Here is a 72,089-nt window from a genome sequence, read left to right on the forward strand (position 1 = left end):
AGCAAGAGACCGAGCACCGATCCCTACAGAACACCACTGGAGACGGGCTTCCAGTCACAAAAACAATCCTCAACCATCACCCTCTGCCTCCTCTCACTAAACCAATTTTGGACCCAATTTGACAAATTGCCTTCGATCCCATGGGCCCTGACATTCTTGGCCAGTCTCCCATACAGAAACTTGTCAAAGGCCTTACTGAAGTCCATGTGGCCTACATCAACCACACTACCCCCATCTACAGATCTAGTCACCTCTTTGAAAAACTCAATCAAATTTGTAAAACATCATTTCCCCCTGACAAAGCGATGCAGAATATCCTTAATTAATCCTTGCCTCCCCCTGTGAAGATTAATTCTGTCCTTCAGATTTTTTCCAATAATTTCCCTAGGTGTGATTGATTCTGCTAATTGCTCTCTCATCCTGTAGGTGATGCTGTTTGTCGGTGACACTGTTCATGCAGGTTGGCCGCCCCTCTTATCGGTGTCACAGTGTGTACAGATTGACCTCCCCTCCTGTAGGTGTCACTGTGAGTGAAGATTGTCCTCTCCTCCTGTAGGTGTCATTGTGAGTGAAGATTGTCCTCCCCTACTGTAGGTGTCACTGTGTGTGCAGATTGTCCTCTCCTCCTGCCGGTGTCGCTGTGTGTGCAGATTGTCCTCTCCTCCTGCCGGTGTCATTGTGAGTGAAGATTGTCCTCCCCTCCTGTAGGTGTCACTGTGTGTGCAGATTGTCCTCTCCTCCTGCCGGTGTCACTGTGTGTGCAGATTGACCTTCCCTCCTGTAGGTGTCACTGTGTGTACAGACTGATCTCCCCTCCTGTAGGTGTCACTGTGTGTGCAGATTGTCCTCTCCTCCTGTCGGTGTCATTGTGAGTGCAGATTGACCTCCCCTCCTGTAGGTGTCACTCTGTGTACAGATTGTCCTCTCCTCCTGTCAGTGTCATTTTGAGTGCAGATTGACCTCCCCTCCTGTAGGTGTCATTGTGAGTGAAGATTGTCCTCCCCTACTGTAGGTGTTACTCAGTGTGCAGATTGTCCTCCCCTCCAGGGGCTGGGGCTGTTTAGCACAGGGCTAAATCTCTGGCTTTGAAAGCAGACCAAGGCAGGCCAGCAGCACGGTTCAATTCCCATAACAGCCTCCCTGAACAGGTGCCGGAATGTGGTGACTAGGGGCTTTTCACAGTAACTTCATTTGAAGCCTACTTGTGACAATAAACGATTTTCATTTTTTTCCTGTCGGTGTCGCTGTGTGTGCAGATTGACCTCCTCTCCTGTAGGTGTCACTGTGTGTACAGGTTGTCCACTCCTCCTGTAGGTGTCACTGTGTGTGCAGATTGTCCTCCCCTCCTGTAGGTGTTACTCAGTGTGCAGATTGTCCTCCCCTCCTGTAGGTGTTACTGTGTGTACAGGTTGTCCACTCCTCCTGTAGGTGTTACTCAGTGTGCAGATTGTCCTTCCCTCCTGTAGGTGTCACTGTGTGTAGAGATTGTCCTCCCCTCCAGTAGGTGTAACTTTGTGTGCAGATTGTCCTCTCGTCCTGTTGGTGTCATTGTGAGTGCAGATTGTCCTCCCTTCCTGTAGATGTCACTGTGAGTGCAGATTGTCCTCCCCTCCTGTTGATGTCACTGTGAGTGCAGATTGTCCTACCCTACAGTAGGTGTCACTGTGTGTACAGATTGTCCTCCCTTCCTGTACATAGAACAAAGAACATACAGTGCAGAAGGAGGTCATTCAGCCCATTGAGTCTGCACTGACCCACATTAAGCCCTCACTTCCACCCTATCCCCGTAACCCAATAACCCCGCCTAACCTTTTTGGACACTAAGGGCAATTTAGCATGGCCAATCCACCTAACCTGAACGTCTTTGGACCTGCTCTCCCCTGCTGTAGGTGTCACTGTGCGTACAGATTGTCCTGCCCTCCTGTAGGTGTCACTGTGTGCAGACTGTCCTCCCCTACAGTAGGTGTTACTCAGTGTGCAGATTGTCCTCCCCTCATGTAGGTGTCACTGTGTGTGCAGGTTGTCCTCCCCTCCTGTCGGTGTCACTGTGTGTGCAGGTTGTCCTCCCCTCCTGTCGGTGTCACTGTGTGTGCAGGTTGTCCTCCCCTCATGTAGGTGTCACTGTGTGTGCAGATTGTCCTCCCCTCCTGTAGGTGTCACTGTGCTTGCAGGTTGTCCTCCCTTCCTGTCGGCGTCACTGTGTGTACAGATTGTCCTCCCCTCCTATAGGTGTCACTGTGGGTAAACATTGTCCAAACCTCCGATAGGTGTTGTTATGTCTGCAGTTGGTCTCCGCTGCTGTAGGTGGCGCTCCGTTGGGAAGACTCCATTCTCCCAGTGAGTGGTGCTTTGCCTGCGGGCTGTCTTCCCCTCCTGTGTGTGGCGCTGTTTGGGGAGGGCTTGTGCTGTTGTCGATCGCTGCGTCCGGCCTGTGCGAAGCGGAGCCTGTCCGGGAATCTGCGCCTGTAAAGGGTGAGGACAGCGGGGAATCGGGCGTGGGGCCGGTGGTACCCGAGAGTCCGAGCGACCCCGGCTCTGCGGGGCCGGGTCAGGTCCAGACACGGACCAGTCCGGGTCCAGAGTTAAACCGGATCAGACACGGACCAGTCCTGGTTCACTGTTAAACCGGATCAGACACGGACCAGTCCTGGTTCACTGTTAAACCGGATCAGACACGGACCAGTCCTGGTTCACTGTTAAACCGGATAAGACACGGACCAGTCCGGGTCCAGAGTTAAACCAGGTCAGACACGGACCAGTTCGGGTCCAGCGTTAAACCGGGTCAGACACGGACCAGTCCGGGTCCAGCGTTAAACCGGGTCAGACGCAGACCAATCCGGGTCCAGCGTTAAACCGGGTCAGACACGGACCAGTTCGGGTCCAGAGTTAAACCGGGTCAGACATGGACCAGTCCGGGTCCAGCGTTAAACCGGGTCAGACGCAGACCAATCCGGGTCCAGCGTTAAACCGGGTCAGACACGGACCAGTCCGGGTTCACTGTTAAACCGGGTCAGACACGGACCAGTCCGGGTTCACTGTTGAACCGGGTCAGACACGGACAAGTCAGGGTTCACTGTTAAACCGGGTCAGACACGGACAAGTCAGGGTTCACTGTTAAACTGGGTCAGACATGGACCAGTCCGGGTTCACCGTTAAACCGGGTCAGACGCGGACCAGTCCGGGTTCACTGTCAAACCGGGTCAGACACGGACCAGTCCGGGTTCACTGTTGAACCGGGTCAGACACGGACAAGTCAGGGTTCACTGTTAAACTGGGTCAGACACGGACCAGTCCGGGTTCACCATTAAACCGGGTCAGACACGGATTAGTCCGGGTTCACCGTTAAACCGGATCAGACACGGACCAGTCCGGGTTCACTGTTACACCGGGTCAGACGCGGACCAGTCCGGGTTCACTGTCAAACCGGGTCAGACGCGGACCAGTCTGGGTTCACCGTTAAACTGGGTCAGACACGGACCAGTCCGGGTTCACTGTTAAAGCGGGTCAGACACGGACCAGCCCGGTCCCAGTGTTAAGCCCGACTGGACCAGCACCAGCCAAGATTCAGTAATGATCTAAAATAAACATGGACCAATCTAGGTTCAGTAATGAACTGAAATAAACATGGACCAATCTAGGTTCAGTAATAAACTGACCTAAATATGGACCCATTTAGATTAAGTGATAAACTGAGTTAATCATGGACTGGTCTAGATTAAGTGATAGCTGGATTAAATATGGACCTGTCTCGGTTCTTTAATAAACTGGAATAAACATGGACCTGTCTATGTTCTGTCATAAACTGGATTCAACATGGATCAGTCTAGATTCAGTGGTAAACTGGATTAAATGGACCAGTGTCGGTTCAGTAATAAACAAAATTATCCAGTGTGCGGCACTGTGGCTAGCACTGCTGCCTCACAGCTCCAGGGACCTGGATTCAATTCTGGCCTCAAGTGATTGGCTGTGTGGAGTTTGAACTTCCTCCCCATGTCTGTGTGGGTTTCCTCCGGGTGCTCCGGTTTCCTCCCACAGTCCAAAGATGTGCAGGCTAGGTGGATTGGCCATGCTAAATTGTCCCTAAGTGTCCAAAAGGTCAGGTGGGGTTACTGCTTACAGGGATAGGGTGGGGGCGTGGGCCTCACGTACAGTGTGTGGCAAGGTAGCATAGTGGTTAGCACTGTTGCTTCAGAGCGCCAGGGTCCCAGGTTCGATTCCCGCTTGGGTCACTGTCTGTGTGGAGTCTGCAAGTTCTCCCTGTGTCTGCGTGGGTTTCCTCCGGGTGCTCCGGTTTCCTCCCAAAAGTCCCAAAAGACGTGCCTGTTAGGTGAATTGGACATTCTGAATTCTCCCTCAGTGGACCAGAACAGTGTGGAATGAGAGAATTTTCACAGATATTCATTGCAGTGTGAATATAAGCCTACTTGTGACAATAAGAGATTATTATTATAAAGCAGGGTGCTCTTTCCAGGTTCGGTGGGCCGAATGGCCTCCTGCACTATCGAGATTCTGTGATTAAACAGGGACTAGTCTAGATTCAGTGATAAACTGGATTAAACAAGGACCAGTCTAGATTCAGTGAAATACTGGATTAAACATGCTGCCCGTGCTGCATGGACCAGTCTCGGTGCAGTGTTAAACTGGGTCAGGCATTGACCAGTCTGGGTTAAACAGGGTCAGGAATGGACCAGTCTGGGTTCAGTGTTAAACTGGGTCAGGCATGGACCAGTCGGGATTCAGTGTTAAACTGGGTCAGGCATGGACCAGTCTAGGTTCAGTGTTAAACTGGGTCAGACATGGACCAGTCTGGGTTCAGTGTTAAACTGGGTCAGGCATGGACCAGCCTGGGTATTGTAATGAAGTACGTTGAAACAGTTACTGCGAATGTTTCCAGCTTAGCGCTCCAACCATTGCAGATTCCCTCCTTACTGCTTGTCTGTAAACTTTTGTGTATTGCGATGGATGTGGAAGCGATGTTTCCCTTTGATTGAAGCTTTACAAACTTTGAGAATGATATCTTTGAGACTCTCAAAACTATTTTGGTAAACATAATGAACTGGTAAACATAATGATTTCAGAACTTTTAAATTAAATTGAGATAAAATATATACAATTGTAGACAACAATATTGCATTGACCTCTGTGCATTGTGATGCCCAAACAAAGTGTTGAAGATAATATAAACAGAAATGCAGATGCAACAGAAATATGTTCACCTATTATGTGCGGTCCTTGCTTGTGAGTTGTGAAATTAAGTAGATTTGAATACAAGTCCCGTACCAGCCTCCCCGAACAGGTGCCGGAATGTGGCGACTAGGGGCTTTTCACAGTAACTTCATTTGAAAGCTACTTGTGACAATAAGCGATTTTCTTTTCATTTCATTTCATTTCATTTCAAATGGACCCAGCTTGGGTCACTGTCTTCGTGGTGACTGCACGTTCTCCCCGTGACTGTGTGGGCTTTTTCCGAGTGCTCCGGTTTCCTCCCACAAGTCCCGAAAGACATGCTGTTAGGTAATTTGGACATTCTGAATTCTCCCTCAGTGTACCCGAACAGGCGCCGGAATGTGGCGACTAGGGGCTTTTCACAGTAACTTCATTACAGTGTTAATGTAAACCTACTTGTGACAATAAAGATTATTATATACAGTGGTTCGCACTGTTACTTCACAGCGCCAGGGACCTGGGTTCAATTCCCGGCTTGGGTCACTGGCTGTGTGGAGTCTGCACGTTCTCCCCGTGCCTGCGTGGGTTTCCTCCGGGTGCTCCGGTTTCCTCCCACAAGCCCCGAAGTACGTGCTTGTTATAGGTGAATTGGACATTCTGAATTCTCCCTCAGTGTACCCGAACAGGCGCCGGAGTGTGGCGACCAGTGGATTTACACAGTAACATCATTGCAATGTTAATGTAAGCCTATTTGTGAAACTAATAAAGATTATTGCAAAACTCTTTTATAATTGTTGTAAAGCCTTAAACACTTGGTGTTTAATCAAAGGCTTAATTTTCTAAAAACTTGAATGCGTGGATTATAAAATTCAAAATAGCTTGAAAAAGTATTTTATTTTGTGGCTGTGGGTTTTTGCTAGTGGCCTCGCCCAAGTACAACAGTTAACCTAATATTATAAATAGAAAATTCTGCAAGTACCCAGCATGTCAGGCAGCATCTGTGGAGAGAAACAGAGTTGACTGGCGTTTCAGGTCGATGAGCTTTCATCAGAAGTTGACAGCTGGGCACCTGAGACCTGGGTAGGGCTGGGAATGTTTACACAGGCAAACAAGACTTGGGGCGATCTTACAGAACCATTAATACTAACGAGCAAGGAGAAAAGGAATTGCAAATGTGTCTATCATAATTACAGACTCTACACGCAAAATTAAACTTGGAAACAGCGGTTTAGATTTAATGACTTCTACAAGGTGGTAAATTATTGGTACAGGTTCTCAGGCAGGAAGTGAAAGCCAATTGTACCAGCAGGTTGAAGAGGAGATTAGATGTCTGGAAAAGGATTGGAACATTGTAAGAGAGGTACAATATTTTCCAGACATAAGAGGTAGGCCAGATGAAGCACAGTCCTATTCCCTCCCTGTACATTCCCATGGTTTTGTGCAATGTTAGCCTGTTGTAAACCATGTACCTTTTACTCAATTCACATTGTGTTTCCTGTTAATAGATTGCACAAAATGCCTGCCGAAGGAGTTCCTCCAGTTGACATTTCAGATTGCGACAGACTGAATGGGGCAGGTTTAGCCACCTCAATGGTCCCGGACACTCTGCAAGAAAACGGATCCCATGCTGATTGTCGGGATGCCTCAGCCAGCTCTGACACCTCGGACAGCCGACCATCCACGACCGGCGACGTCCACGCTGCCGACGCAAGGGGTTCTCAGAAAGTCCTCCAGATTGATCGGCAGCAGATCCAGGCGGTGGAACAGAGTGCTCAGGCTTTGGAGCTGCGAGGTCTCGGAGTAGATGTCTACGACCAAGATGTGCTGGAGCAAGGAGTGCTCCAGCAAGTGGACAGAGCCATCAATGAAGCCAGCCAGGCAGCCAAAAGAGTTGAGGCAGAGAAAGAGTACCATTCCGTTCTCGATGAACTGAGGTATTGAAGAGTTTCACTGATACTGGAATAAAGAATTTCAAGTTTCTGATCAAGTCATGCAAAATATACTATTGCTTGTATGCAAAGTTTAAATTAAAGTAGTGGATTAATTTATATGAAACACATTGGACACAAGGTTAGACTATAAATCTGTACACATTTTGACATTGCATTGGACATAATGGGCCCCAATATTTCTGTGCCTAGAGGACACTGGCATTGCCCTTTTGTGGGTTGGGCTGAGACCTCTTTTTTGCCCTTGTTTATTGCCGCAAAAAATTGTGCCGCAGTATTGCTGCTGATGCGCCCCGCACCCTCCCCCTCGCCCACCTGAAGTAGCAGAAGTACTGACGGGATTGTCCTGCATCCCTACATACGCCAAGGAATCATATCCTAATGAAGTGAGACCCAAAGCTGCAGGTTAGCTTCCAACTGGGACCAGTGGAAACCTTGCTTTTAAGTTTCAGAACTTCTTTTAGTTAGAGTGGTGCACCCTTCAAGTGGAGAGCCAGGGAATTGCTGGGACATCTTTGCCCCCACAATTGGCGCAAAACCCCAGGTGTGTAAGCATTGGAGAGGGTGTGTGCCTCCTCCAAGTAAATGTCACTGACACCAGGATTCAGGATGGGATCGGAGCAGGTGGGCAAGGATACCAACCCCCTTCCCTCCACACTCCCTGGAGAGTAAACAGGGATCCCCTAGGGCTTTTGGAGTCAATGATTGCTGTCCGATTTATTGCCACTTATAAACAGCCATAGAAGCAGATTCTACCACTTGTACAATTGAAAAATAAAGTTATATGTAACAAAGTGAGGTTTGGTTCAGTGTTTTAGAATTCCATGATCGCATTAAGGGTTGGGTTGCGTAAGCCAATTTTACTGCAGCTATAAATTGCAGTCCATTCACCTCACTTGTTTGAGTCGTCAACTCTTTATTAGCTGTGCATTGATCTCCAAGGATTGCTTTTGCAGTCAATCAAAGTAGATAGATCATGGGCATTCTCTGACGCAAAGCATTTCTGTTCTGTGAGATGAATTATTTGTGTGTTTACCTTTTGCTTTAGATCCGCTACCACATGTCTGAAGCACACAAATAAAATCATTGAGCAGCTGGCCCCTCATGCCGATAGTAATAAAGAAGTGAACAGGAAGCTGGAGTCTGTGAAAAGGCAGAAGGAAAACAAGGTACTGCCCTGCACTTCCTCCCCAAACACGTGACGTCAAGATTCTTTGCGGATTCCAGTATTTCCCTGCGATTGGGAGTGAATATTACTTATTTCAATATTTTTATTCAAAAGTCTTTCCCCACTGCCCCACACACCAACTTCCTTTTTCATTCATGGGCTATCACGGGAAAAACAGCATTCGGTGCCCAGCCTTAATTGCCCTTGAGCGGTGAAGAGCCACGCTCTTGAACGCAGCTACGTGGCTTGCTAGGCCATTTCGGAGGGCATTTGTTGCAAACCTGGAGGCACGTATAGGACCGACACAGTAAGGAGGGCCGATTTCCTCCCCTAAAGGGGAACCAGTTGGGCTTTTACAACCATCTTGATGGCGATCAGGTCACAATCAATTAAGATAACCGTCTAAATAGAGAGAAAACAGCTTAACCCTGCATGCGATCAGAACATCTAAAGCAATATATTGATACAGAGTTTGCCCGATCACAGTATGTTTAGTATGGCGGCGTTAACTGCCCGGGAGAAGCGTTGTTTTGTGGGTGAGGAGTTTGTGAATACTATTCTCCTTGGTGGCTTACTTTAATTTTGTTCCTGTCCATAAGGAGAGGCAGCTGAAAAAGATAAAGGCCAAACAGAAACGGCTCCAGGCCGTACTCAGTGGTGCCGACATTGAGAAGCTTGAAGCTGAATTCGAATCTTGCGATGAAGGTAAAGTGAAGGCTGATTTGGTCTCGTTGTTCAAATTTATTTACCCTGTTAACAAGAGTTTTGCCCCTGTCAATTTTTGATCAGGTCTGGTGGTTTTCTTTTAAAATAGATCAATGAGTTGTGTAGCTGATGTTTAAACCCAATGGTAATATGACATTTAACCCATTACAATTGGCGGGGGGTTGCCCTATAGCTGACAGTATCTCATTGTGATTTTAAATTTATCTTAATGATTGCTTACCACCTTATACTTAATAAGCGTCCTGGTTGGTATTGTCGCAACATCTTGGAATATCTATAATTAAATCGACGTGGAAATCTCATGTTATGTAACATGAGTCCAGGGTCTTTCAGACCCATGCTGAGATGTTTCGAACTTCCGTGTTTGTTTTGGAATTTGGTTTTGTCCTCCTACCGTCAACCATTAATCTCAAAGATACAAAATTGATGAAGCAGATATTGAAACGCTCCAACAATCAGGCTAAAACACTTGCCAGAAACAGCTACACCACACACAGCTGATGTCACGGGAATGGGCTCAGTGCAGTTATACACAGAATTTACAATACAGCAACGGGCCATTTGATCCACCTAGTCTGTGCTTCACTCAAGTCTCCCATTTCATTTGCCCTGCCTCTACCTTTCGGCAAATCTTTTCCTCCCTGTTATTCTCATGTCAGCGAGTAGTTTCCCTTTGACAGCATCTAAGCTAATTGCTTGCACCACTTCCTGCGGTAGCGATTTTCTCACTCGCACCACTTTCTAAGCAAAGACATTTCCCCTTATTTCCCTCTTGGACTTATTCAGCGTTATTTGTATTTATGGTCCCTAGTTCTAGACTGTGCTGCAAGTGTAAACATTTCATGTCTACCCTATCCAAACTGTTCATTATTTTAAAGACCTCTATTAGGTTTCCGCCAAGTCTTCCATTTTCTAAAGAAAAATCACAACCTGTTAAATTAGCTATAATCTCTCAGTTCTGACAGAATCCTTGTAAAATTATTTTGTGCTTTTACCAGTGTTTCAATGTCAGTTTTAACGTATGACGACCAGAACTGTGCATTAAGTGTGAACTGACCAGGAAACTACACACAAGTGTAACATAACTTCACTTCTGTTGAATTTTGAACCTCTGGAAATAAAGCCCAGCGCCTTGTTAATATCATTAAATGCAAATAGTCATTTGGTAGGACAGAACTTGAATATTGCTTGAAAAGGACACATTTTGTCAAAGCTTTTCATCTTGCACTCATCAGGGCAATTCACAAGAGTACCAAATTATAAAGGAAACAACAATTTATGCTGCATGAGAAGAGAGGACCGATTGGTTGGCAAGTGGACACTGATTACGGTGCTGCAATGCTGCTTTTAATAATTAGTTCACCTATAATCTATGTTCCCTTTGCTCCTATATTCCATCCAGACTTCCCATTCTCTGAGGTGCAGGTGATGTTTCTGTTTCCCTACCAATGTGCATCACCTCACTTTGCTAATGTTAAGGTTCATTTGCCAATTGACTGCACAGTCTGCAAGTTTTCAAATATCATCTTGAATTATATTCGAATCTTCCTCCGTGTTAGCGTCAGCAAATTTTGATATTGAGTTATTCGTTTGTCATTGTCATTCATGTAAATTATGCAGAAAAGTGATCCCACCACTGATCTTGTGGGACACCGGTTTCTACCTTCCTCCAGTCTGAATGACTACGCTTTGCCCCTACTCTCTGTTTCTGGTATTTAACCAATTTGTTATCCATGCAGTTATTTGTTCTGTGACTCCACATGCCCTAATCTTTGCCCTGGGCCTACCATGTAATACTTTATTGAAGATCTTTTGAAAATTCAAGAACATGGCATCATCTTCTCTACCCGAACTGCATTAATATTTGTATTAATATTCTTTTTATGCTCATCCTCTGGTGCAGTTCTGTTACCATCTTTAGTCAAATCTTATTTACAAATGGTTAAAAGATCAGATCACTCCAGCATATACCATACGTAATTGTATGTAAAATGACTCAAGCATAAGAGCGATTGTCACCCTGTCTCTCTAGCTAGTGCTAAGCTTTCAGGCTCTTGATCTACAGGTTCCCTTTTTTTACTAATTTTGCAAGCAGCCTGCCTGCTCCCCTTTCTATAACATACCATATATTTAAAATGCTATCTGGATTTGGCTGCTGGTAGGCTGCTTTGCTTGCCAAATATGTTTTGATTTTCATTCTTGATTAACTGAAACAACATAGTTTCCTGGTCTCTAACCCACTTAAGTGCACGGTATGGGCAGGACATGGGAAAGCAAATGTATATTGGGTAAATATCCATATCCCTAGAGCCAAGTGACTTCAGAGAAAGTAAGACAGCCTAATTGTGCTCTCCTGCTTCCTGTATCTATACGGTGTTTAAATAGTTTTAAGATTGCCATTTCTGTAAAAGCAACTGAGACACAAATCGCATTGCGTTTTCAGTAGCAACAGTTTGGCATCAGACCTTTCACTGAACCCAAGAGTTGCATTATAAAGCAAGTAGCCAAAATGTAATTTCTAATTAAATGTCACATTAGAATAAGGCAATTTGATGGCATCTTATTGATCTTCTTGCCAGAACCAGGTCCTTCATCGTTGGGAAGCATGTTGATGCCAGTGCAGGAAACAGAATGGGAGCATTTAATCCGGACTGGACAGATGACACCTTTTGGCACCAAAATACCACCGAAAGAAACAAAGAAGAAACCTCGGAAGATCATGCTGAATGATGCGTCGGACTTTGAGAAGTATCTGGCTGATCAGGCAAAGATGTCTGCAATACGGAGAAAATCCTTTACCAGAGGGATCAAGAAGAGAAAAGGGGCAGGTGCAGTTCAGGGCAAAGCTGGGACTTCAGAGGAGAAAACTCAGCTTCCAAAAGGCGTCCGCAAGGTAAATGGCAGTGCGTCAAGAACGGACCGAAAACTGAAAAAACATTTGCAGAAACTGCAGCGCAAAACTCTTGAGATTAAGTTTAAAGCGAGTGTCCCACCGGGAGAGAAGACCTCCCTGCAAGGATCAGCGAGAGGGCGAGGGGCGAGAGGCTCAGACAGTGAAGAGTCCCTCTTTGTGCCTGATGAGGAGTTGCTTTACCCAGATGAAATCAGTGACAGTGACGATGAACTATTGGATAACAGCAGGTTTAAGAAAGCACGAAAGAAGCAGCGACACCCGAACCACTCAGGTGAAGGTTTCTCACCAAGCTCAGGAGAGGATGAGTCAAGACGCAGGATAAAAGCGCACAAGGATGATGGAAATGAAGATCTGTACAGGAAGAGATTAAGGTAAATGGATTTAATTTTACAATGAAGGGTTAATTCTGCAAATTAATGTCAGAATGATTGTAATTGATAGTTGTGTCAGCCGTGGCTCAGTTGGTCACATTCTGGCCTCTGAGTCACAATGTTCCAAGTCCCACTCCCAAGACTTGAGCACCAAAATCAAAGCTGGCATTCCAGTGCAGCACTGTGGGAATGCTGTACTATCAGAGGTGCCGTATTTCGGAACAGGCATTAAACCATCCGCCTTCCTCCTTGGGTGGATGCAAACGATCCCACGGCACTGTCTCGAAGAAGCGCAGGGGAGCACTCCCTGATGTCTTGGCCAATATTTATCCATAGACTATCTGGTCATTATCACGTTGCTATTTGTGGAGGTTTGTTGTGCCAATATTGATTGCTGCATTTCGTACATTACAACAGTGACCACAGTTCAAAGGAAAGCACTTCATAGGTCTTAAAGCACCATACAGCCAAAGTCCAGTGATCCTGATAAACCCTATATGGATACAAGTCTTTTCTTTAATGGCTGAAGTGATTGAGAACACGAGAAACATGTTAATATATTAAGGAGAAGCAAATCGGGGGAGTGACCTCAACCTGAAGTACTTCTCTCAATGCCAGATACAGTTTATGGATAAAGTCTTAAGGTACCTATTAACTTTTTGTCATTTCCTTGGTAAATGTAAAATGCTAGAGGTCATAGAAGCTCCTACAGTGCAGAAGGAGGCCATTCATTCCTTCGATTCTGCACCGACCGTCCGAAAGAGTACTCTGCCCAGGTCCACTCCCCCGTCCATCCTATCTGATCCCTGTAGCCTGCGCATCCCTGGACACGAAAGAGCAACTTAGCATGGCAATTCCACCTAACCACATCTTTGGACTGTGGGAGGAAACCGGAACATCCGGAGAAAACCCACGCAGACACGGGGAGAACGTGCAAACTCCCGAGGCACCCGAGACCGGATTTGAACCAGGGTCCTTGCCGCTGTGAGGCAGCAGTGCTAACCACTGTGCCGCCGTGCCACCCACCACATTTATCACTTCTGTGTGACTCCCACTGCCAAAATCTCATTCACCGTTGACGTACATTGCAATAAAAATTGAGTTGATCGACTGCGTAGCATCGCCAATTTCCTGGGGCCCAAATAACTTGAACCCATTCAGTTGATGGTATAACTTGACCCAAATGGTGGCCAGTAGGCAGAAACAACACCATTGCAGAAGCAAATGGCTTATTATTTCTCGCAGATTGCATTCCTTTGAGTACTGTGAGGCAGGCAACCTGCCAGCCAGAATGGAATCATTTTGCAAATGTTATGTGATGGTAACCATGATTGAGTTGAACAGGTATCAAAATCCTTCCCGATCCCGAATATTTATGCTGACATTTCCAAAAACACTAAAGATCATTTGCTTGCTGTGATTCTACTCACGGTCTGTGAAATTTCTCCTCAAATGTTTGAGGTTCGTTTATTTTAACCTCATAACCAATATATTTTCTCACCCCCTTTGCCTCTTTTTAAAGCATGGTAGGAATTATTATTAGTCTATTATAAAAATAAATGTTCTCATTTTCGGGTCAGTGCTATTATATTAAATGCATATCTTTTATCACTCAGCACGTATAGCTTCTGTCCCTCTAGTAATCTGAGACACAGGGTGAGATGATGGTGTAGTGGTATTGTCACCAGACGAGGAATCCCGAGATCCTGGGAAATGCTCTGGGGACTAGGGTTCGACTCCCACCATGGCAGATGGCGAAGTTTGAATTCCATAAGTATCTGGAATTAAAAGTCTAATGGTGACCATAAAAAATTGTCATTTGTCGTAAAACCCCATCTGGTTCATTAATTCCTTTTAGGGTAGGGAATCTGATCCACAGATATTTTTATAGATGCACCAAGTTGCTTAAATTGTGAGAATGGATTCTTGACACGGACCTTGACATAGACCCGGTTTTATTAATGGCCACATCTGTACCGACCCTCTGAGAGAGCACCCCATCTCGTCCCACTCCCCACAACCCCACCTAACCGTTGGACACTTAAGAGGCAATTTAGCGTGGCCAATCCGCCTAACCTGCACATCTTTGGACTATGGGAGGAAACAGGAACACCCGGAGAAAACCCACGCAGACACTGGGAGAACGTGCAGACTCCACATGGACAGTCACCCAAGGCCGGAATTGAACCTGGATCCCTGGCACTGTGATGTAGCAGTGCTAACCCCTGTGCCACCATGCGCCTAAAAAAAGTCATGGAATTGGTTGATTGAATGGCACAAACAATTTTGACTTGCAATTAGAAGCCGTTGATCAGCTCTGACTTTCTATTCACCAAGCCGTTCTCTGCAGTGTCCCTTTAAACATTTCGCGTGACAACCTTGTATATGAAATGTGCTGGAAAGTTGCAATGTCTTCCGGTAAGGATTTCGAGCCAGCACAATCAACTTCCAATTTTCAGATCACATAGCCTATCATGTCAAAAAAAAACAGCAGATAGCTCCAAAATGTCCTATCTGGCTTTGTTGGCATCTATAGAAAAGATAGCTGAAGTTCCTTGGCAGGAAGATGTTCGGTTAGAATACTTAGATGGATAGAAAACGTTTCAATATGTATTCTAAACTGACTTATTCCCTTGATTTAATGTATCCCGTTTACATTGAATTAAGGTTATGGCTTTTTCCCTGAAAACCAGCAAGATCCAGTATCCAGCACTGACTCTGTCCCAAGGATGCTGGTTTTGATACATTCTACCTCTGTTTTAGATTTTATATGAATATTTCTAGATAGCATATGGTGATTGGGAAGTAAAATGTAGGAGAATAGCCCTGGAGTACAGACTGAGATGTTGGGAGATGCAACACTGTGGTGCTGCAGCATACCTATTGGTGGGAGGGTGTAATTACAGTGTGACCAGTTTGCAGTGGCAGTTTCCATTATAATTGTAGACACAGGAATTTATAATAAAAGTTAACACAAGTGTGACAGATAAAATGACAACAGGTACTAAGAATTTATGAATATTGGTTAACATATTAGAAATAGAGATTTAGTTGCTGGTAGTACAGAACTAGAATATTGCTGATAAATGAGCCAAAGCGTTTCCTCTTGCATTCATCAGAAAAGGCACAAGAATACCAAATTTCAAAGGGAACAACAATTTTTACTGCATGAGAAAAGGAGGGTTGGCAAGGCAGCTCTGATTGTTGAGGTGTTGCCAGGGAGCTGTCCCCCCCCCACCCATGCTTTTGTTTATTCAAAGAAGATGCAATCTGTGGACATATTGGTTTTGGCTGCAGAGGATAGGGCCATGCATATGAATATATGTAGCTTCTGGCAAGCATAAGTGAGTTACGATGTGAGCCTGACTGATAATCTTAAATTAGTTGTGAGTGTTATTCGTAGCACACTCAGGATTATACAGGAAGTGCTGTCCAGTTGTGGAATCATATTTAACATTAGGCTTTATGATCTGACTTATTACAAATGGGTTTCAGTTTTAACTTTTCAATTGATTTTGCAAATGTACTTTTGATAAGTTCCCTTGTTAATGGGTACCATGGGTACCAACTGGGTAATTTGGGTTTTTTTCAGCAAGCGTATCTCTGAATTAACAAGGAAAGCATGGGTTGATTGAGTGCAACCAGTACTCTGACTATTGCAAACATCTGAAGGGACAATGTGTTTGATACAGTCCGTCAGTTGTTGAAACGTACAGCCTATATACACAAAAACTGAAATTCACATACCACATTCTTTATTTGAGTGGCAGGGTGAATGCCTTTCGGCTTGACGGTAGCATCCTATTTGTGGAAAACACCACTCGCCCTAGCTTCCTCGTGCTCAAATTTTTTTGAGATACTTTACAAACTCCGATTTGGAGTTTTATGGTGAAGTAGAAGATCAGTTAAAAGCCCAACCTGTCGGCAGCAGGCACCAAATCCTGAGCAACAACACATCTCCGATTTGAAGCTGATGGCAAGGCTGTAAACAAAAACAGGCACAATTGCCCAAGGTTTTAGGCGATACAAGTACTTGGCTTTTGCAACACTTGGCAAAATTATGTCTCCCTGACAGTATGTTGAAATAAGAGCTGCAAAAGATGACATATTTTACCAGTGCTGTGCGAGAGCAATGCGAAAGGGTGAGGCAGGCTCATCAGTTCCCCTGATATAAAGTAGTTTTCACAGCTCTGCAAGTAGGCAAAACCAAACTGGAGATTGGAAGTCTGCCGGTACATGAGTAAAAATGCATTATTTTAACCGTCACTTTGCTTTATCTTTCCTGCAGTCTAATTACGACGCTGTTTATTCTGCTAAAAGCACGCAAAGGCAGGGAATGTAATATATTAGAAATGGGTTTCAGTTTTAACTTTTCAATTAATTTTGCAAATGTACTTTTAATAATGGAGCAACTACAGCCTTCCCTTGTTAATTCAAAGATACTCTTGCTGAAAAAACCCCAAATTACCCAGTTGTTCAAATTAAATGATTTGAATGAACCAGCACAGGATTAATTCTTTGGCAGAATTTCAATTGAATTGACAATTTGAAATAGGCAACGTTGAATTAAATCTATTTTCCGCTGTGGTAACTATTCTATTAATTCTAGATACTTTTACTGTTCTTTTCAATCTTAGCCCTGGAGACAGAATCCTGATTATCATTTGTCAGATTACATTTCAAATTTTAAATCAACCTCGTACAAAGAATGAAACTTAAAGAAAAAGATTGTATCCACTTTAAATAAAAGTTGCTCTCTTCAGTGATAGTGGGATTTATTTAAATCTTGGTGTCCAAAATAAATGGTTTGCGAACTTTTCTGCGTGGAAGATAGCATGCAAGTATCAGCCACATTGCAAAAGTCTGTTGGGCACTCAGAGGTGTTAAATAAGCAAGCAGCAATCCAAATTCTTAAGAGATTATGCTCACTACGTGGGAAATCTGACAAGTCCAAGGACCGAAAGTCCTGCAATGTGATTGATGATTTCGATCAATTGTTCGAAGTGGCTTTTCTTTTGAAAGCTAAAGTGTATGAACGGTTGCGTAATTACAATATGCAACATCACATTTCTGATGGTCGTTGACATGCCATTTGGACTTTTGCCCAGTTCAGCTGCCTCTTTACATTACGAGTGGCATGACGACTATAGGGACTGTGCTTTTTTTGTTAAACAAGAAAAAAAAAACAAATCTGGGTGACATCTGTTGGAGGCCGTCTGCAGATTGAAAATGGAGTCCGATCTTATGCAGCAGTGGCTTCTAGTGGCAAAGTGCGCTCTCTGCCTGTTACGAATAAATGATAGCTCATAGCAGTACGCACTGTTGCTTCACTGCGCCAGGGTCCCAGGTTCGATTGTGTCACTCTGTGCGGAGTCTGCACGTTCTCCCCATGTCTGCGTGGGTTTCCTCCGGGTGCTCCGGTTTCCTCCCACAAGTCCCGAAAGACGTGCTGTTAGGTAATTTGGACAATCTGAATTCTCCCTCTGAGTACTCAAACAGGCGCCAGAATGTGGCGACTAAGGGCTTTTCATGGTAACTTCATTGCAGTGTTAACGTAAGCCTTGTGACGATAAAGATTATTATATTATTAGAATGACTTCTATTTATATATAAGTAGCTGCAAAAGTCTAAAGATTATGGTTTTGTGCAATTTTTAGCCTTTTCTTTTAAAGCAGCATTGTTGTGGAAAATGCATTCTTTGTAGTTAAAGTGGCTTTCTCTTCTTACATATTGTTTAACATAAAAGAGAAACTTTGCCTTTTAAGTAGCAAACATGTCAATTAAGTTTGTGTCTGATTTCCCAGAGCATTGTCTACAGCTAGATATGAACCCCTCATAGCTCTCATTGCAGCTAGACTAGCACAGAAACAGGCTCGGCTGAATGAAGTTCGGCAAGCGGCACCACAAACATAGACAGTTTTTAAAAAAGTAATAGCTTTGCAATAGACAGCAACATATCTTGAATTAAGAGCACATAAAGTTTAATTTAGCCCTGTATTGTTTTTCCAATTTCCATGAATTATTAAATTCAAGGTTATTCTTGCCTTTTGATATTTGATGCAGATGCATTTTTTCATCAAATGCATTTTTAAAATATTCTTTTCTCGGGACATAGGTATCACTGGCTCAGCCAGCATATTTTATTGCCCATCCCTAATTGCCCTTGAGAAGGTGGCGGTGAGCCATCTTCTTGCATCACTGCTGTCTATGTGGCGCAGGTACGTACACTCACAGTGCTGTTAGGAAGGGTTCCAGGATTTTGGCCCAGCGACAATGAAGAAATAACAATATATTTCCAAGTCAGGATGGTGAGTGGCTCAGCGGGGAGCTTGCAGGTTCTGGTGAGTCTACTGCCCTTGTCATTCTAGAGGTTGTCGAAGAAACCTTGTTGAGTTACTGCAGTGCATCTTGTGAATGGTACTCACAGCTGCCACTGTCAGTGGTGGAAGGGGTGTATGTTGAAGGTGGTGGGTAGGATGCCAATCAAGCAGGCTGCTTTGACCTGGGTGGTGTTGATCATCTTGAGTGTTGTTGGAGCTGTGCTCATCCAGGCAAGTCCTGACTTGTGCTTTGCAAATGATGGAGAGACTTTAGGGAGTCAGGAGGTGAGTTGCTCTGCAGATTTGCCCTGCTCTTATAGCCACAGTGTCTATATGGTTGGTCCAGTACAGTTTAGTGGGGGATTCAGCAATGCCAATGCCACTTAATGTTGAGTGGAGATGGTTGGATTCTCTCTTATTGAAGATGGTCATTGTCTGGCTCTTGTGTGGCACAAATGTTCCTTGCCATTTATCCGTCCAAGCCTGAATGTTGTCCAGGTCTTGCTGCATATGGGCAAGGACTGCTTCAGTATCTGAGGAGCTAGGAATGGTGCTGAACATTGTGGAATCATCAACAAACATCCCAACTTCTGACTTTATGATGGGAGGAAGGCCATTGATGAAGCAGCTGAAGATGGTTGGCCACTATCCAGAGGAATTACTGCAGTGATGTCCTGGAACTGAGCTGATTGACCTCCAATAACCGCAACCATCTCCCTTTGTGCTGGGTATGACTCCAACCAGTGGACAGTTTTCCCCTTGATTCCCTTTGACTCCAGTTTTGCTCGGCCTCCTTGATGCCACGCTCGGTCAAATGCAGCCTTGAGGCCGGCCTCAGCTCTTAACCCAATCAGCTCTTTTGTCTATGTTTGGACCAAGGCTGCATTGAGGTCAGGAGCTGCAATGACCTGGCGGAAACCAAACTAAGCGTCAATGGGCATGTTATTGCTGAGTGAGTGCTGCTTTATAGCACTGTAGATAGCCAGCCCTTCCATCATTTTGCTGATGATCGAGAGTAGACTGAAGGTGCGATAATTGGCTGGCTTGATTTTGTCCTACTTTTTGTGGATAAGATATACAAGAAAATCTGAGGGCTAGTTTTAACTTGGTGAATGTGGTCTGGTTATACTGATTGAAACCCCCTCGTCACATTTGCTGTTCTTGCCTTGATTTCTCTGTAACAAAATGTTTCCCATATGCTAACAGAAGCCAAAGAGTTAATATACATATGGTTTGATGTACACATATATGCTGCTGTACCTACGTGGCATATTGTATACGTTCCACTAATATGTGTCCAGATTGCAGCGGTCTCCTTGTAGGCTGAACTTTTGCTACCTAAATGGGGCAGAACTGTTTCAAGCAAAAAGCAGATTATTACTTTGTTGTAAGAAATGAAATGAATGAAAATCGCTTATTGTCACAAGTAGGCTTCAAAGGAAGTTACTGTGAAAAGCCCCTAGTTGCCACATTCCGGCGCCTGTTCGGGGAGGCTGGTACGGGAATCGAACCATGCTGCTAGCCTGCCTTGGTCTGCTTTAAAAGCCAGCGATTTAGCCCAGTGTGCAAAACTGTTATAACAGCATTCAAAGATTCTCTACACCCGTAAAAGTCTTAGAACACAGACGAGTATGAATCTTTGTCACGAGAAACTGTTCTACCAACGATAAAAGCTTTAGTTATGTAGAATGCCAGGTATGAGTTTGGCGTTTTTCACGCTTCTGCACTTCCTCCGAGTGATTAATTCAGTTCACGTTTTCAGCATTCGGATTTTTTTTCCCCGGTAATCTATATTCCTTCGATTTGAAATTAATTTTTTATCTCGCAATCTAATTATGCAGCAAGTGTTTGCGAAAGCTTAAAACTAGTGAGGGTGCACGCTTGTTAAAATGTCTGAACTGGGAATTGGTTGAGGGAAGCTATCTCTTAAACCCTCTGTGCGCACCTTTAATTTCTTACTCAAGTGTGCAATCAGCTTTATCAATCTTAATTTGCTAGATGGTACCACAGCCAATACACGCATGTATTATAGTTGAGACACATCAATTAAACCCACTCAGTTAAGCCATAAAAGTAAGATGGCGCACCAATTGCATTGCATGTCCTAATGTACTGAATTAGTGAAGTCAGCTGAGAATGCTGTGTTGTTTTAAATGGATGAGATATTGCTTAAACACACTCGCAATATTAAAAACACAGTATGGCGCCAGCGAATATAACACTTAAGAAATCAAATTCCAGTTCTTATTATCCTTTTATAGTGGAGCAGTTTCTACTTATGAATGTTAGAATATTATACTCTAAAAGGAACAGAAAATGCAAATGAAAGTGCCTTCACTACTCTACTCTGAAGTCTAACCTTATGGGTCTTCCAGGACTATCAAAGTTTGTGTAAAAAGAATATAAGCTCTGTTTGCTTCTTCATTACAATCAGTAAGAAAATATTGTAGAGCGCAATTATATTTAGAAATAAATCTGGCAAATTTATTTCCTACGATTGATGTTTCACTTCTCATCGTTGTTGCTAAGCTCTATTACTTTCTTCAACTAAGGGTGTAGCAGAGTCCGATTGTGAACAGTTTCACTGCAGACTGTGGATGTTATACCGTGAGGATTCATCTTTGCCAACTTTGCCCCTCCTTCCCAATACAGCAGGCCTACAATCCTTAGGTTGGGTGAGGCTTTCACTGTACAAAGATAGGACACTTAAGAACTGAAAGACGCCATTAGACTCAACAAATGTATCTTTTATCACGAACAGGCGCTGGAATGTGGCGACTAGTGGCTTTTCACAGTAACTTCATTTGAAGCCTACTTGTGACAATAAGCGATTTTCATTTCATTTTTCATTTTCATGTTTTTGATGGATCAGCCCCATATTTTTTTTTCCACAATACTCTCAATTGATGCAACTTTCCAGGCGAGCATCTAATTGTCTGTTGTTCATAATAGGTATGCAAAGTTGCGATTTGTACTTATTTATACATTCGTGTGGTGCGGGCTTCCTTGACGTGGCCTGTAGTTATTACCCATGCTTAATTGCTCTGGAGGAAGTGGCGATGAGCTGCTTTCGTGAATCACTGCAGGTTTTTACCTGCTGCTAATCTCGGTGGTACAGGTCATAGGCTTGAGAGGTGCTGTCAAAGAACCCCTGGCACCTTGTTACACTGCCATATTGTAGACGTTACACACCACAGCCATGGTATGCCATTAGTGGGGGGAATAAATGTTCAGAGTATTGGGAGGTGTGCCTATCAACTGGGCTGCTTTGTCCTGGATGATGGCTTTATTATTGTTGGAGCGGCACTCATCCAAGCAATTGGAGAGTATTCCAGTAAGCTCCTGATTTGTTCCTTATACATGGTGGATAGACAGGAGTTGATTCACTTGCGGCAGAATTCCCAGCCTTTAACCTGATCTTGTAGCCGTGGCATTTATATAGCTGGTCCAGTTAAGATTTGGTCAGTGGTAACTCGGTGTTAATGGTGAGGAAGTGATGACAATGATGTTGAAAGCCAAAACTAGATTCTCCTTCAGCTCTTGCTGCATGCAGGCTTAGACTGTTTCATTATCTGAGGAGTTATGAATGAACTGATCTCTACAATCATCAGTGAGCATCCCCACTTCAGTCCTTATGATGGAAGGAAAGTAATTAATGAAACAGCTTAAGATGGTTGAGCCCAGAACTCTTCCCTGCGGAATAGCCTGCAGTGATGGTCCTGAGGCTGGGATAATTGGCCTCCAACAACTACAATCATCTTCCTTTGTACTGTATGACCTCAGCCAATGGAGAGTGTTCCTCCTTATTCCTTATTATTATACAAAATCTATCTTATACTCTCTTCTTCACAGTAAATACACAGTCCATGTAAACCAATCGGCAAAATGTGGTCAGGCACCCCACTTTCTGAAACCAAGTGACAGATGCCACCTGAACAACTTCTCATTAATTCCTCCCTTCCCTGACACCCCCAACGCTTGTCACACTATGAGCCAACTGATCTCACTGGAACTCTGTCATCCATACAAGGGTTCCTCCTCGCCCCTCTCGAAGGCCGGGCAGCACGGTAGAACAAGTGGCTAGCACAGTGGTTTCACAGTGCCAGGGTCCCAGGTTCGATTCCCCGCTGGCACACTGTCTGTGCGGAGTCTGCATGCTCTCCCCGTGTCTGCGTGGGTTTCCTCCGGGTGCTCCGGTTTCCTCCCACAGTTTGGGCGTATACTCATTGGAGTTTAGAAGAATGAGAAGGGATCTGATCGAGGTATATAAAATACTAAGAGGGATCGATAAGGTAAACGTAGACCAAATGTTCCCCCTTGTGGGGCAATCTGGAACGAGAGGTCACAGATATAGGTTGAGTGGCTTTAGATTTAAAATAATAATAATAACCGTTTATTGTTACAAGTATGAAGTTACTGTGAAAAGCCCCTAGTCGCCACATTCCGGCGCCTGTTCGGGTAAGCTGGTATGGGAATTGAACTGCTGGCCTTATTCTGCATCACAAACTAGCTGTCTAGCCCACTGAGCTAAACCAGCTAACTGAGATAAGGAGGAACTACTTCTCGCAGAGTTTGGTGAATGTGTGGAACTCTCTGCCCCATAGTGTGGTGGAGTCTGAATCATTAAATGGTTTCAAAAAGGAGATAGATATATTTCTGATTTTTAAAAAAAACAGATTAAAAGGATATGGGGAACAGACAGAGCAGTAGATTTGAGACCAGGAAGGGATTGAATGGGAGAGCAGTCTCGATGGGCTGAATTAGCTACTTCTGCTCCTAACCCTTAACATACAAGTTACCAGAAATGTAAATTAAGCTTACTTAAAGCTATACCTTAATTATAATAACTCTAAATTACTTAAAACTATATCTATTTCCAAACAATAATCAGAAACCCCGCCGTTACTCACTTTTAAATATGTCCTTGCCACGCTCTCACGAAAGTGCTCTTTCAGCCATGGCTCTCATTGTGTCAGTAGAGACTCGTTTCAGATTTGCTTCCATTTTCCATTTCTTCCATTTTCTTCCATTAGCAGCTCTAAACCTCTGTCATTTGTCCTGCTATTTTCTCCCACTCTCACTTCACTAGGCCCCCATCTCGTTTTAGGACTGTTTTATTCCTTTGTTTTCTTTTTAAAGTGCTTACAGATTATTAGTGTCACTGTGCCTGTGGCCTCCACCTGCCACCTTCTCTCATTACTTTCAACAGTTTGATAAAGATCTCTCCCATTTTATTCTCAAAGCACCCGTAGCTACTGACAGGCTTGCCTCCTGTTTTTACATATTCTGTTTTAAATGCAGGTTCCATAATTTTTCTTGACTCATTTTTATTTATAAATTGAATTCGCAGCATCAACCATAACTGGTTGACTGACACATTGAGAAGACTGCCGCTTTTCCCTGATGCCCATCTGATACAAACCAGAGATGGAAAGGTGACAGAAACCCAATCCCACTTTTCCACGTACAAACGTAACTTACTATGAGGGGAAATCAAACTCCCTGCAGTTACGAGCCACCACGACCTGCAACTAAACATGGTTTAGCCTTTTGTAACAAGTCTGTGGTAACTTAAAGTATTCTCTTTGATTGGAACAGCCTACCCTGGCTGAGAGAGATTAGCTGGAGGCCAGTTAAATTGAGACAACTAGTGTTTAGATATACATTACCATGGGTAAGAGTAACCAGAATGGCCAGGTCCTAGACAGGAAAACAGGCTCGGGTCAAGTTCGGTAGAACCATAACAAATCTCTACATCCGTCATTCATCAGTTTATCTATTTTATCTAATCAGGTCTAAAAAATATGGGCGGCACTGCTGCCTCACAGCTCCAGGGATCCAGGTTCAATTCTGGCCTTGGGTGACTGTGTGGAGTGTGCACCTTCTCCCCATGACTACATGGGTTTCCTCCGGGTGCTCCAGCTTCCTTCCACAGTCTAAAGAAGTGCAGGTGGATTGATCATGATAAATTGCCCCTTAGCATCCAAAAGGTTAAGTGGGGTTACGGGGTAGGGTGGAGGCGTGGGCTTAAAAATAGGGTGCCCTTTCCGAGGGCAGTGCAGACTCGGTGGGCTGAAAGGCCTCCTGCACAGTCAGGATTCTAATAAACCTTTCCATGAAATTTCTGAAGCCTTCTAATTTGATTCAGCAACTTATCTTGAGGTGCCAGCTCTTGGTATCCCTTAATAAATTTGCAAAGCAGTCGTTCCACAGGTTGGGTGATTTGAGATTGCCGATCTTGGCCTTTCACACTGTTTTTCTTCTAACTCTTTGCATTCTATAAGTCCGAATGCAGCTCTCCTTGTGCTGTTTGTGCTGGGCGCCGATTTAGAAAGTTAGTCTGCACGGTTGCCACTGTGCTCAATTGCTTCTTCTTATTTTTATTAGTGGTGCCCCAAATGAGTTTGAATATGCCAGGAGCTGTGTGTTTCTCCACTGTAGCATTTCCTTTTCTGCTTACCTTTGCCTATTGCCTGTCAATCCCTCTCTGCCTTACTGTCAGTTTTCTCATCCTGTATTTATCTCTGCGATCATTGTGTCCCCAAGTTACTGCCATGTCTCTCCTGTGCCATTTCTCATCCATTATAATTGATTTCTGTACTATTGAATTTTCCTAAGTTTTGATCATGGTGTATTACCTCGTTAAAACAATTAAAAAGTGTATAATTTCTGGTTATCGGAAAATGCAAATAAGAGTTCCTCCACAATCCTGACAGTGTCTCCCTCGCACAGTAATTTTTAATAAAAAGAAGGAAGTAAAGCAGGATGATGGAGGTAGGTTCATTCCAGTGCAATCCAGCTGTTTGACTTCCCTCACAGCCAGCAAAGCACAATGTCGGTGAAGTTAAAATAAGCATGCTTTTGGTAGGAGTGCAACTTACCGCTCCAATCGTGAGAAATCATTTCAGGTCACCAGCCACAGCAAGGAGCAACAGAACCTGCTCCAGGCAAATCATCCAGATTTTGGGATGGCAAGGGATGGAACACTTTGTTGAGCGCTGTCTGTAAATTGTTGTTGGAGCCTTTGCAAGATTATAGAAGCCCAACCTGTTGCATTGCTGTGGTTTCATAGAATCCCTATACTGCAGAAGGAGTCCATTCGGCCCATCGAGTCAGAACCAACCCTCTGAAAGAGCACCCTAACCGAGGCCCACTCCCCCCGCCATAGCCCCGTAAACCCATAACCCCATCTAACCTACACATCATTGGGCTATGGGAAGAAACCGGAGCATCCGGAGTAAAGCCCACGCAGACATGGGGGGAATGTGCAAAGTCCGCACAGACAGCCGGAATCGAACCCGGGTCCCTGGCTTCTGTGAGGCAGCAGTGCTAACCGCTATGCCGCTCTGTCTTAAATGCTGGCATGTGTCGTGTTTTGCCTTTCATCATTTCCTGTTTGTAGCTGTTTAGAACATTTCCTGGCGCAATACTCAGAGGTAAATCCGAAGTCATTGAGTAAATATTTCAGACTTGTTAAAATAGTGCCGCTGATCTTTTGTGTTGCCTATTTATGAGGCATTAAGTTTAGAATCGATCACCTTGAATGCCAGGGCATTGCGAGCTTTCAAATGAGGTCTGCAGCGTGCAATGGAAGTGTCTTGTAAACCTCAGTTGAAACTGTGTAGAACTACTCAATAGTGATCCATTTTTTGATAGCGGACGCAGTTCTCGTTGCGTAAAGGTTATGAAAGGATCGAGTTGACACTGATCTGGATGTGAGTCTCTTGTTAGATAGAAAAAAGAAAAATTTGTATTTGTGTAATTCCGCTCATGACCTCAGGATGTCCCAAAGCCCCTTAGGAACAGTCAAGTGCATCGGAACTGTAATCACTGTTGGAGGAATCTGGCAGCCAATTTATACACAGCAATCTCCCACGGACAACAATGTGATAATTGTCAAATCATTTGTTTGTAATGTTGGTTCAAGGATCAATATTGGTCAGTGCAACAAAGCTGTTCGTAGAATGCTGGAGGAGCCATGGTTAGCTGGTTTCCCCCAGTCTCGTGAGAATGGAGGCTGGTATGGATGCTTTTGCTTGGTATGTGACCTTGTCGGCAGCGACTGACATGCCATGAACTGAAAGTGACATTGATATACTGTTAAATTCTGCATTATTAACCTAACCTAACTGGTCACCACATAGAAAATGGAAAAGGAAGCGACTCCTGGAAAAGGAAGAACGGCGGGCCAATGGCGATGGAGCTTTATCTGATGACAGCGATGCAGAGTTTGATGAGGGGTTCAAGGTGCCAGGCTTCTTCTGGAGAAAGCTATTCAAGTATGTCAAGATATAAAAGGGATGTCTCTCGCATATAATAAAGCAAGTTGCCGGGGGAGGTGGGGGCTGGTGGTGCATCTTTCCAGAACTAGAAATGATTCCTCACGTGGTGTGTTTTTTTTTCTACCTCTGAGAAGCAGGTGTATAAATAACTAGTGCCACGAGGCTCAGCTCTCAGTTAACACGGGAATATAGTACTCCTCCTAGGTACCAGTCCTTAAGAGAGCTTTGGTGATCATGGATTTTCGATTGGTCCATGATTATGATTGACAAAGTGCTTTGCCGTTGCCTTCTGCAGTGTGAAGAAAACATAGAAAGCATCCTATCTGGCTGCATCACAGCCTGGTATGGCAGCTGCTCGGCCCAAGACCGTAGAAACTACAGAGTCCTGAACACAGCCCAGTCAATCACACAAACCCACCTCACATCCATTCACTCCGTCTTCACCTCCCGCTGCCTTGGGAAAGGGGCAGCATAATCAAAGACCCCTCCCACCCGGTTTATTCACTCTTCCAATTTCTTCCATCGGGCAGGAGATACACAAGTCTGAGAACACGCATTAACAGACTCAAAAACAGCTTCTTCCCCGCTGTTAGTCACTCCTAAATGACTGATCTGATCTCTTCACACATCTTCCCTACTGAGTAGTACTACATTCCTGTATGCTTCACCCGATGCCAGTGATTATGTATTTACATTGTGTATTTTATGTTTGCCCTATTATGTATTTTCTTTTCATGTATGGAATGAAACATCTGGGCCGCACGCAGAACAATACTTTTCACTGTACCTCGGTACACGTGGCAATAAACAAATCCAGACTGGCCAGGAAACTCTTCCCCCTTACTGCCTGACGTCGGGCATATTGGAAGGATTTACAAGCCGATAATCATCCTGGTTGGCCACGTTATCAAAATACATTCCGTGGCCATCGAGTCCTGGAATAGGACTTGAACCTGGAGCTTCTGGCCCAGAGATGGGGAACGCTACCCACTGTGGAAAGACTTCTTTGGAAACATATTAGCTGCTGCAAAACCAACAAATGGTTAGAACATGGCGGATACATGTTTGCATTGTGGACGTTATCGGCTGAATTCTATTTGAATTAATTAGTTTGAAGATTCATTCGCTACTTACTGGCTTTTGCCAAGTGCCGAGAAATACTGATGCATAATTTCAGTTTCAGGTTGGACAGTTTTCAATGCTATCACTTTGTGTCATTGTGGGAAAGAGGAGTGCACACTTCTTTATTTTCCTTGTCCTTTTTATTGACCACTAAAACAATTAATAACCATTTCTAAGTGGAATGGATCACGCAGCCTTTAGCAATTTGGTTGAAAAATTCAGTGCTGGCTTTTAAAATCTATTAAGCAAGGTAGAGTTTGAAGGAATAAGTATTCATAGAACATTATGGGATTCATTGTTTACTTTGAGATATTGACAAAAGACAAACTATTAAATCGATAATATGCATAACAAAAAGTGCTCTATAATGTGTTTTGTCAAATTAATTGTACTTAAACATTGCTTTGTCTCACAGAACCAAAATTGCAGTATGATTTAAATATCGCTACGATAGCTGAAACATATTTGTTGCTTCTGGTTTTTAACCGTTGTACAATCTCTAATTCAATTCATGATTCATTTATGAATGCTTTCCATTACGATTTGTTAAAAGACAAATCTCACTTTGCTGCTCCCAGGTATCAGCAGACAGGTGTGAGGTGGCTGTGGGAATTGCACTGTCAACAGGCCGGGGGAATTTTGGGGGACGAAATGGGACTGGGCAAGACCATCGAGATAATTGCCTTCTTGGCAGGCCTGAGCTACAGCAAGATAAGGACACGAGGCTCAAATTACAGGCAAGTGCCCCTCTGCAGACTGTCAGTCTGTGTAGCTCAATTAATATTTCATCAGTTGTATTGCTGTTGTAGGAGGGACTCGTGAATTTTTAATGACATTTCAATTACAATATTCCTTTAATTCTTTTAGTAGGCCCATCAAAGGGAATTTTTACGAGATGTAGGAGCTGAAGGGCAAGAGAAATTAAACATGTAACACATTTAATGAAAGGCAAAACATTTAAACTTCACTTTACAGAAGAGAATCATGTGATACCATCGGTCGATAAGTTGCGTAAGGTTACCCTTCACAGTCGGGATTTGTTTGCAAACTCACTGACGCCGCAATATCGATAGTTTGTGTAAACAGAATTTTAAATCGCCTGTATAAATTGTTAGCTTAGTTTATTAAATCTTGCATTAAAATCTCCTTTGGCAGCACGCAATATCCCCAGCTTTTACACAGTAATGAATATCTTTGGATGCTGTCAGTCAATGCTTAAAAAAGGCTGCATTATGCAAATGTACTTTACTGCCCCCGCAGACTTGCACCTCATTGTTTTTCTTCTGCAAGCTGTTGGTTTTGCGTAGCTGTGCCCTGGAGAACTCCATGGTGTTCGCTGAGCAGCGACCTTTGCCTGCCTCAGAGTCTAATGATATTTACAGTTGCATGAGACCATCAAACAAACAAAACCTGCGTCACTTGATTTTTGATTGAAAAGTTGTCTTGTTGAACCCTTGAGATACGAACTTAAAAGTTGGTGACGTGCTTTTGTTTTTCCCTTTTCAAATTTTAAGGTACGAGGGTTTGGGACCTGTGGTTATTGTTTGCCCAGCAACGGTGATGCATCAGTGGGTGAAAGAATTCCACACGTGGTGGCCCCCGTTCAGAGTGGCGGTCCTGCATGAGACAGGGTCCTTCACCAGCAGGAAGGTTGGTAGTTTGGGAGGCTGGGATCACCGTGGCGCTTCTTTCCAGACAATAAAATGATCCGAGATGTTCATGAATGCAGAAAAGTCATTGCCCAATTATGATAAGAATGTTAACTGTAGCCGTTTAGCACAAAGCGAAGGACACTGATTAATATTGATGCAACGCATCAACGCATCCCGTACCAGCCTCCCCGAACAGGCGCCGGAATGTGGTGACTAGGGGCTTTTCACAGTAACTTCATTTGAAGCTTACTTGTGACAATAAGCGATTTTCATTTCATTTCATAGTCTTATCCTAGCCCGACACACTGATGTTAGGCGGGTTATTAATGTGTCTACAAAAGCGAGGTACGACAGATGTTGGAAATCCGATAAAACGGAAAATGCTGGAAACGCTCAGCAGGTCAGGCTGCATTGGAGAAAAGAGGAACCGAGTTAATATTTCGGGCTGATGACTGTTTGTCAAAAGTCTGTGAGTTCTGCACCTCCGACGTGTAGTCCTACGCTCGTTATTCAAGGTCATTTTTCTTCCACGCCATCCATCTCTAGCGTTCTTGTGAAAGCCTGCGACAGACCTTCCCGCAGAAAAACGGCTTGGTCATTTGAGGCTTGCGTCATATCTTCGTCCCCTAAGACCTGGAATTGGCTCGGTCACTATTTTCCAATTCCTTTTTAATACTTCTATATTCCGATGATGGCTCGCTCAATATGTCTTCTGAACCACATCGATCAGATTACTGCCTGGTGTTCATTCCCAGCTGTACATTATGTTACATTTATAAGTCGTGTTTGACTCGGCGGAAAAGTCAACAAAACCTTTGCTGCAGGAAGACTGAGCGAACATTTTGTTTCTTTTGAATTGTTTCTATTTAGCTTTGGTGTTAACAAAGGCTTAAGTATAGAAGCCAGCTAAAATGCAGTGCACACGTACGATTCAACCAGCTGATCATCGCATAAGCTTGGCTGAAACATTACAAGTTCCATAAGCAATGGTTCTTGGAAAACAGTTGCTTCTTCCGTGAAATGTTCACTAGTTTTCTGATCTAATTGTGCCCATGTACATGTGTACCTATGGATCAGCTATCATCTGCCAATACGATTGATTTTAATGATAAATAACTAGAACAAGGTAATGCAGGGAGTAGTCCGCTTCTCATGCCTTTTTAAGTAATCCTGAATATAAAACTCTTTTTACATTTTCCATTGCAATGGAAAAGACTCGTCTCCGGCTTTAGAGGGTTCACTAGCATGGAAAAAGAAACAAAAGGATTGCTTTATTTGTTACGTGCATTTATTCAGAGGTTTGACAAAGACCAGTTTCCTTTTCACTTTGACATGGAGCTTCCTTGCTTGTATCTTTTTTTTTTCCCCTTGTCAGCACAAGACGTTGTTTATTTAAAATTTTGCTTGAAGGAATTTTAAATTAATTACAGGTTCAGCAATTCATGACTGTGAATCTCCTATGCTCTGTTTGCTGTGAATGGCCTTCATGTGCCTGCATTTAAGTCCTGTTTTGTTGGTACCTGACAGTGTGATTTATGGCTGTTGTTTTCTAACAGTCCACTATTTGCCCTGTAGGAGGGATTGGTCTCCAGAGCATCAATAACAACAGCAGCACTTTCACAAAATGTCTTTTAATGATAGCAGAACTGTGTTCATCGAGTTAGGCTAATTGCAGACGTCCCTTATTAATTGCAAAAACTGGGAGAGGTTACATATTTTACAAGCACTTAATTTGAAATCGCGAGAGATGAGTTGAGTATTACATCTGCTGATGGAGGTCTTGGTACACTTTATAATGATTTTTGTGATCACTCTGTGCATACAAAACAGTGAGAATTCCGTGCATGTATCTCTCCTTGCAATCGCAACATAATGTATTTTGATCTTGCAGGAGAGGCTCATTCGAGAGATTGCAGCATGTGATGGCATTCTGATCACCTCTTACTCCTACGTCCGAATAATGCAGGAGTCCATTGCGCAATACAACTGGCATTATGTAATTTTAGACGAAGGGCACAAAATCCGAAACCCAAATGCTGCAGTTACTGTTGCGTGCAAACAGGTACCGGAGTAAATATCTTTCTATTTGTCCCTTGGGTACGGGGGGGGGGTTCAGCACAGCTGAGACCAGATTTGCTGCAGATCCCTAAGTGATGGCGTTTATAACCAAACTTCTCGCCAGGCCACTTCAGATGCTCTTTAAGAGTCCGCCGGGTCATGTTGGTCGGCCAAACCAGGTGGACTTTGGCCGCTACTTCAACAGAGACGCCAAGAGGGTTCTTGAATTTCAGCCCGCCGGGTGGCAAAATGTTGTGTGTTTAAAAGTGTATGCCATCTACTGGCCAGCTGCCGAATGAGCATGAAATAAACATGGGGCTAGATTGCTGCCTAACTTGGCTGCTTGAGGGGGAACTAAAAGCTTCATTCAATTTTAAACCAACAACAACCTTGGTTTGAATCGTGCTTTTAATGCAGGAGGCGTCTCGCTGTGTTTTGCAAGGCATGGAAAGTAAAGAAATAAATAGGAGGCAGGTTGCTGAGCGGTGGTGAGAGTTTTATTAGTGTATGTCTGAAAGCTTCATCAAGAACTAGATTTTAAAGGACATTTTTAAATGCAGCGTGAGAGCAGATGTGGTTTAGGGAGGAGGTTCCAGAGAGTGCACCGAGATAGCGCCTTTGGGTGAAGGGTGGAGCAGACATACAAAGATGGCATTCATGGGACTGAAAGCTGCAGCAGGGTGCTTATATGTAAAGCTGGAAGAGATCGGGCAATGAGCTTGGGTTGAAAGGACACAGATTTTAAATTTAACGCATTGGGGGAATGGGGCACAATTCAGAAGTGGCTTGATAGAGTTACTGAAATGTTGCAAAACAAATTCCTTCACTGCACTATCGATCCATTTCATTTTATAATTAACTCTCATCATTTAATCAAGTCATTTTTGCTGGCTGCACTTATCCCAACTGAGGACCAAGCAATATTTTCGATTTAAAACCAAGTCAAAACAATTTTCACAAATGGAGACCTTTACACGTGGCACTCCTTTTTTGGTTTTCAAATCTTTCATTAAAAGGTTCATTCATCTATTTTGCACAGTTGAGTTTTACTATTAATTTTGTGAGTTTGTACGCAATTAAAGAATCACTTTGGGACCTACTGCAATTTTTTAACTTCTGAAATGTTTTTCCCACTTTCCAGAATCACATGGTGCACAAAGTAACATCTAAAGATTTATATGAATATGTAGTAAAATCCAATGTTTAGCTCTTGGTAATTGATTTTTACATTTCTACTGACTCATTGACATTTCAAGTAGATGATTATCATGTAACAGTTGATAGTAGTTATGAACTATTTGTGTACTCAAGCAAAATAGTACTTGCTTTAAGGAGCCTGCACTACTTGGGTCCTGTTCCAGGGAGCTTTTAGCTTTAAATCACTGCTGCTAATATCCAGTAATCGCAGGGAGAGGGTTTGAAGGAATCAGCCACTGGTCACAAACCAAACTTTATTTCAGAAACAAAAACAGGAAATGCGAGAAATGCTCAGCAGGTCAGGCAGCGTGTGGAGAAGGAGAAACAAGAGTTTAAAGTTTCTGGTTGATAATACTTCACAACTGGTTTTGTCAGAATTCCAGCATCCGCAATATTTTGTTTTCATTAATTTCAGAAACATTTATTGCCTTTCTAGCCGGTAGTCCCTTGACTCTTCCTGCGTGCTAATTACCTACATAAAGAAACATTTACAAAGAGACAAATTAAACTGATAGGAAAGAAAATTAATTCACACGAAAGGTAATCACAATTTTTCACAATAGTTTGATATTTAAAAGGTGGTGAGATCCACTCTGAATCATTGTTTGCAAATGGATAAATCTTATTACATACCATTATGTGAACCATCTCAGATATTTCCTTCTTAAATGTATCTTTGTGAACTTAATTTTGGCACAGCTTTATTGAATCATAAATGCTTTTAATGTAGATAAATATTTAAAGAGATTTATTTAATGTAAGTTTTAGAATGATCTTGCACTTAAGCAAGCAGTGTGCATTAACAGCACTAAGAGTAGCAAAAATTAAAATGTACCTTCATGGTATCTATACCACAGTGTTAGCAATTTTATTATTTGATGGAGGGTTTTAAGCAGCATAGCAAACCAATAACAACAGGTTTATTTTGAAAGAAAATCACCTGTAATTCCATTGTTGGATTGGCATTCATCTTTAGGGACTAGCTTTGAGTGTATGATTATGAAGATAAAGAATCGGAGTAAGAATAAACGATACAGCCCCTGGAACAAGCACTCTGTCTTTCGATGAGACCATGGCTGAATTTCTCCCATCAACTTCACTTCCCCACCATTTCCCCCATATCCCTTAGTTCCCAAGAATCTAACTATTTCAGTCTTGAATATGCTCAGCGATTGGACATCCACAACTCTCCAGGATCGAGAGAGTTCCAGAATTCCAAATCAGCTCTCGCCCAATTGGGTACAGAGATGCTGCTCAATTGAGACCAGAACAAAAACGTATTGCTTTGATTTCAGTATAAAATCTGTCCCATTTGATACCCTTGCCTACTAAATCACTGTACTTCCAGCATTCAGGGATAGTGGGGAGGGGAGGCAGGTGTGTTTGTGTGTATTTTCCTTTGTTTAGATGAGGTTATTAGGGATACTCATTCCAGTCTGTGCAGCAAATCTGGTCAAATCTAAAAATGTAGTGTAGTGCAGGAAACTGAGTATTGCTGAAACAATATGTTTCGTCGAACATTTTTGTCTTGCATTCGTCCGGAAAATCGCAAGAAAGTTTGGAATAAAATACATTTAAAACGAAAGGAAAATCGCAAGAATACCAATATCAGTATACTGTACGCTGATTGGCTGGCAAGTGGACTCTGATTGGTAGAGGCATTGCCATTGAGAATGTGGTGTCTCAGTTAACTGCCTAGCATTGTTTGAGAATTAAAACCAGGCAGCTTGACTCTGAATAGTCAAGGATTACTCTGAGGAATGAACCAACGAATGGCTATCGGCTATTTTGTTTAGCTGAAATAGGTGCAATGTTCTTTCTGTCTGCAAAAAACAGGTCCTGTGTATTAATATATGTAGCTTCCAGTACATGAAAATGTGCCACAGAGTGAGCCCAACTAATGATTTTAAATTGCTTATCAGCAAATTTTTAGCACGCTGAGGATTGTTTAGGAAATGTTGTCCAATCGAGGAATCACATCTAATATTCAACACTGTTTTGTGTTTTGCAAGCACGGGCTGGTTGGGTACGGTTTGAACTTTGCCCATTGCAAACATGGAAGGGACATGCTGTTTGATACTATCCGTCAGTGTTTGGGACATACGGGAGACGTACCTGGCATCACCCTGACACTGAAATTCAGATGCCTCGTTGCTCTTTTGTGTGATAGGCAGAATGCCTTTTGATTTAACAGCAGCAACCTGTTAGTGGCAAATACCACTCCTGTTGCTACTGTACAGTAGCAGCATGAAACAGTTATCTTCACCTGTTGCTCAAAGTTTTGAGATGCCATGCGAGTTAGACTGGGACTTTTTAGGGCTGTCAGCGACGGCCTTAGGCCCGGTCATGGGTTTACGCAATTATATATGGCGAAGTTATCTGATCAGGGTAGTCATCCTGCAGGACGTCTTTGATGCAACCCTATTTCAGCATCAAGCTTGCATGGTGAACAAATGGCTTGGGTCCTATTTATAAGGTTGCTGACGAGGCCAATCTTACAGTGTGTCGAACTGTAAGAATCTCAATGAATAACTTGGCCAGTGAAGGTAGACTTCCTGTAGACCGTGGTTGATTTCTGGCAGATTTCTCAACAAGTATATCAAGGATGACTGCTCCATTTCAAAGGTGAATTGAGCACAGGATGGAGCCCATTAAGACATGCAAGGAAATTATTGCATGCTGCTACAGGTTTAAATATGGCAAATGTATCATCCACATATCGAAAACATGCAAAGTGTAAGAGATTAGATGTAGTAAAGTATCTAAGTCTGCCAAAATTTACGCTGACTATTAATTTAAGATTATCAGTCGGGCTTACAGTGTGGCGCACTGGATGCTACATATTAACACACAGGGAGACAGAACGACCATGTACACACATTGCACCTGTTTCAGCTAAACAAAATAAGTGATAGCCATTCACTGGTTCATACCTCAGGGTAATGCCTCCATCAATCAGAATCAAGCTACCCAGTTAAATTTCCAAACAATGCTTGGCAGCAGACTGTCCGTCATGATTTGCTGGTGCATTCTCCATGGCAAGCCTCGACCAGAGTGAATTTGCCAACCAATCGGCACTCTCTTCTCATCCAGTATGTTTCCCCTGACATCGGTATTCTTGCGATTGTCCTGATGTGGGCAAGATAAAAGGTTTCAACAAAATGTCCTTTTTCAGCAATAGTTCTGGGCTACCAAACTTCGAATATTTTGAAAATTTTGAAAAACGTATGTTGGGATTAGTTAACAATAGTACTTTACAAGACTTGAGGACATTTTGCAGAAACGCCGTGATTTTATATATTTTATTTTTGATCCTCTTTGCAGTTCCGCACTCCACACCGCATTATCCTGTCTGGCTCACCGATGCAGAATAACCTAAAGGAGCTGTGGTCCTTATTTGACTTTGTTTTTCCAGGAAAGCTGGGAACGTTGCAAGTCTTTATGGAACAGTTTTCTGTCCCTATCACAATGGGAGGCTATCAAAACGCCTCACCTGTTCAGGTATGAGACAGGGAAAACCATGCTTTCTGTACAAAATAATGAATCAAGTGAACAGGACGAGTTCAGTGATGTTGCAACCTCTTTTGCTTTAGAGCAGTGGTTAGCACTGTTGCTTCACAGCTCCAGGGTCGCAGGTTCGATTCCCAGCTTAGGCCACTGTCTGTGCGGAGTCTGCGCGTTCTCCCCGTGTCTACGTGGGTTTCCTCCGGGTGCTCCGGTTTCCTCCCACAAGTCCCGAAAGACTGCTATTAGGTGAATTGGACATTCTGAATTCTCCCTCTGTGTACCCGAACAGGCGCCAGAATGTGGCAACTGGGGGATTTTCACAGTAACTTCATTGCAGGGTTAATGTAGGCCTACTTGTGACAATAATAAAGATTATTATTATTTCCATCATTCACACTTTTTAATTTTTACAATATTAATGGAAAGAGGAAGGTCATAGAATTGGACAAATACCCACAAAAGAGAAAGTTGAGCCTTGAAAAAGAAACGGGAAAAGATAGAAACAAAGGTTAAAAATACCGCTATCGAATTGGAAATAAGAGGAGAGATGGCAAGAATGGGAAATAGATTTCCTTTACTACCCCATAGCAATGTGGTGGTTCATGGCCCCTAAAGAGTCTTCTTTCTGAAATACTGACTGTACATGTTTCCTTTCCATTGCAGAACATGTTTAAATGCTGTTCAGAATCTGCAGCTTTTTCTTTTAATCGCGGCAGTATTTTAATTAATTTACCTCCACTGATGTTGTATTTTTTTTTGGTGTCGTGTTATTATATTAGATTTTGTTTGAGTAACGGAAGTCTTGTTCATGTTGAAGCGCCTGTGTTAATTGAGTAGGTGTTTCAGTCGTGTATTTTAATTTCTGCCCTTTTCGTACAACTGATCCGTTACTTTGCCATATGTTCTCTAAACTAAAAGCAGCCTTCAGCTTGTGTGATGATCTTTCCTCTTCCTTAAGCCTGCTTATGTCGTGGCGAGAAGGCACTAATCGTTTTGTATTGTGTGGCATGGTGCTGGCCTCCTGCAGAGTTCTTTTTGATCTTGAGACCACTCAGATTAGTGGTAAATGGCATTTGGGCTGATATAGGATTAGACACAAAGATAACGCACCGTGATGAAAGGGCCATTTCCCTCAGGGTAAGACTTGCACAGCTAATAAAACTTCCATTTCGTGTCCTCCTGAGAGCTCTGAACTGTATTGTTGAGTCTAAGCCATTACACATAGAACCAAACATTAGTATAACGGAGCACTGGTATCATTAAGAATTGAACATAAAAGCCACATTTGTCACCAGAAGAATCAGTACTGCTGGAAGATTATTATAGTTAATAGTAACTTTGCAGTATTAATTACCTGACCTGCATTATTTTTCGATTTAATTTGGCTAAATAAACATAGAAAAGACCGGATTGATGCGAGATTTGTTACTGTTACTGTGCCCAATAAAATGTCTTCGTAATGTGTCTTAATGAATTTACTTGTATGTCATTTCTAAGGACTCAGTTAAGTGGCGGGTTAGCGTTCCTCAAAGCACATTTTTGCTTTTAACTATCCCTTTGTCAATGTGTCCCCGCTGGTTTATTATTATTGCGACCTACATGTGTACCCTCCTAAAAGTTGTTCTAAAATGTTCTCAGGTGCAAACTGCCTACAAGTGTGCTTGCGTTTTACGGGACACCATAAATCCGTATCTGCTGCGACGAATAAAAGCAGACGTAAAAATGAATCTGGCGTTGCCGGACAAGAATGAACAGGTGAGTAAAACACGAGGGGGGGGGTGCGGTTTAATGGCTGAAAGCAAATTTCCTTCCGTACAATCCCTGCTTCAGTTACCCAAGTGTTGTCATATTGTCGCATAACAAGGCCACGTTACATTCCTACCCCACGGCATTGCCCTACCCCATTGCCTGGAAAAGGAAATCTCCTGCTCTTAGCAGGGGGTGCCGACCAATTATTGTGCCAGTTATTGCATTGGTTCAGATTATTTGACAACACCGCACAGAGAATGCACCTGGGATCTTGCTGATATGCTCAGGCTCTCTGCCCACAATTTATGTATGCAATTACCCACTGAGTTATTGAGATTTCAGAATTAATAAGTTGATTATTTTTTGCATCACTTTTGGGGAGAGCGGGGTATAGTATTAATTGCTGCACCATCTTAATTTTAAAGTGAACAGCTAATCCAATTTGAAGGAGCTTGCTGTTGAGATCGGAGCAAGAGTCCCAGATGATGGCTGGTTTGCTTAAAGAACAGCTGAACAAAATATTTGGGAGGAATGACCTCCAGAGCTTCATTGGGTCCTTCTCTCCCTGAGCTTGGTGTGACAGTAGCTACATTAAATATTTAAATGCCATCATAAAGCACAGCAGGGGAAATGAATGCAAAATAACAAAAGATTTCAGTCCTACTACAAAAAATAAGAGCACTCCACATCTGCGAGCACAGATGCTGACTGTGCTTTTAAAATTGTGCTCTGTGAATTTTTAATTACCTGGATAAGTTATAGTTGAATTAAAGAGGAAGTGCATTGTTTTTAATTTTATCCCAATAACTTTAATGACCCTTTTTTGTAATTGCAAATTATTCTTTAATTAGGAGCCTATCGTGTCATTCAGTATCAAACACACCGCACATGCAAATAACAAATGGTAAGATTAGTGTGGTCTTAATTTTTTTTTAATGTGATTTTTAAGAATTGGTAGTATTATATCTCAGCAAAGTTGTTTGTTACAAAGAGCAACTAGTGATTAGCATAAAAGCAGAAGCTAAAGACCGAACTAATCACAAAGTGGAGTGATCATCAATAATGCACAACACTTCATTCAGTAATGCTGTTGCATTATATTGTGGATGTAACATTCATCATCACTTCATAAAAAGATATAAATACCTCCCTAAAGTGCGTCGTGCATTCCTGTTCGGCCGATAATTCCGGGACCTAGACTAGCAATCCAGGGATCGCAAGTTCAAATCCCACCCAAGAAATTTCAGAATATAAATTCAAATCTTCGAAATAATTTCAAAAAGCTGGTTTGAGTAAAAAGTGTGGGGTTGTGGTTAAAAACCCAGCAGGCACATTTATTGTCCTTCAGGCAACTTGATCGACCCTTAATTCATCTCTTAAGCGGCCTAGCAGGCCACTCAGTCGTATCACCACCTTCTCTGGGCAACGAGGGACAGGCAATAAATGGTGGCCTCGTCAGGGATGCTCATTTCCCAAGAATAAAATAAAGTAGTTGTGGGGAAGGGGCGGGAAGAGAGTTGAGAATATTATCAGCTACAACAGGAATTTTGCCTTGTGGTTGTTGATGCCCTTTGAAACCATCAACAGAATGCATTATATTGAGAATCCCCAAACCTTGCTGCAGAATGTTTAACATCGGATGACAGTGCAGCACGTTCTCTCTTTAGCTCCTCTTCTACAGAGACAGAGGAAGGCTCCACCTTTTTAAGTCAATTTTGACATCAAGTCAGCCTGAGCCCTGAGAGAGCTTGGGGCAGAGCTGGAACATTAATATTTCAAAGAATGAATGGGAGGACATCTGCTCTGCTTCACATTGTGAACTGCAGTTTGCTAAAGTTGAAACTCCACCAGATTTGCTCTGTGGGTAAAAGTCTGTGATCCCACAAGACTGGTGGCAGGTGTGTGGAAAATATAAACTGAGTAAAGAAGCCTCACACGTCTTAGCATTGGAGGGTAATTCACCAGGCCATTACAAAGCATTGCTCTTAGTTATTTTGCAGTGGATCGGCAGAATTTTCAGGTCTACAGGTTAATATCCTTTTGATATCCATGGATTGGCTTTTAGATCTCGCTTGCAACATGCACTGATTCTTGTGTGCTGCCTTGGGCTATCTTAATCATGGAGGGTGGTTGTACACCACAGTTGAGCCAAGAACATTTCCTTGGCGTTTGGATCCCACTCCTTCCCATTCTTGCCTTTTCCCCATCAGTTCGAACCTTTCACAGGGACTATTGTACCTGTGTGGTTAATGTATTCTGGATTTATGGGAGGATTGGTGACCCAGTGGAAATGTAGGAGATTTCAGGAATTTTCTCCATGCATTGTTCTTGGGTTTTCCTTCTGCTATCTGGTTAGTTCTTCATCGAAAAGGATACTTAGGATAGGGCGCCACGGTGGCACACTGGTTAACACTGCTGCCTCACAGCACCAGGGCGGGGGTGTGGACCTGGGTAGGGTGCCTTTTCAGTGAGTTGGTGCAGACTTGATGGACAAAATGGCCTCCTGCAAAGAAAGAACAAAGAACAGTACAGCACAGGAACAGGCCCTTCGGCCCTCCAAGCTTGTGCTGATCCTGATGCCTGTCTAAACTAAAACCTTCTGAACTTCCAGGATCCGTATCCCTCTATTTCCATCCTATTTGTGTATTTGTCAAGATGCCTCTTAAACGCCGCTATCGTATCTGCTTCCATCACCTCCCCGGCAGTGCATTCCAGGCACTACCAACCTCTGTGTGGAAAAAACCTGCCTCGCACATCTCCTCTAAACTTTCCCCCTCGCACTTTAAACCTATGTCCCTTAGTAATTGACTTTTCCACCCTGGAAAAAGCATCTGACTATTCACTCTGTCCATGTCACTCATAATTTTGTAAACCTCTTTCAGGTGGCCTTTCAACCTCCTTTGTTGCAGTGAAAACAATCTGAGTTTTTCCAACCTCTCCTCATAGCTAATACCCTCCAGGCCAGGCAACATCCTCTTCTGTACCCTTTCCAAAGCATCCACATCGTTATAATAATTTTTATTATTGTCACAAGTAGGCTTACATTAACACTGCAATGAAGTTACTGCGAATATCCCCTAGTCGCCACATTCCGGCGCCTGTTCGGGTACACTGAGGGAGATTTCAGAATGTCCAATTCACCTAACAAGCATGTCTTTCGGGACTTGTGGGAGGAAGCTGGAGCACCCGGAGGAAACCTACACAGACACGGGGAGAACGTGCAGACTCCACACAGACAGTGACCGAAGCCAGGAATCGAACCCGGGTCTCTTGCGCTGTGAAGCAACAGTGCTAACCACTGTGCTACCCCGCCGCCTGGTAGTGTGGTGACCAAAATTGTATGTAATATCCCAAATGTGGCCTAACTAAGGTTCTGTACACTGCAGCATGACTTGCTGATTTTTATACTCAATTGCCCAACTGGTGAAGGCAAGCATGCCGTATGCCTTCTTGACTACTTTATCTACGTGAGTTGTCACTTTCAGTGATCTGTGGACCTGTACGTCCAAATCTCTCTGTCAATATTCTTAAGGTTTCTGCCACTTACTGTATAATTCCCACCTGTATTAGACCTTCCAAAATGCATTACCCCACATTTGTCCAGATTAAACTCCATCTGCCAATTCTCCGCCCAAGTCTCCAACTGTATCATAGATTACATAGATTACATAGAACATACAGTGCAGAAGGAGGCCATTCGGCCCATCGAGTCTGCACCGACCCACATTAATCCCTCACTTCCACCCTATCCCCGCAACCCAATAACCCCTCCCAACCCTTATGGACACTACGGGCAATTTTTTTTTAGCATGGCCAATCCACCTAACCTGCACGTCTTTGGACTGTGGGAGGAAACCGGAGCACCCGGAGGAAACCCACGCAGACACGGGGAGAACGTGCAGACTCCGCACAGACAGTGACCCAGCGGGGAATCGAACCTGGGACCCTGGCGCTGTGAAGCCACAGTGCTATCCACTTGTGCTACCGTGCTGCCCAGGTTTCTGCTGTGTTCTCTGACAATCCTCTTCACTATCCGTATGCGCTGTAGGAATTGTAAGGTTCAAAACATTCACATGTCTGTGATTTGGAATTAGGATTACAGCTACCACCCCTAAATTGGAATCATGTCTCTATTGCCTGCCATTCACAATTTAACGTTCGCATTTTATTCATGCCGAACCCAAAAAATTTAAAAATAAAGGTATGACAATTTTTTTAAAAACCATTGCTGGTACGCTGTCTGCTTCTTATGCTTGAGGGGTGGATGAGACCACAAAGCAAAAAGAGAAACATCTAGGAAACATTAGGGTGGCACAGCGGTTAGCACTGCTGCCTCACCGCCAGGGACACTGGTTCAATTCCAGCTTCAGGTGACTGTGTGGAGTTTGCACGTTCTCCCCATGTCTACATGTGTTTCCTCCCACAGTCCAAAGATGTGCAGGTTAGGTGGATTGGGGTTGCAGGGATGGGTCGGGGGAATGGGTGTCGGTCGGTTGCTCTTTCGGAGGGTAGGTGTAGACTCAATGTGCCGGGATTCTACAGATTTACTGCAAACCTCAACCAAAATCCACATCTTGTGTTATGTTGGTGACATACTGATCTGAATTAGTTGAGTTGGTTGAACAGAGTCAAAGCGGCATTCCGATTGCTGAATGTGACCTGGATGGTTTAGCATTAAGCTGTCTGATCAGCAGGGTTTTTCGGGTTAATTTGAAAGGCGCCAGTCATATGGATTATTTTTGTTGAGCATACAGGAGCTTTGGGTGTTGCACTTGAATCTGTGTTTGTGTTGCTTGTCCTCTGACTGATCTTGAGTCTGTCAATTTACTGCAATTGTTAATATTCTGTACAATTTTGAACTGAGCAGCATATTTCCTGCCTGCTCTTTATTTATTGAATTAAGAAACCAAAGTAACCCTTTAGTCACGGAGCCTTTTGTACGAAAACCCCAAGTTGCCGGATTTTCCTCATGCAAAGAAAACTGACTCTGAAACTTTTATTGTAGGTCCTGTTTTGTCGCTTAACAGAAGAACAACGTGAAGTCTACCAAACCTTCATAGATTCCAAGGAAGTCTATCAAATTCTCAACAGAGAAATGCAGGTCTGGCACTGCTGCTTTCTACATTCAATAAGGAAGCTTGCTCCGACTTCAGGGCGGGGAAGGGGTTAGGAATAGTGAGCTCCCCCTTTTGTCTACTGCAGAAACAATGACAGGCTCTTCTTTAACTTTGATATGAATCCGTGAGTGCTTACAGAGGATACCAAATGGAGCTTCAAGTGTTTGATAAATAATTAAGGAACTCCATTCAGTGGTGTGACGTAGAAGATGCTTATTATCAGTACTGGACACATGTGCCGTCCAAACACACCACACGCACAATCCAATGTTGTGTACCGAGGCCTCCTGCACACAAGTTATTATGTCGTGCGTAGTAGACATGTTAATATTTGGATAGCGTTTGGAACACAGTCAAGACATTGATTAGACTCTCTTCTGCTTTTTTTTTCCTCCCTTCATTTCCCCCACACACCTAAATATAGGTGTTCTCTGGCCTGATAGCTCTCCGAAAGATCTGCAATCACCCCGACCTCTTTTCTGGTGGCCCCAAGATCCTGAAGGGGGTACCCGAGGAGCAGCTGACTGAAGAAGAGCACTTTGGGTATTGGAAGCGGTCTGGGAAGATGATCGTCGTCGATGCCTTGCTGAAACTCTGGCACAAACAAGGACACCGCGTGCTGCTTTTCTCTCAATCCCGACAGGTTAGCACGTTCAACAGATACGCCAAGATTTTTTCACAATTGTACAAAGTGGAACAAACTCGATTATTAACTCCTCGTCACAGCCAAACACAAACAAAGATTTCAGGCGTTTGTTACACTTGTTGTTTTGGTTCTATTTTAACTCTCTACGGTTTCCCACTACTTCTGATTGAAGTTAATCCTTTCTCCCCCCCACTTTTTGGTTCTGGGTTGTTCAAACTGTACCTTTTTATACATTCTTCAAAATAACACATATTCACATTATATATGTCAGGATTTAAATATTTTAAATAGTAGCCAAAGACCTAGCACACATCGCAGTGTAAGAATTTGACAGATTGCCAGGTAATGTTGCTTAAAATGTGTTTTGCCACCTTTTCAGCTGTGATTTTTAACAGATCAATATTCAGATTCTTGTCCTTTCATTTGGGTTTAGAACAAAGGCAGGTTTGAAACTAAAGACCATCTTGTTGAATATTTACATTTCTGTGTCCCTACAATGCACTGTTGGATCTGTACCCCTGTTACAAATAATAGATTTGTTAGGTGGATTGGCCATGCTAAATTGCCCTTGGTGTCCAAAAAGGTTAAGTGGGGTTACTGGGTTAAGGGGATAGGGTGGAGGTGTGGGCTTGGATAGGGTGCTCTTTCCAAGGGCCGGTGCAGACTCGATGGGCCGAATGGCCTCCTTGTATTCTGCTCTACAATATAGATGGCAAACTTAGAGCAGATACTGTATGAAAAGTGTATGCGATGTTAATTTCTAATTGGTTTTCAGGAGATAGCTATATATTATTGCATTAAGATCTACCTCCACAAACCAGATAAACGTGCATTTTTCTCCCCATTATTTACTAGATGTTGGACATCTTGGAGGTGTTTGTACGAAATCTCGGTTATACTTATTTTAAAATGGACGGAACAACTACCGTTGGTTCCAGACAGACGCTTATTTCTCGGTTCAATGAGGTAATAATGTATTTTAAAAAGACTGTTCATCCTCTTCTGTGCTGCATCAATGAATTTTTTTTTTGTTAGTACATGCCAAGCCTGCCTGCCTTTCTGATGAAGAAATATGCCATTTGTTTGAAAGGGCAAACAATTTTTTTAAATACAAAAATCTGTTCTTGCATTGTAGAATTCCTCCATATTTGTCTTCCTCCTTACCACTAGAGTTGGCGGTTTGGGAATTAACTTGACGGGAGCAAACCGAGTTATTATCTACGACCCTGACTGGAACCCGAGCACTGACATACAGGTGGGACCCTTTTCACTTTGTGTCAATGCAAACAGCATTGAATCATTGCACTGCTTTCATCTCTCGTCTGTACCCCGCATAATGCCACATCAAGAAATGCACGTGCACTTAGAGCAGTTATTTAGCAATTATGTATATTCGTAAATGCAAACTGCGTGCGTTACATTGAGGGCGACTAAAATCTGCAATCTGTACATTTTATTACCTCATATACCCTGGTGGCAATGCTGCTTTAAGCTGTTCTGGTCAGGACAGAGAATGTGATAGATTTCATGCCTGAGAAAGAACTGTACATATTGAAATAATCTGCATTGCTTTGAAATGCCTGACCCAATGCTGACACTAAACAGCTCACTTTGCACCGTTGTTAAGGGTATTCCGAAATAAAGTGTTGCCCACAATTGCGGCTGATTCACATGTGGTTGGGAGTATGCAGTATAGTTGTTCAGCTGTCAGCAATTAGAGCGAGTATAAAGCTTGTAGAAAACTTAATTAAAAACTGCTGGAATTCTAGCAATATGACTGCTTTGTGCAGGTGGGGCTGTAACAAATTTTTACTAAACTATAATGTGACTAAACCTTTGCCCTACTTGTAGAATGTTTCCCTGCAATAAAGGCTCATCGTTTCAGCAATAAAAAAATGTATGACTTGGAACTGTAGCAGTTTAAAGAAATGAATTGTGCTTGCACTTTCCACGTTTGACATTTGATTCTGAAGTGCTGTGCTCAGCGGCGGTGAAACTGGTGGATTATAATCACTAAATGCTCATTCTTTTAGGCCAGGGAGCGTGCCTGGAGGATAGGACAAACAAAACAAGTTACTGTTTACAGGTTGCTGACAGCCGGATCGATTGAAGAAAAAATCTACCACAGGTCTGCCCAAAACTGGGAATGGCTTTGTGACTTGTCCTGTCTTATTAAACTTTGTAAACTGTCAGTTGCTTTTTGCCGACATTGTACATTAGCCCAGGATCCACTTTTGTTTTATTGTCAATGCTTTAGCAAGCAGGAACATTTTAATTTCACACTGGGTGACCACTAAGATGTTGACTCTCAATTCCCCCGCCACTCCGAGTACTCTTAAGTTAAAAGTACAATTGTATTTTTCTGCATTTGTCCATGTAGAGATGTGAAAGTGAAACACAGATAGAGAAACACGAATACAAGTGACATGAGATAATGCTGGAAATGTTCAGCAAATAAATCGGTTCCAAAAGAGAAGAGCGGTCTAATGTTTCAGCAGGGATCCCTACAATAAATTAAGAGATGCTACAGCCTGGGGATTGAACCTCTTCACCTTTAAGAAACCCTCTATTGGGTTACCGGAATACCTGAGTCCAGCTTCAGAAGAACAGCCCTGATTAAGACAGTGTTAGTGTCTCATATCTAACATCGGCCATGCTTCCAAAGCATTTCTGAGCGACGTTAACAATTGTAACTGAATTAGGAGTGGTTTTGAACTCTAGGTCCATGTTCACTAGTGACTAAATTAAGTCTGGTTTAACACTTCTAATTGATCACCATTAATAACAACAGGAAGTAGAAATATTACTTTGCTAGTCTCGGCTTGAATTAAACCCACGCCCCAGAGATAGGAGGGCAATGTCTTTACCCACTGTTCCTTCATTAATAAGAAGTCTTGCAACACCAGGTTAAAGTCCAGTAAGTTTGTTTCGAATCACTAGCTTTCGGAGCGCAACTCCTTCATCAGGTGAGCTGCGCTCCGAAAGCTAGTGATTCAAAACAAACCTGTTGGACTTTAACCTGGTGTAAGACTTCTTACTGTGCCCACCCCAGTCCAACGCCTGGCATCTCCACATCATTCCTTCACTAAAGTTTTGATTGGGGATCCCATTTGAAACATTAACCTGCCTTTCTCTCTCAGGTGCCAGCTGTGCATGCCCAGTATTTCAGGTTTCCTGCAACCAACCTTCATTATTTGAATGAAATCAATTAGAAATGGACCGTGGAGTAAGATCTGCTGATGGTGCTATTCCAGTCATTTGTTTTTGAATAGTCCACTATTAACAAGTTTGTCCTATTTACATGACGCTTCTTAGTAGGGGTGCGAGCTCTCTCACTGCACAATGACATAAATGAACCCTGCTGGAGCACCCTCCCCCCAAACACACACAATTTGAAGCATTATGTTTACACAGGAGACCATCTTTTTTTAAATTTAGAATATCCAATTCATTTTATCCAATTAAGGGCCAATTTAGCGTGGCCAATCCACCTACCCTGCACATCTTTGGGTTGTGGGGGCGAAACCCACACAAACTGGGAGAATGTGCAAACTCCACACGGGCAGTGACTCAGGGCCGGGAACGAGCTCGGGTCCTCGGCGCCCTGAGGCAGTGGTGCTAACCACTGCGGCACCATGCTGCCCATGGGAGACCATATTAAATTGATGGTGGACGACATCTTTCTGTGAGCACCATGGGAAAATTGAGGCTTCCTGCGTGTAACTGTTTAGTAATATTCTACACATTTAACCATTTTTGTCTAATAATATATTAACATTGGGAGATGAAACGGTTTTGAAATGTAATAAATTTACAATTGGGTAAGGTTCATGGGTTGTGGAAAGGTTATGTGATTACATTTAAAATGCATGTTTTGGAACTATACGGTTCCGAAGGTAACTAAGGAGGCATGTGATTTTAATTCTTTTTATTGCTAAATTAATTAGAGGACGTTGTAAATCTTTTCATATGTGCTTTCTTTAAATGAATTATGTAATTTTCACTTCATTACAGGCAAATTTTCAAGCAGTTCCTGACTAATCGAATATTGAAAGACCCAAAGCAGAGACGTTTTTTCAAATCTAATGATCTTAGTGAGCTTTTCACGTTAAGCAGTCCAGATGGCTCTCAGGGAACAGAAACAAGTGCAATTTTTGCAGGTATTATCCCGTTTAAAGTTAACGAACAGAGTCCAATGCATTATGAAGTTGAGTATCGGGATTTTAATTCAGCACACTTGCTGCCCCGCATCTTATTCCTTTAGCAGAGAATGTGCTTGATAATCCGCATACGCAGTTAAATAAAGAATGAAAGACTTTGCATTTAAATAGTGCCCTTCATAATCTCAGTATGTCCCAAAGCACTTAACCAAAGTAATAGCATGTCCAATCTACCTGACCTGCACATCTTTAGCTCAGTGGGCTAGGCAGCTAGTTTGTGATGCAGAACAAGGCCAGCAGCGGGGGTTCAATTCCCGTACCAACTGAGAATTCTGAATTCTCCCTCCGTGTACCCGAACAGGTGCCAGAATGTGGCGACTAGGGGCTTTTCACAGTAACTTCATTGCAGTGTTAATGTAAGCCTACTTGTGACAATAAAGATTATTTATTTATTTATCTTTGAACTGTGGGAAGAAACTGGAGCACCCGGAGGAAACCCACGCAGACACGGGGAGAAAGTGAAAACTCCACACAGTCACCCGAGGTGGAAATCGAACCTGGGTTCCTGGCGCTGCGAGGCAGCAGTGCTAGCCACTGCGCCACCATGCCACGCTATCTGATAACTAAGGGAACAGGTTGACCCCAGCAGCCAGATTAGGGTGACCGTAATTGTTAGCGGGATTATCGTAGGTTTGCTCAGGAAAAAACAAGCTTGTAATTAAATTGTGCACTCCGAATGTCCGAAATCATTCTCCAGCAAATGATTAATGATAAAATGTAATCACATAGGCGTGTACTAGTGCAAATCTCAAGTATTGTAATTAATATTTTATTTGATAAGCTCTTCATTAATTGTGGTGCATATGCCTGTTCTCGGTTAGGCACAGGTTCAGATGTTCACATGCCCACCGCTCACAGAAAGAAAACTGGGAAAATCTCTGCTTCTCTACAGAAAAGAAATGTCTCCCCATCAGACCAGGATGCCAGCAAGCATGTCAGATTGCCACCTCATTTGCCACTCCAGTGCTACTCAGCGAAAAAACAGTCAGGAAGATTTTCCATCAACCCACAGAGTGAAGTGAAAGAGAGCAATGTTTTTGGCAGTGATGAAACTCAGGTAAAACACGAAGGAACCGAGGCTGACCTTCCACCAAGTTCAGACACAAAATATTACGGTTTGGATATTAACTCTGGCAGTGATCGGCCTGCCGATTCTGTGCATAAGGAAGCTGACAGCAATTCTCATAAAGCAGAATTTAAAGCCTCAATGGACTCTATCAATAAAGCTGGAGTCTCTGAACACGACCACAGACGAGGACAAACTATACTGGATGAGGACAGCAAACACTGTCCTCTGAACTCCGAAACGTCACAAAATACAGCTGGCACTGCCTTGGTCCAAACTGGCAAGAGTGGCAGACTTCATCACAAACACCAGTCTAAAACGAAACATCAAACCGCCGAGGGTGAGCAGGGTGATTCTCGTTCAGTCCCCAGGCAGAGCGACAAGCGCAAGCACAGAAAACACAAGCGCAGCAAAGATGCATATTTTGAAGGCGAGCGCATTCCCCACTTGGTAAAGAGGCAGAAAATGAAAAAGGGGGGCTGTGAGGAAGAACAAAAGGAGAAGGAAGTCTGCAGGCAGAGTGACGATTATGTGTTGGAAAAGCTCTTCAAAAAATCTGGTAACCCTGCTCACGCATTTACGTGCATGTCTTTGTGTTTCGACTGTAAGATGATTTTTGGTGTTACAATTTCAACAAATCCCAGTCTGATGGTACGATTTCCATTCCATTGTGTCAGATATTCCAAATAGCTTTGGTATGCACACGGTTAAATATGTAAATAGGCTCCTTAGCACTGTGGTCAAACTTTACAAACGATTGGGTGAGAGAGCAAATTATTAGTGCATTAATATGGCTCCGGTGTTGGATCATTTCTATCATCATTATTTCTTTCAATCTAACTTTTAATTTCTTGCATTAAAAGTTGGTAGTAATACCCGGCTAAAGAAGTCCAGCTTAATTCACAACATGAATGCAGTAATGTCGGTAGCCGTTGTGGAAGTGACACTATTGATTGGGTTCTATTTTCTGATTCATTCAGGAATCCACAGTGTGATGAAACACGATGTTATTATGGAGTCATCCAACCCTGATTATGTATTAGTCGAAGCAGAAGCTAACCGAGTTGCTCAGGACGCTTTGAAAGCACTGAAGGCCTCAAGACAGCGTTGTCTGGGTTCCTCTGGTGCGTCATCGAGAATCGGCGGCAGTCAGCTGTCAGGAACATCAGCTGGCATAAAGTACGATATTAGCGGGAGCAGTATTTTTTCACGCAGGAAGTTTATTTAATATTTGCTTCAGTTCAACTTGTTTTTTTATTTTAAAAATAAGTGTTGGCAGGAGGTTGTGTCACTGGCAAGTCCAGCATTTATTGCCTACCCTTTTATTACCCCATGAAGGTGATGGTGGATCTTCCTGAAAGTACTTTGATACAACTCAGTGACTGCTTTAGACCACTTCAAAAGGCAATTTAAGGAATTAACAATGTTTGTGTGGAACAGGAGTCACATGCAGACTCACCTGCCTGGCACTATTACGCCACCTGGTCAAGAAAAAGCATATTTGAAAAGTCCGTATTCCTCCAGAAAAAAGCTGAGTTTTCTGAGGTCAGACCATCTCAGAGCAACTGTTGGGTCTGTTTGATGTCACCTGGTGAAATAGATCACCGTTAAAACCATCCAATGAATTCATACAAATATAGTTTTGTAACAAAGAGCGTTGAGAGTTGGATTACAAACTGGTTGAGTTCTGCTTATATTTATGCGGCATCTGACCTCTGTTACCAATTTCCTTCTTACACGTTAAATACATATTCAAGATCTTACACCATTTTCTCATGAGGGCATTTTCTCTTGTCCTAGGCCACGATTCGGTCAGAAGAAAAACCCACTGCTTCCAACGAGCAGTCCTTCTTCCAAATGCACTCCAGAAAAATGCAAGGTACAATTGACATGATTTTGAATAATTGCTCAAACAATATAGAACAATAGAATGCTTGCACGTTATGACCGGGCGGTTAATTGATTCAGGTAACGTGAAACTCAGGTAATTTAAAACAGTCAGTTTAAACAGTGATCATTGTCCCACTCTGCAATTGATGGTTGTTGTTAGGACGTGAGTAATTCATGTTAGAGAACTTGTATAAAAGATACTTGAACCTACCTTAGTTCGACATGTCTGCTGACATGGAGCTTATCATTTGAGGAGCAGTTGAGGACTCTGGGTCTGTACTCAGAGTTTAGAAGGACGCGGGGGGATGTTGTTGAAACTTACAGCATAATGAGAGGCCTGGATAGACGTGGGGAGGAGTTTCCACAAGTAGGAAAAACTAGAGTCCGAGGGCACAGCCTCAGACTGAAGGGACGATCCTTTAAAACTGAGATGAGGAGGAATTTCTTCAGGCAGAGGGTGGTGAATCAGTGGAACTCTTTGCCGCAAAAGACCGTGGAGGCCAAGTCACTGAGTGTCTTTAAGACAGAGATAGATAGGTTGTTGATTAATAAGGGGATCAGGGGTTATGGGGAGAAGGCAGGAGAATGGGGATGAGAAAAATATCAGCCATGATTGAATGGCGGAAAAGACTCGATGGGCCGAATGGCTTAATTGTGCTCCTATGGTCCTATGTGTGCAAATTAGTAGCTTGAAGTAACCAGAATGCCATCTCCAAGCAGTTTTGGTCCAAATTTAAATTCTGATTTAGTTATTAGAAGCAGGATATTTATTTAAAGTGACCACATTATGTTTTGCTGTGTTATACAGCGAAGTAATATTTCCACTGCGCTAAATGTTGGACAGCTGGACGTTTCTGATACATTTACCATGCTGAAGGCCTTGTAATAAGAGTAATGTGAGCTGTACCTATTGTACATTTACTACTACAGACGGGATATTTTGCAGCTAACTTTTGAATAAAACCTTGCAGAGAGTCACAGGCACCTGTCTCGATAGCTGCTGAAAGGGTTGAGGAAGATGTCACTTGTTGCTGTTTTCTTAACTTGTACATTTTGCACTACCCAATACCTTTAATGATCAATAGGACCGTGAATCGTTTGCACAAGATCCACTATTTTGATGTGCTTTTTCCACCCAGGATGCTGCTGTCGTCGAAAAGGACACGGTTGCCAGATCTCATTTCAGCGGTGTTGCAACAGAGGAGGAGGCGAGTCGCCTGCTCCCGTCCTCCTCCTCGCTGCTGGCCAAAATGCGGGCGAGGAATCACTTGACTTTGTTCCAAAGGCTTGAAATTGACGAGAGCTCCGAGCCTGCCGCGGCGCCCCCTCCCGTTCCAACCGAGCACGACGAACTGTTGGTGGAAATGCGGAACTTCGTTGCGTTCCAGGCCAGCAGCGACGGGCAAGCCACGACCACCGAGTTATTGCGCGAGTTTCAGTCCAAGTTGTCGACTGCGCAGACAGTTATTTTCCGAGAACTTCTCCGGAACTTGTGCACATTCCACAGAAACACGTCTGGGGACGGAATTTGGAAACTGAAACCGGAATTTCGGTGAACATTCCTGCCGCTGCTGCTAATTATGTCAGCAGTGTGACTGAGCACTGGGTTTAATTGCTGCTATGTGGTGTAATAATTTAAACGGTCGAATTATCCATGACAACAGAAATGTAACTTGAAGATATAGAACTGATTTCCATTTGCCCCCGTGCTAGTCTAAGGGTTCTTTAATTAGCATCACCCAATTAATAACTAATAATTTGTAAATAATTCAGTTGTAAATAGTAATTAAGAACTAGGTTCATATAAACATCCTAAATAAACCATTTTATATGAAATGAAAATCGCTTATTGTCACAAGTAGGCTTCAAATGAAGTTACTGTAAAAAGCCCCTAGTCGCCACATTCCGGCGCCTGTCCGGGGAGGCTGGTACGGGAATTGAACCGTGCTGCTAGTCTGCCTTGGTCTGCTTTCAAAGCCAGCAATTTAGCCATGTGCTAAACCAACCCCAAATGACATTTTGTTGAAAATGTCTTTTCACTATATTAGCACACTGTTGCTTCACAGCGCCAGGGTCCCAGGTTCGATTCCCGGCTTGGGTCACTATCTGTGCGGTGTTTGCACGTTCTCCCTGTGTCTGCGTGCATTTCCTCCGGGTGCTCCGGTTTCCTCCCACAAGTCTCGAAAGACGTGCTGTTAGGTAATTTGGACATTCTGAATTCTCCCTCTGTGTACCCGAACAGGCGCCAGAGTGTGGCGACTGGGGGATTTTCACAGTAACTTCATTGCAGTGTTAATGTGAACTTACTTGTGACAATAAAGATTTATTATTATTAATTGGTTTTTGGCTAATGGGTGAATGCCATTAGAACATGTGCTCAAATTACAAACTTTAACATGGGCACTGGGCCTTCCAGTAAAAATAACACTCGTTTACATGCTTTAGAAATATCCAATTTCAGGCAATAAGATTCAATGCGATGCCAATAGGCATCTGCCTCTGCTTCACATAAGTCGCATTTGCTAAATGTGCTTTCAATTTTTTTTTCCCCCAGAGTTCATGAAGACAGACAGGGTATGAAAATGTCATGCCCCCAATGTTAGTCTATTCTGAGTTCCCAGCATGGGGGGAAATAGGAAGAACTTGAATTTGTGTAGCACCATATCATATCCTCAGGACTTTTGACAGCGCTTTACAACCAGTCAATTCATTTCAGAAGTGCAGTCACTCAAGTAGACAAATGCAGTCGCCAAGCTAAGCATAAAGAGTCCACCAACATCATGTGAATCATTTGTTTTTTGATGGTGTTGACGAGCACATTGGGAGAACTTCCAGCACTTCTCTGAACGGTGGTTTCGGGTCTTTTGCGCCAATCTAAGTGGCAGAGCACATGTGTTAATACCTTTGATCGTACAGCACTTCCTCAGTAGTACCCTGGAGCCTTGAATCACAATCTGCAGATTCAGGCAAAAGCATCAGAAACTGAGCCAGCCAGCTCAGAGTATACTGTCCTTCGTTTGTTCAATGTTTATTCAAAATGCAAAATCTGGTTTACATTTTGAATAAAAGCTGACATTAAATGTCCATTGCATTCAGTTTCCTCCGACTGGTGTCATTTATTTTTCCCTTTTTGAACACGTTCAATAACATTTGTCTTTATAAATTGCTGTTTCAATGTTGAACAGAACTTAACACTCCACTTATTAAATCAGGATTTGAACAAGTGTTTAGCTCCATATATTTATTGACAACAATGAAACCTCATCCTATACTTGTGATTCAGAACTCCAGTCTCAGGTACTTTACGAATTTAGTTCTTCCTCCCTGCTAGGGATAACTTAAAGATGAAGCCTGGAAACAATTAACAGGCAGTTTGTGCAGCATATTGAGGATTAGACACTGTTCGTCAAAATTTTCATTGTAGATTTAAATTCCTCTTGCAGTGTAAGATATTGTACAGATAACTTAACCTTCTGTTCCGTACAGAGAATCCATGATTTGTTTTTGTATTACTTAACTTTAAAATGAAAAGTTAGATAGCATAAATCATGATCTACTCCAAAAGCATGAATATGTTAAATGCCTGTGGACCTACCTTGGAGAGAGGGAGGGGGGTGAAATTTCTCCTGTCAGTAATTTTGGTGAAAAAGTAGAATCCAAAATGAAATCTCCCGTTTTGCAATTGCAGAACTTTTTCATATAAACATTTTAGCAGGAAGGGTTTTCCTCCGGTTTCCTCCCAACTGCGCATTGTCGCACTCAATGAACTTTGACCGCAGCTCCAAATGCTGTTCATTGCTGTATAAAAAGTACAATAATCGCTGCCCAATTTCCACAAGATTTACTGAAATTGCAGAAAGTTTTGGGCAAAACAAATCAATACTTTCTGTACGAATTTCTGTTGTGCATTTCTGACAGTTTTGTGCCCAATTACAGAATGCACTCTAATCGAAGAAGAGGTTGTAATTCGATCACTGTTCATAATGAATATGTTGGATGCTTAATTGTGATGTATTTTTGAGACTCATATCTTCCCTGAATATATTCTTTCACCTCATCGCTTGTCACTTCAAATCCTTCGTTATCACTCTGTCTTGCTCCTTTTTGTTCGATTCCAAAAGGACCCCAATGTGCCTGTTTGCTTTAAATTAGAAAGCTTGTAACAAGTAGAGTAACCAAGACAATGATTTTTGCTGCTTTCTGTATTAGAGGTGCTGTGGCGGTGCTCTCTAAATGAAAATAATTTCCTGACATAATAGGTAAGCTGCACTGGCAGCAGATCACAGGCAAATCAGAAAGCTGATCCCTTAAATGTGTCGCAGTAGGTGCTAATGTGGTCAAATGTCAATGAAAAGATTGTTTTCCCGCACATTGCAAACAAAATACAGGAATAAAAATCTTATCTCTTTTTGGCAAGGGGAGTTTCACATGACAACACCAACCTTCAAAGGTTTGTGTGGAAATAATTCCAATTGCTTGAGTTGATAATAAAAGCCTTTACAGAGTTAACATGTTGGATGGTGTGCCTTAATGTTGAAAATAAATGCAGGTGCTTTATGGGGTGGGGGCATGGGTGATGATGGAAGAGGGACATATAGAAATAGATAAGGAAATGGCTATTGAACTATGGAAGCTGAGGCTTGACCAAACATTCCCGTACCAGCCTCCCCGAACAGGCGCCGGAATGTGGCGACTAGGGACTTTTCACAGTAACTTCATTTGAAGCCTACTTGTGACAATAAGCGGTTTTCATTTTTCATTTCATTTGGTTGAAAAGACGGATTTGGAGGTGGCCACAAAGGAGTCTGATCCAGCAAATGCTAAGCAGTTTAATTTGGTTTTAACAATATGGTTTATTATCCTGTAGTGCCATCAGGAAATCCTAAGAATGCAACATCAGAACCTATTTTTAAACGTAGTCTCTGAGAGGGTCAGAATTTCACCTCCTCGCTTCTGCAAGTGAAATTTCATAACATCGCTGCGCTCCTTAATATGTGAGTTGAACTAAGTTTCATTTTAAAAATAATCTTTATTAGTATCACAAGTAGTCTGAAGTTAACACGGCAATGAAGTTACTGTGAAAATCCCCTAGTCGCCACACTCCGGCGCCTGTTCGGGAACATTAAGGGAGAATTCAGAATGTCCAATTTACCTAACAAGCACATCTTTCAGGACTTGTGGGAGGAAACTGGAGCACCCGGAGGAAACCCACTCAAACACGGAGAACGTGCAGACTCCTCACAGACAGTGACCCAAGCTGGGAATCGAACCCGGGTCCCTGGTGCTGTGAAGCAACAGTGCTAACCACTGTGCTACCGTGATGCCCAGTATTGGATATAATTACTTTTGTACTTGATATATGTTTAAAATATTGTCATATTGCTTTCGAAACTTATTTAATAATTACAATTAACATTACAGGACAGCATCAGTTAATGGCTTAAATATTGAAAAGTGCAGCAGGTGGCTGAATAACGATTAATTGTGTGATTACTTACACAAAACTTGTAACAAATAGAAATGGAACTATTTTTGAGTGAAATTAACCTTTTAAAATCCCTCCTGCCTTTGCCACCTTTGCCCTCCTGTACAGTTTAATCAATAGGGTGTGGCTCTGATAAATGTTGGAGCCTCATGTCAGCTGGAAGATGCCCACTTAAAAAGATTTTTTGCTGATTAGATTAACTGCTAATTATCCTCAAACGGTGGACATTAAAGTGATTGTTGAATGAAACCATTTGGAGCATGGAGTTTTCTTTTCAAGAATGCTACGGAAATCGGGAATAAACAGATTTTTTTATAAAATGAATTTAGAGTACCCAATTCATTTTTTCCAATTAAGGGGCAATTTAGTGTGGCCAATCCACCTCCCCTGCACACCTTTTTGTGTTGTGGAGGCGAAACCCACGCAAACACGGGGCAATGTGCAAACTCCACACAGACAGTGACCCAGAGCTGGGATCGAACCTAGACCTCGCCGCCGTGGGGAATAAACAATTTGTTGTTGTATAATACCTTCAACGTAGAAAATGAATGAATCCACTTTAAGGAGGTGGGAGTGCAGTGAGTAAATGGTAAACTGGGTAGGCAAGGAGGGGAAACAATAAACTGTGGGCAGGGTTACCAAGATAAAATTGAGTATCGTTGAAGTAGAGACAAGGGGAAAACATCAATTTGCACTGTATGAGAAGAGAAGCTAATTGACTGACTAATTGGGCTCTGGTTAGAGAATGCACCAGTTGATGGTGAATGACAGATAACTGTCAAGAATTGTTTTGAAATATGTTGAAATGATCAGTTCTGAGATGATATTTTGTGGTGAAGTTGGAGTGGCCATTGATAATATGGAATGATGGGAGGATATCCGAGAAGTCTAAATCCAAGTTACTGTAAGAAGCAGGCATGTTCAGAAGGGAATTGGAGGAGTTCTGAGGAAGGATCATTGGACTCGAAATGTCAACTCTTAATGTTTCTCTCCACAGATGCTGCCAGGGCCCCTGAATCTATCCAGCGCTTTTTGTTTTGCATATTGGGGAGGAGAAGGGGTTTAGCGAGAAAGTAAGAGCAAGTTAGCTGCAAATTTTGCAGCTAATGATAGTGCAGGGGAGAGGATTCAGGAAAGGTGAGGAGACGCTCGGCTTTTGGGGTGAGGCATGGGGGAATCTAGGTGACATTGTAACTCCTCGAAAATGTGATAACTGAGGTGAGGTTCACAGGAGGGCAGAATGCCCTGGAGTTCTGGAAATGCTGTAGTTTGGGGAAACTTAAGGGAAAGAACTTTGACTTTCTTCTGTCTTTTTCCTGGAAAGATTTTGATTAAAAGCCAGGAGAGCCTTGGAGAAACCGATTACTTCGGTAAGGATCACGAACAAGGCTTTCTTTCCACAGAGTCAGACCTGAATTCGAGCTGGAGGGCAGCGAAGGGTGAGCAGGGAGCAGATCAGAGAATTTCCAGTGCCGAAGGAGGCCATTTGGCCCATCGAGTCCATACCAGCCCTGAAAAAGCACCCTACCTAAGCCGACAACTCCTAACTTTTGGACACGACAATTCAGCGTGACCAATTCACCTAACCAGCACATCCTTGGACTGTGGGAGGAAACCGGAGCACCCGGAGGAAGCTCACGCAGACACGGGGAGAACGTGCAGGCTCCGCACAGACAGCGACCCAACTGGGAATCGAATCCAGGGTCACAGGCGCTGTGAAGCAACAGTGCCAACCCACTGTGTTACCGTTCCCCCCCCCCCCCACCAGCAGGGAGGGGGGGTCCAGGTTCAGCTGAGTGGAACTGGACACCAAGTGGTCTGACGGAGACCAGGATGGGGGAGCAATCAGGATTGGAAATGGCAAGAAGGTAGAGAGGGGGGTTTGTTTTTTGGTCAATTCCCATCCCTCTGTGCAACAAGAACGATGGCCCTGTCATTTGGAATGTTTAATATTCTCACTTGACTGACAAACACACCTTGGTCGACAGGGTTCCGGGCAATTGAACGCGGGCTGATCACAGGAGTCGAGTTTATGTGCACAACATTGCAATACTGTGCTTTCCCTCTGTGGTAGGCTATATTAGGGGTATCACTGTACCTAGGTGGGATGTACCTTATACTGTAGTGTGAGTGGTGGAACCTGCCTGCTGGTTCCGCCCAGCAGGTGGAGCATAAGAGTGTGTTTCACCCACAGCAGTCATTCTGTACCGGAGTTGCTGGGGTAACTACTTGTTCATTAAAACCTTCAATTGGACTACAATCTCGCTTCAGTAGTGATTGATCGTGCATCAATTTAATGAACAAAATTGAAGAATGGCTGCTCTCCGTATCAAGCTAGAGTGTCTACAAATCAACCCCCACCTAGCAACATGCAGCAGCAACATTTAAACATTGGCTGGCATGTTTCAATGGGTACATCAGGATGGCCCCGACTACCCCCACGGAGGAACAGAAAATGCAAGTCCTCCATTCAAGGGTGAGCCCAGAAATCTACATGCTTATCGAAGACGCGGATGGTTTTGAGGACGCAATGACTTTGTTAAAAGAGCACTACTTCCGCACTGTGAATCAGGTACACGCTCAGCATCTTTAGCTACCAGACAGCAGATCCCAGGGGAATCACTGTCCACAATGCTCCGCCAATGACCACACCACACCGAATTCTTAATACGGGATGCTTTTGTTGCGGGCATGCTGTCCTCTAACATCCGCCAGCGACTGCTGGAAAACGACACACTGGGGCTTAAAGAGGCACGGAAACTTGCGCACTCCCTAGATGTAGCCTCCCGCAACGCCCAGACCTATGTTCCCGACCACGCGGTACCCGCATGGACAGGGTGAACCCCACCCGTGGCCGATTCCAAAGCATCCCTAAATCCCCCACAAGCTTGTGCAGTGCGGCAGCCAGGAAACCCCGGGGGGGGAGGGGCCCGATATTTTTGCGGGCAAAACAAACACCCCTGGCAACGCTGCCCGGCCCAATCCGCAATCTGCAAGGGCTGCGGGAAGAAGGGGCACCTCCTGGCAGTATGCCAGGCCTGGTCGGCCGCCACTGTCGCCACAGGCAAACCGGGCCCGCTGCCATTCCTCTCCTCACAGGCCATGTGCGATTCATGGGGGCAGCCATCTTGGATGACGTCTCAGGACCCCGACTCGGCTGGCCATGTATCGCCTGATGAGATCTCCCAGCCGGTCATGTGCGATTCATGGGGGCAGCCATCTTGGATGACGTCTCAGGACTCCGACTCGGGTGGCCGTGTATCGCCCGACGAGATCTCTCCGCTTCTGCCACAACTTGCCTCAGTGACACTGGACCAGTCTCGGCCCCGAACGCTTTCAACCGCTACGACGTCGGTACTCATCAACGGGCACAAGACATCCTGCTTGATCGACTCTGGGAGCACGGAGAGCTTCATCCATCCCAATACGATGAGACACTGCTCCCTCGCTGTACACTCGATTAAACAAAAGATCTCCCTGGCCTCTGGGTCCCACTCTGTGGAGATCCGGGGGTACTGCATAGCCAACCTCACGGTCCAGGGTATGGAGTTCAATAACCTCCGACTCTACGTCCTCCCCCATCTCTGCGCTGCCACACTCCTGGGACTGGACTTCCAGTGTAACCTGCAAAGTTTAACGTTCAAATTTGGCAGCCCCATATCTTCCCACCCCCCCCCCCCCCTCACTCTCTGCGACCTCGCAACCCTCAAGGTCGACCCGCCTTCCCTGTTTGCAAACCTTACCCCCGATTGCAAACCTGTCGCCACCAGGAGCAGACGGTACAATGCCCAGGACCGGACCTTCATTAGGTCGGAAGTCCAACGGTTACTAAAGGAAGGCATTATCGAGGTCAGACACAGCCCCTGGAGAGCTCAAGTGGTGGTTGTAAAGACCGGGGAGAAACATAGGATGGTCATAGACTACAGTCAGACCATCAACAGGTATATGCAGCTCGACGCGTACCCTCTCCCCCGCATATCTGAAATGGTCAACCAGATAGCGCAATACTAGGTTTTCTCCACAGTAGACCTTAAATCAGTCTACCACCAGCTCCTCATTCGCCCGGACGACTGCAAGTACACTGCATTCGAAGCAGATGGGCAGCTCTACCACTTTCTAAGGGTTCCCTTTGGTGTCACAAATGGGGTCTCGGTCTTCCAACGGGAGAGGGACTAAATGGTTGACCGGCACAGTCTGCGGGCCACGTTCCCGTACCTCGACAATGTCACCATCTGCAGCCATGACCAGCAGAACCACGACACCAACCTCCGCATATTCCTCCATACCGCAAAAATCCTTAACTTAACCTATAACAAGGACAAATGCGTGTTTAGCACCGATCGCCTAGCCATCCTCGGCTACGTAGTGCATGATGGAGTCATAGACCCAGATCCCGAACGCATGTGCCCCCTCATGGAGTTTCCCCTCCCCCACTGCCCCAAGGCCCTGAAACGTTGCCTGGGCTTTTCTTATTACGCACAGTGGGTCCCCAATTATGCAGACAAGGCCCGCCCACTAATCTAGTCCACGGTTGTTCCCCTATCGGCAGAGGCCCGCCAGGCTTTCAGTCGCATCAAAGCAGACATCGCCAGGGCGACGATGCATGCAATCGATGACCCCTTCCAGGTCCTCAGCGATGCATCAGACGTAGCTCTGGCTGCCACCCTCAATCAGGCGGGCAGATCCGTGGCCTTTTCACGAACCCTCCAGGCCTCAGAAATCCGATATTCCTCCGTCGAGAAGGAGGCCCAAGCCATCGTCGAAGCTGTGCGGCATTGGAGGCATTACCTGGCCGGCAGGAGATTCACTCTCCTCACTGACCAACGGTCGGTAGCCTTCATGTTTGACAATGCACAGCGGGGCAAAATTAAGAATGATAAGATCTTATGGTGGAGGATCAAACTCTCCACCTATAATTACGAGATCTTGTATCGTCCCGGGAAGCTCAACGAGCCTCCTGATGCCTTGTCCCGCGGCACTTGTGCCAGTGTACAAGTAGACCGACTCCGGACCCTCCACGACAACCTCTGCCACCCGGGGGTCACCCGGTTCTTCCACTTTGTTAAAACCCGCAATCTGCCCTACTCCATCTGCCCGTAACCAGAAACTGCCAAATCTGCACGGAGTCCAAACCGCACTTCTACAGGCCAGAGAAAGCGCACCTCGTGAAGGCTTCCCGCCCCTTTGAACACCTCAGCGTGGATGTCAAAGGGCCCCTTCCCTCCACCGACCGCAACATGTATTTCTTAAACGTGATTGATGAGTACTCCCGGTTCCCTTTTGCCATCCCCTGTCCCGACATGATGGCTGCCACCGTCATTAAAGCCCTCCACAGCATCTTTACCCTGTTCGGTTTTCCCGCCTACATCCATAGCGATAGGGGGTCCTCCTTCATGAGTGACGAGTTGCGTCAATTCCTGCTCAGCAAGGGCATTGCCTCCAGCAGGACGACGACCAGTTACAACCCCCGGGGAAATGGGCAGGTAGAGAGGGAGAAGAGGATGGTCTGGAAGGCCATCCTACTGGCCCTATGGTCCAAGAATCTCCCAGTGTCCCGATGGCAGGAGGTCCTCCCCGATGCACTAAACTCCATCCGATCACTACTGTGCACTACTACCAACGAAACACCTCGTGAACATCTCCTTGCCTTCCCTAGGAAGTCTTCCTTCGGGACCTCGCTCCCAACATGGCTGGCAGCCCCCGGGCCCGTCCTACTCTGCAAACACGTACGGGCCACAAGTTGGACCCACTGGTCGAGAGGGTACATATCCTCCAGGCTAACCCCCAGTACGCCTATGTGGCGCACCTCAAGGCCGACAAGGCACAGTCTCCCTCCGGGATCTGGCCCCCGCTGGATCCCCCCCCCCTCACCCCCGCCCCCCTCACCATCCCCAACCATATTTTCACTGGTGCACACCACCGCAGCCCCCTTCCCAGGAGGATCCGTCCTCCCACTGGCCCCATCCGGATGCGATGAAGCTGAAGACGACACACTCCCAGAGCCACGGATGCCCGAGCCAATGCCAGTATCACCGCCGGGACTGTGACGATCGCAACGACCGGGGCCTCCGACTGGCTGATAGTTTCATTGTAAAATGAACTTGTAAATAATTGTCTGTAAATATGTGTATTGCATGTAAAGGCACCGATGGGTACCGCTATAACCTCTACCACTGTAAACGCAAGGCCACCACCCCCGCCGGACTCTCTTTTTAAACAGGGGGTGAATGTGGTAGGCTATATTATGGGTATTGCAGTCCCTAGATGGGATGTACCTTCTACTGTAGTATGAGTGGTGGAACCTGCCTGCTGGTTCCACCCAGCAGGCGGAGCATAAGAGTCTGTGTTTCACCCACAGCAGTCATTCTGTACCGGAGCTGCTGGGGTAACTACTTGTTCATTAAAGCCTTCAATTGGACTACAATCTTGCTTCAGTAGTGATTGATCGTGCATCACCCTCATTCCCACTTCAACCCTGATCGATCTCGGGGAATAAAGCACTGGAGGGGGTCAGCAGAGAGGCAAATCGAACTGGAGGCTCGCAAAGTCGCACCCTGGCCGGAGCACAAGACAAAATACACAAAATAGAGCTCGACCTGGATTTGCAGACTCCCATTCGCAATCCAAAAAGACCCATTGGCCAGAACGGACGCGTCAATATCAACGCCTGTAATTACATCTTGCTGAAGTGGGTGCTACTTATCAATTACATTTCACTGATTGCACCGCCAAAAGATGCAACCTTTAACTGCTTCGGGAAAGCGCGGAGATAGAGGAGGAATTGGATGGGATAAGCATGTCAGCGGAATCGTTATGTGCTAATGAAAAACAACAACAACACGCCTGTGAGCCTCTTCCAGCCTCGCCTCCTGAGACTGTACTAATGAAAATATGGGCCTTTATTACTCTCCCCTCACCACACACACATTAACTAATGCTTTATAATCATATAATGGGTCCTTTAGTTAATGAATCTGTTCTGAAAGAAAAGTTTAACACAAAATTAAATTTACTTTACTTTGCCTTGTTGAGTTTGCCCATCGAACGTGTTTTTTTTTGTCAGGCGGGAGACAACGTGAGATCTGTCTGAGTTTAAACTGTTCTGCAGAGCAGGGAGGTAAACGTTAATCTTCCGGCTGTTCGCGCCGGCGGGATTTTGCGGTCTCGCCGATGGCGGGCGGCCGCGGGGCAAACCTTAACCAACAAGCGGCTGGGTGCAAATAACCTTTCAAAGAAAGTGGATACGGTTTTGGTTTTAAATGGCTAATCTCTAGTCTGTGTATTTAATTTCCTTTGTATCATTGTCCCTGTTTTTAATCTCTCTCTTTGAGGGCATTCGAAAGGGGTCATTCTAACAGTACTTTTAAGGGGCGTTTGGATCACTTCCCCAATCAATGATTGTCTAATTGAGTTGCTCATAGATACCCCCCCTCCTCCCAGTATCCCCAGAACCGTCAACAACACACATTCCTCCTCCCAAAATAAGATCCAGCTTCAGCGTATACTTCACACGGATGCATAGTGTCTGGTTTATTTCATAGAATTTGTCATAGAATTTACAGTGCAGAAGGAGGCCATTCGGCCCATCGAGTCTGCACGAGTGGGGGGGGGGGGGGGGGGGGCGTTGTGGGGTGGGTAATGGGGGGGGGGTTAAAAAATAGTTCTTCATGTAACAGTTATTTTTCCAACGTTTGACATTTTTGGTCTTTTTTTATCTTCTGTGTTTGAGATCTCCCTTTCGCCTCCAATGTGAGATTTTGTGCTTTTAAACGAAGGCACAGTTATACATTTAAAAACACATGGTGGAGTTAGTTGGTCCTTTAACGCTTCAGATGCTGCTGATACGGAGCCTGTTAAAACTAGTGATGGGATCTCACTGTCCCTCCAGAGGAGTAACCGGCTGCAACTCGCGGAAGTGTTGACATAATTTGTCAGGAAACTCTCATATTCCCCCCCCCCCCCCCCCCCCCTTATTTCCCCTCTCACAGTAAAGAAACTAATCCACAATGTTCGAGTGTGTCGATGTTGGGATTGACTTGTACAAAGACGGGGTAAAGTGGGTTGGATCCTCTGCTGAAGGATAACTGGTCCGCTTTCAAAGTTAAGGGACAAGGGGGAGGTCCCCTTTGCTCCCCCCCGGAGCTGTTTAAACAGCGATCGAATGAATTGGTCAGAATGTAAAGTCCAGCCCACCCCTTAAATCTGACCGCCAGCAAATATTGGCAGGGGCTCGCTCAGTTCCATCCTGTGCGAATGACTCCCCGCTAGTTGCGACAGCTAGAAATGGAAATAGACAATTTTAAAATTAGATCTCCGCCCCCCCCCCCCCCGCTAAAACTGGATTGAAAAGAAAACAACAAACAGGAGCAGGAGTCAATTTGCGTCAATGATCAAACCCTTTCCGTTTGCTTTCTCTTACAAGGCTAGGCTGGCAGCTCACAGATAACACCAGCGGGTCTCCCTGGGAAACGGGCTGAACAGAAATTCACCAGAGTATTCGTCTTCCAACACAATGGGTGTGGTTGGGGGGGTGGGGGTCTCTAACAGCCTCTGACAATTAAACCAACCATTCACATTCATCATTTTCCTCCGTGTACAATCCATGACAGATCCTTGGTGTGTTAGTCTGCCCTAACACTGGAATAGACTGTTCTGTACAATACCTAGCCCGGGTACAGGGAGGGCCCTCAGCCTGAAGACTGGTCCAACAACAATACTGAGCATTGCGAACGTTCGGGTCTGGTTCAGCACAGTGGGCTAAATAGCTGGCTTGTAAAGCAGAACAAGGTTCAATTCCGGTACCGGCCTCCCCGAACAAGCGCCAGAATGTGGGGACTAGGGGTCTTTCACAGTAACTTCATTGGAAGCCTACTTGTGACAATATGCTATTATTATGTGAGAGCCTAGTTTTTTTGCATAATTTAAAGGTGTGTCAAAGATACACTACGATGCAATGAGGAGCAAATGGATCACAGAATAGAATCAGAGGATCCACGGCAGTGCAGAATGAGGCCATTCGGCGCATCGAGTCTGCCCTGACCCTCTGAGAGAGCACCTTAACTTAGACCCACGCTTCCAACTCATCCCGGTAACCCCACCTAACCTGCACATCTTTGGGCACTGAAGAGCAATCTTCAGCATGGCCAGTCCACCTAACCTGCACATCTTTGGGCACTAAGGGGCAATCTTCAGCATGGCCAGTCCGCCTAACCGGCACAGGGCAGCACGGTAGCATTGTGGATAGCACAATTGCTTCACAGCTCCAGGGTCCCAGGTTCGATTCTGGCTTGGGTCACTGTCTGTGCGGAGTCTGCACATCCTCCCCATGTGTGCGTGGGTTTCTTCCGGGTGCTCCGGTTTCCTCTCACAGTCCAAAGATGTGCAGGTTAGGTGGATTGGCCATGATAAATTGCCCATAGTGTCCAAAATTGCCCTTAGTGTTGGGTGGGGTTACTGGTTTATGGGGATTGGGTGAAGGTGTTGACATTGGGTAGGGTGCTCTTTCCAAGAGCCGGTGCAGACTCGATGGGCCGAATGGCCTCCTTCTGCACTGTAAATTCTATGATAATCTATGATCTTTGGGCACTAGGGGGCAATCTTCAGAATGGCCAGTCCACCTAACCTGCACATCTTCGGGTACTGAAGAGCAATCTTCAGCATGGCCAGTCCACCTAACCTGCACATCTTCGGGTACTGAAGAGCAATCTTCAGCATGGCCAGTCCACCTAACCTGCACATCTTTGGGCACTAAGGGGCAATCTTAAGCATGGCCAATCCACCTAACCTGCACATCTTTGGGCACTAAGGGGCAATCTTCAGCATGGCCAGTCCACCTAACCTGCACATCTTTGGGCACTGAAGAGCAATCTTCAGCATGGCCAGTCCACCTAACCTGCACATCTTTGGGCACTAAGGGGCAATCTTCAGCATGGCCAATCCACCTAGGACAGCACAGTAGCACAAGTAGATAACACTGTGGCTTCACAGCGCCATGGTACCAGGTTCAATTCCCCGCTGGATCACTGTCTGTGCAGAGTCTGCACGTTCTCCCCGTGTGTGCGTGGGTTTCCTCCGGGTGCTCCGGTTTCCTCCCACAGTCCATAGACGTGCAGGTTAGGTGGATTGGCCATGATAAATTGCCCTTAGTGGCCAAAAAGGTTAGGAGGGGTTATTGGGTTACAGGGATAGGGTGGAAGTGAGGGCTTAAGTGGGTAGGTGCAGACTCGATGGGCCGAATGGCCTCCTTCTGCATTGTATGTTCTAACCTGCACATCTTCCGATGCATTATTTTGCATCCGTAGAAACGGTATTTGCAGCAATTTGCAAAAATTATAAGGGATCAGATATCCATTAATTGGCCATTACATTCTACACACTTCCTTCCACGAAGAGGCCGTTGCATTCGTTTCTCGATATTCTCTAAATATTATTATTATTAAATGCAGCGCCTGCATTTTGAACCTGGGGGCAGTTTTATGTGGGGGGAGGGGGGGGCAACACTTTGAATGAAGGAGGTTACAATCTGGGACTTCACTCCAACTAGTCCATTTCAACCACTTCTGCCCCCTCAGTGGGTATAAAAATGTTGACATTGCGATTTGAAATAAATTGGACGAGAAAGACAATTTAAATAATTTGCTGGCATATCTTCAGATCAGAGCGAATGTTTAATTCACAAACACATCAAACTGTGTGTGTGTGTTGCTGGAATGGATTAACGTTGAAAACTTGGACGGAACGCCAGGTTAGATAGTGGGCAACAGTTTACGGTCACTGTTTAAGACACTTGAGATTTTGTGAAATGGATTGCTCTGGGTTAACAAGGCTTGACTTTTAAGATTAGAATTTTTTTTTTAATTCCGACATTGTTAAAGCAAAAAGGTCTCCCAAGTAAGTCCCTTAATCGATAAGAAGATGATCTATTGACAGTGTTTGTACAAAGCTGCTGGCGTTCTTTTATGGTTAGTCCATCTCGCCTCTGCCGGCACAATACTGAACATTTGATTTACAGCGTGTTGTTCCTCCACATTTTCCGCTTTATATGAAGCAGGCTGCGAGTGGGCTGCTGGTGTTAGCTGACGGGTTGAAGGCACTGTTCTCTCCAACTGATGTGCTCCGTGAAGGTGTTTCAGGGCAAGCAGAGGGAGAGCATTCAGCGCTGACCTGCCCCGAGCGCAGGTTCTGGCCGAAACCCTCCTCCAGGATGTCGGCTCGCTTCATCTGCCACTGGCTCGCCCTGCTCTCGCCGCTGGCCACCCTCTCGCTCCTAGCCCCCTCGGAGAAGGGCAGAGCGGACAAGCGGGTGGTGTCCCACGCCATCCAGAGGCTCCACCAAGCCTTTGAGACGGGAGGGTTCCCAGACAGAGCCCTTCCCCGCGGGAGACCTCCCCAGTACATGCTCGACCTCTTCAGCGCGGTTGCAGACGTCGACGGCTTGACCAAGTACCCCCGTGTGCTGGAAGGAAACCTGGTCCGGAGCTTTAAGGATAAAGGTTTGCAAAAAATGCACATTGTTTTGGAAAATAAATAATAAATTGAAGTTGCTAATTTACAAGAGCAAATTCAGGTCAGTCTCAATAATATGGAATACAACTCCCTGTGCAGAAAGTGAGCAATTAGATTATGAAAATAACTTTAAAATAATTTGGGGAGTTTAAAAATCACTATGGAATAAAATGTGAGGATATATTTCCAAATTGCATATCTTCTGTAAGTCATTGATTTGATATATTAGAGGGAATGCAGGTAAGGTTAAGTGGTCAGTGTACATTTGGGCGATGTCGCCATGGTTGGGTGCTGATGCACTGTATGTCTGCAGCCCTTAAGATTGTGAAGATGGAGTTGCCAGCACTTTCTGTACATCTTTCACGTATAACTTGACACTTAAGGCGCGGCACAGATTAATTGTCATTTGAAAGTGGGAGTGATTGCCTGACACACAAACTGTCTTTTGCTCTCTTACAGTTCATGGCGAGCAAACCTACTTTTATTTCAATGTCACTTCAGTGGGGAGGGACGAGCAACTCCTCAAAGCCGAGTTACGGCTTTTTAAAATGAAGGGGGGTTCCCAGCACGCCCCCCACTTGTGCAGGGTGAGTATTTTCACTCTTCCCTCCCTCTGCCTTTTCTTTTGGGTTCAGTTCAAGTAATAGATTAGATTCTGATTACCAGACCTTATTTCTTATTTGTTCAAATCCCCACGTCTGACTCTTTTTACTTCCCTCTTCTTTGCCATTCACAAGGTGGATCTGTGCGAGTTACTGGACGGTAGCGGGAGTCGGGCCAATCTGATCTCCTCCAAAACCATCCCTCTGTACACAGAAGGATGGGAAGTGTTCACAGTCACGCAGACAGTAAGTTGCAGTTTGGGGATCTCCACTGTGCAGTTGTTCGTTGTCGAAATATTAATAGAATCATTACACACACCCCAGAATCCACCCTATTCCCTGACAGCCAGGGACCCACATACATATTATATATATATAATATATATATGTAAGAATTGATCCAGAGCCTATTAATAAATTCGCTTTATAAATACAATTATTGTCCGATTTGAGTCATTAATAAGGTTTTGCAAAAAAAAAAGCCTTTATTGCTCTTCCATCCCTCACTTTTGTTTATCTAATTTTAATATGTTTAGCATAAAATTTATGAGACCATTTTTCTCTGTTAGCTCCGCACCTTTTGCAATATATCCAACTAGTCTTGCATGATGTTATCTGCAGTTTTCAGGATTTACTCCTGCCCGGGGGGGGGGGTTGCATTTCTGTAGCATTGTGCACAGGCGGCATCTATACTGGCAGCAGTTCTGACGGTTTTTAACTTTCACCCAGGTGTGGAAGTGGGTTAGGAACAGCAGCTCCAACCATGGATTCACCATCATCACCAGCATCCCCCCGGCCGCAGGCTCCCTGGATTTGAGCCCGGTCAGATTTGCCAAGAGCAGCGATCACCGGAACAACTCGCAGCCCTTCCTGGTGCTCTTCACCGACGACAGGAGGCGGCGCACCCCCGAGGGCTCCAGGGCACCGACTTTGACAGGTGAAGGGGGCAAATTCTACTGGGGTGTGCAGTGCTCAGCATTACAGGCGTAACCCAGCCAACCTGTGGCTGGACACATTGTTGATTAAAGCGGGTGACAATTTATACACCCCTTTTCTAAGCTCAGTTTGACAAGTAGTTCATTTTTTAGCGCTTCGGTCGTTGTTGTTTTTTGCTGGCTGGTTTATATACAAATTTTAAAAGAACCATTTAGTTGTGGTCATTTTATGGTAAGCAACTATTGGCATCTAAAATGGTAAAATGTGCATGGCTAAATATTCAATACAGAAAGTTGTTAACATTAGCCATACTCTCACTCACACTGTATATAATATATACGCACACATTATATTATATACATATATTATATACATACATCTATTATATATACACATGTATACATAATGTTGTTAACATTAGCCATACTCTCTCTCAGACTATACATAATATATTCACACACATATATATATATATATACACATCTATAATATACATAATGTTTGTAACATTACCCATACATTACCCCGTGTGTGCGTGGGTTTCCTCCGGGTGCTCCGGTTTCCTCCCACAGTCCAAAGATGTGCAGGTTAGGTGGATTGGCTATGATAAATTGCCCTTAGTATTGGGTGGGGTTATTGGGTTATGGGGATAGGGTGGAGGTGTTGACCTTGGGTGGGGTGCTCTTTCCAAGAGCCGGCGCAGACTCGATGGGCCGAATGGCCTCCTTCTGCACTGTAAATTCTACTCTCAGACTATATATAATATATACACACATACACACACACATACACCTCTAATATACATAAATACACGTAATGTTAACATTAGCCATACTCTCACACTATATGTAATATATACACACATACACACACACATATATATATATATACACACCTACAATATACATATACACATATAGGCATAATGTTGTTAACATTAGTCATACTCTCTCTCAGACTGTATATATTATACACACATGCACCTCTATTATACACATACACATAATTACATAATGTTGTTATCATTAGCCATACTCTCACACTATATAACACACACACACGCACACACATATATATATACATACACCTATCATATCCATATATATATACATAATGTTGTTAACATTAGCCATACTCCCTCAGTATATATAAAATACAGACATATATACATAGAATATAATTTATACAAATACATTCATATAAATTTAAGTTGTTGACATTAGCCATTCTCTCTCACTACATATAATATGTGCACACATCTATACCTACAATGTATACATATAATACATATACACATACATAGATAAAGTTGTTATATTTAGCCATTCTCTCTCTCACTATATATTTATATGTACTAATATACTGAGGTTATTCATGAAGACCCCATCTTCTCAACCCTGCCCCTCACCTGAGGTGTGGTGATCCTCAGGTTAAATCACCACCAGTCAGCTCCCCCCTCAAATGGGAAAGCAGCCTATGGTTATCTGCCACTATGGCGACTTTACCTTTACTTTTATATATGTACTGTACACATAACTATACCTAGAATATAATACATAGATATACACACACGCATATGTATATGCATACTTTTGTTAATATTAGCCACTCTCTCTCACAGTATATAAGATATATATTTATACACATATATACACAATGGTAACATTAGCCATTCTCTCCATCACAATGTATAATTTATGTACATATAAAGCTATAATATAATATATCCCTACATATACACATAATGTTGTTAACATTAGCCATTCTCTCTCAATATATAATATGTACACACACACATATATATATTATTTTTGTATATATATATATATTATATATATATATATATGATAAGACAGCTACATTGTCCACATGCCTGTGACAAGACTCCCAAAACAAGTGCTCTACTCTGAGCTCCGCAATGACAAACGATCACTAGGAGGGCAGAGGAAACGCTACAAGGACACTCTGAAAGCCTCCCTGAATAAATGCAACACCCCTCCGACACATAGAATCACCTGCCTCAGAACGCACAAACTGGAGAAGCAGCATCCGCAAAGGCGCCAATCACCTCGAGGGTCACAGGGTGGAGCACGCAGTGGCCAAGTGTAAACAGCGGAAGGAGAGCACAGAATCCAGAGGATCCCACCCACCCACCTGATCAGTCACCACCTGCCAAACCTGTGGCAGAGTCTGCGGATGCAGGATCGGAATTTACAGCCACCCCAGAACCCACCTCCCCGGAGTGGAAGCAAGTCATCCTCGATACTGAAGAACTGTCCGAGAAGAAGAAGAAGATGGGAACATAGGAATTGGGAGCAGAAGTAGGCAATTTAACCCTTCGAGCCTGCTCCGCCATTCAAACAGATCATGACTGGCCTCAAATCTACCTCCCTACGTGTCCCCGTGTCCCTTTAACCCATTTTTTAAAAACAGAAATATAT

General features: G+C 44.0%; 2 protein-coding genes across 4 annotated transcripts in view; both read left to right on the forward strand.

The window, feature by feature from the left end:
- The first annotated feature begins 2,430 nt into the window (after window positions 1-2,430).
- Window positions 2,431-56,854, forward strand: ercc6 (excision repair cross-complementation group 6). Of its 3 annotated transcripts, none has more exons than XM_072491717.1 (21): window positions 2,431-2,472; window positions 6,672-7,100; window positions 8,164-8,284; window positions 8,883-8,988; window positions 11,589-12,294; window positions 26,759-26,893; window positions 28,597-28,755; window positions 29,533-29,668; window positions 31,562-31,732; window positions 36,250-36,426; window positions 38,071-38,187; window positions 43,187-43,282; window positions 43,723-43,941; window positions 44,800-44,910; window positions 45,080-45,199; window positions 45,978-46,072; window positions 47,959-48,104; window positions 48,986-49,789; window positions 50,211-50,409; window positions 51,031-51,109; window positions 52,260-56,854. In XM_072491717.1, exons 2-21 carry the CDS (start codon window positions 6,682-6,684, stop codon window positions 52,674-52,676), a joined length of 4,533 nt encoding a protein of 1,510 aa, XP_072347818.1. In that variant the 5' UTR covers window positions 2,431-2,472; window positions 6,672-6,681; the 3' UTR covers window positions 52,677-56,854. The 3 variants fall into 3 exon arrangements, with proteins under 3 accessions (XP_072347818.1, XP_072347819.1, XP_072347817.1); XM_072491716.1 differs by lacking the exon at window positions 2,431-2,472 and adding an exon at window positions 2,514-2,743; XM_072491718.1 differs by lacking the exons at window positions 2,431-2,472; window positions 26,759-26,893 and adding an exon at window positions 2,513-2,743.
- Window positions 56,855-67,605: 10,751 nt separating this feature from the next.
- LOC140403462 (bone morphogenetic protein 2-like) overlaps window positions 67,606-72,089 on the forward strand; it is a 5,666-nt gene continuing 1,182 nt past the window's right edge. Inside the window, exons 1-4 of the mRNA XM_072491361.1 lie at window positions 67,606-68,097; window positions 68,570-68,697; window positions 68,848-68,958; window positions 69,442-69,649. Coding sequence (XP_072347462.1) covers window positions 67,647-68,097; window positions 68,570-68,697; window positions 68,848-68,958; window positions 69,442-69,649 — 898 coding nt within the window. The 5' untranslated portion in view covers window positions 67,606-67,646. The remainder of the gene's footprint in view (window positions 68,098-68,569; window positions 68,698-68,847; window positions 68,959-69,441; window positions 69,650-72,089) is intronic.

The sequence above is a fragment of the Scyliorhinus torazame genome, chromosome 28 (genome assembly GCF_047496885.1).
Source record: "Scyliorhinus torazame isolate Kashiwa2021f chromosome 28, sScyTor2.1, whole genome shotgun sequence".
NCBI classification, from domain to species: Eukaryota; Metazoa; Chordata; class Chondrichthyes; order Carcharhiniformes; family Scyliorhinidae; genus Scyliorhinus; species Scyliorhinus torazame.

Excerpts from the sequence above, each read along its gene's own strand:
- ercc6 (XM_072491717.1), top strand. The coding sequence starts at position 6,682 with ATGCCTGCCGAAGGAGTTCCTCCAGTTGACATTTCAGATTGCGACAGA. Across the intron at positions 50,410-51,030 it reads GGAACATCAGCTGGCATAAA|GCCACGATTCGGTCAGAAGA; the intron begins GTACGATATTAG and ends CTCTTGTCCTAG. Across the intron at positions 51,110-52,259 it reads GCACTCCAGAAAAATGCAAG|GATGCTGCTGTCGTCGAAAA; the intron begins GTACAATTGACA and ends TTTTCCACCCAG.